Below are 60,948 nucleotides of genomic sequence, written 5' to 3'. Positions count from 1 at the left end.
AAGCCTGTAATCCCAGCACGTTGGGAGGCTGAGGTGGGCGGATCACCAGGTCAAGAGATCGAGACCATCCTGGTCAACATGGTGAAACCCCGTCTCTACTAAAAATACAAAAATTAGCTGGGTGTGGTGGCATGCGCCTGTAATCCCAGCTACTTGGGAGGCTGAGGCAGGAGAATTTCTTGAACCCAGGAGGTGGAGGTTGCAGTGAGTCGAGATTGTGCCACTGCACTCCAGCCTGGCCCCTGGCAACAGAGCAAGACTCTGTCTCAAAAACAACAACAACAACAACAAAAAAAAAAAGGCTGAGTGGCTTCAAACCTGCAGCACTACTTTCACTCTCTGTCCTGGGCTAGTTACTTATCTCTTTGTGTTGTCCTTGTCTGAATAGTAAGACGCTGTCATAAAAAGTATTTCCCTTGAGGGTTGCTGTGAGGGTTGAAATAGCCAAAGTGACTCAACAGGGTCTGGCTGAGTCTAAAAGCTCTGTAATAGTTAAGAATCCTGAAAGTAATAACTACTTTTCATGCTTCTTAATTTAATGCAAGGGTGAGCACATCAGGAAAAAGATCCCTCCCTTGGGAACATTCCAAGTTTTGGGAAGCTCCATCCTTGGGCCTGGTGGGCCAGCTAGGCTGTGGGAAGCCCCAAGAAGTTACAGCAAAGGAGGATGTGGACAAATGTGCCCATCACCTTCCCAGGAGTGGGGAATGGAAGGGAGGGAAGCAGGGCACTATGTCTGCTCTGTTGCTCTGAATAAGACAAACGTGGCCAAAGGACCTGGGTGGCAATGCAGGTGAGGCAAAGGTCACATGGGAGGCTGGTCCTCTGCACACAACTCCCTCGCTGCACTTCCCTATCTAGACATGCGAGCACTAGGCTGGGGTTGCACATGGACTCCAACAGAGGTGAGGCTCAGGTCACTGGTGCAGGGTGCTGGGCAGGGGACACTGCGATCACCTGCGGCTGGGTTGCCGGACCGCGCAGAGGCAGGAGTGGACCGCAATTTCTAAGAAATTCGGGTGGGCCGGGATTATAGCAGGGACATCGCCTACCTCCAGGCACGCAGCTCCTTCAAAGCGAGTGGGAGCCAAAGGGCCACCCCCAGGGTGCACACCAGCCTCGCTAGAGAGGATCCTCCACTTGGCCCATCTGCTGCGCACAGCCGGGCCCTGAACCCAGAGTGCCTCTGACACTGCCGGAACCAGAGCCAGGCCTGGGGCAGGACCTCTGCACCCAGCACCCCTCCCCAACTACAAAGCCACCTCCCACTTGCTTGCCTGCTTCTTCACCTCTGGCATAGGTGCTCCAGCCTCACCTGCTCTCCAGATGGACCCCAACTGCTCCTGCACCACTGGTAAAGTATGCCAGGTTTCGGGGCCTTTAGGATCCCCAATTTTTAATGGGGGATTAAAAAATGCAGGAGGCAGATGCATTTTGAGCTCTACCTAAAGTGGATTTTTTTTTTTTTTACTTTGTACTTCTAGTGCTTTTTTTCTTACCAGTAGCTTTTATTATTATCACTGAAAACCTTACCATTGTCCCAGTGCCTCCCATTTCCAAGGAGAGAGGAATGAGGCTCAAAACTGCCCCTGCTCCAGGTCACCCATAGGCCAGAGGTGTGCTGAGCTGGGACCCAGTGTTCTGTCCAGCATTTGAGCTGCCTGGGCTGGTAGGGAGGTGGGAGACATTGCTTCTTCAAGATTCCCCACTTAAGTCTCTGTGTGGTATGAAAAAGAGGGCACCTGCCCATCCGAGCCTGTGGGGCGGAAAGGCGGGGCTGGGCTAGGTAACAGGTAACAGGATGGAACTAGGTAACAGATTTCCCATGCAGTGAGCAGGAGGATGCTGAGGGGCTGCTTCTAACCCTGCACCACACTCACTGCTCACTGCCTTTTTCTCCTCCCTGCAGGTAGCTCCTGCACTGCACCAGCTCCTGCAAATGCAAAGAGTGCACCTGCACCTCCTACAGGAAGAGTGAGTTTGGGGCCTTCCCCGAGAATCTGGAGGCTGAGCAGAGTCAGAGGAGGGAACCCAGAGATTAGTGGGCAGGAGCGGGACAGTGACCAGCTTTCCACATCTCCTTTCCTGGCAACTGATTCAGGATCACAGCTGGATAAACAAGATGGTTGATTCCCAACTTTCATTCTTAAAATAGGGAAACTGAGGCCACACAAATGCACCAGCCTGCCAAGCACAGACCTGATACTTCAGGACTTTTCTCACTTAAGCCAATGGTTCTGCCGAACTGGTTTTCCTTTGTCCCTGTCGCCCCAGCCACTGCCTCTCCAGTCTTCTGTCTTCTCCTGGGTATACGTTGTGCTGGGCAGCTTTTCACTGGAAGACCCTCACTCCAAAGATCCAGCTGACCCTGATGGAGCAATGCCACCGTGGCCTAAGGGTCCTCTGGAGCTGGAGGTAGGGCTTGAACCAGGCCTCTGTTGGGGCAGAGAGGTCTCCAGTCAAGTCTGCTCTGACCTCTTACTCTCCCCTTCTTCCCCAGGCTGCTGCTCCTGCTGCCCTATGGGCCGTGCCAACTGTGTCCAGGGCTGCATCTGCAAAGAGACATCAGACAAGGGCAGCTGCTGTGCCTCATGTCAGGACAACCCTGCTCTCAGATGTAGAAAGAGTGACCTAAACAAATTTGGAATTTTTTTCCATACAACCATGGCCTTACTAAATTTGTCTCTCTTTTATAAAATATGTGAATGATAATAAAAGTTGTCGCCTTTATTCTGGCTCTGGTTTTCTTTGTGTGCCTTGGAAATAGTTTCCCAGGTTGGGTAGCACTATCACTCACCACCTCCCTTGGCTCGGGGGTGGAAGCTCCCTGTCCTGTGTGGCTCTCAGCTGAGCTACTGCACTGACCCTGCTGACACCTTGGTCTTGAACTTCCAGCCTCCAGAACTGTGAGAACACATTTCTGTTGTTTATGCCCCCAGTCTGTGGTACTTTGATATGACACACCTGGAAAGCTAATAGAGACAGCTGGCATAATAAACTTAAAACTCAGATTTTACATGCAGCTTTAAATATACCAGTTCCTTCTTACATAAAACTGCAGTAAGATTTCTTATTAAAACTGTTTCAACTGTGTTGTCTACTAAGGTAATTTGCTAGTTTGATTTTCTAAGGTTAAGTATTCTCAAATTAAATGTGAAACTAACCATCAAAAATGCCATATTACACATTTCTGACACCAATACATTGTTTTAAGTTATATACTAAGGGGATCAGGAACCTTTAAAACTAACCTACCAGGCTGGGCGTGGTGGCTCACACCTATAATCCCAGCACTTTGGAAGGCTGAGGCGGGTCACGAGGTCAGGAGATCGAGATCATCCTGGTCAACATGGCGAAACCCCACCTCTACTAAAATACAAAAAATTAACCAGGCTTTGTGGCATGCACCTGTAGTCCCAACTACTCAGGAGGTTGAGGCAGGGGAAATCACTTGAAGTCAGGAGATGGAAGTTGCAGTGAGCCAAGATTGCGCCATTGCACTCCAGCCTGGTGACAGGGTGAGATTCCGTCTCAAAAAAATAAAATAAATAAATAAATAAAACTAACCTACCATAAAATGGCATTTCTGTCATTTAATATTTATGGCCTGTAACAGAAACTTCCAAGTTAGTTCAGACATACTTTTATTAGGCTTAAAAACAGGCATTTAAAAATGCCACTCAATCTATTTTTAACAAACAAATGAATTTTAAAACTTTCACTATAAATGAATATGAAGGCTTTGCAAGGCTGAGACAGGCACTTTATAAGAAATAGGTAACTACACAAAAATATGAAATAATTGAACAACCTGCCAAGGTGCCCTTTATCTTGCAGCAATGTGTGGAGTAGATCAAGCATCATGGCATGAAGGAGGTGGGCATCTACTGTGGGTCTGGAGTGGCCACAGACATCCAGGTGCTGAAGGCAGCTGGATCAGGTCGTGATGGAGGTGTGGGCGTCAATGTCCACAATGAGATCTCACAGAGCTCCATGGCCGGGTCACATCACATTCTTCACTGTGTCTTTTCTTCATTTACTGTTTTATTATTTTTTAAAAAGAGAAGACAAGAGTTGTAGAAGGAGCTTCTGTAGAAGCTAGTTCTTGAACCATCCTACCCACCCATACCACTTGCTGGGTGGACCCGGGGCTGCCGGGGGGCCTTGGCCTTCCTGCCTTGAGGGTGGACATGAGGTGCGGAAGCCTGGGACTCAGTGTGTTCTGTCCACTGCCCTGCGTGAGGATGTGGTGGGCAGAGGGCACTGATGGGACCCAGCTCAGGCTAAGGCTGCACCACCTCCACCTCCATCCCACCACTCCTCACCGAGTATTAAGGACCTGGACCTGCCCCAAATGCCAGGGGAGGGCACTGAGAACCCAGAGTGACCTTGTCCAGCAACTTCAACCCAACAGGACTTTGTGCCTGTGACCTTTCTTTGTGCCTGTGACCCACCCAGACCAGGACCCCTAGAATGCCCAGCACCCCTGGGTGGGCAGTGCAGTAGTTTCAGTTCCCTCTGGAGGCCCAGGATGGACCTGGCCTGTGGTGGGGAGGTCAGCTCCAGTGGCCAACCGGATCCAAAGGAAGACACTGGTTCAAACACTGAAACCCATCGGATTCTCCCACAGCCTTCCTGCTGTCAGAAGACTCGTACAGGGGTGGTTGCTATGAACAGGGCAGAGCCACCTGATTCCCATGCAGGCTCTGAGTCCTGCTGCACTGGTCTCCTCCTGGACATCACATTGCGCCAGGCAGGGGAGAAATATGGGGATGCACACACCCCTCCATCATCTCTACACAGACACAGAACCACGCACAGCTCTTGGGAGGAGGAAGATGAGCTGCTCAAAGCCAGGGAGGGACCCGCACAGTGGCCAGCATGGCAGGGACGGTGCTTTAGCCAAAGCAGGGATGGCAGGAGACCTACTTGGGATCCTCAAGGAGGCTGCAGCACTTCCATGTTCTTTCCAGATAACAGGGACGTGTCGATGCTGATGAGTGAGATGGAGGTACACGCCATTGCAAACATGCTGAAGTTCTGCTTCCGTGAGCTGCTTGAGCCCCTCTTCACTGACAAGTTCTACCCAACTTCAATGAGGGCATCGGTGAGCACTGGAGGCCTTGGCGTCATAGGAGGCATCTCTTCCATGTGCACTGCTGCCATTAGGGGCTGTGGAAAGTGAGGTGTGAGAACCCAAGCTGTGTTCTTTCTGCCATGGTGAGTGTTTTAACCAAGCTCAGAAAGCAGAGGCCACAACTGAGGCCATTGTGTAAGTCCTCGTCTGTCCCCAGAGGACTCCTTGTCCTATTCCTCAAGGAGACCAAAAGAGTAAAATGCTCATCACTGCTGTGCTGTGGGGTCCTAAATCTGCTATCCCCCTTCCAGCAGACCAGGACTGAACAAGGGTCCCCAGGTGCTCTAGCCACGGGTCCTGGCCCAGTCAAGCACAGGATCAAACCTGGCCTGATCCCGAGTCAGCCTGGAGGCTGATGTCTAAGCAGGGCACCAGTGTGTGTGGCCCTGTACCCTTTGCATGACCCTTAGGGCAGGCCTGCCTCCTGGGCCCATGCCCAGAGGACCTGGTCTACCAGCCTGGGGTGCCCCTGCAGAGTCTAGGGTGAAGAGAGGGTCTCTGCTCAGTTTGTGGGGCTGGGGCCACCCACCTCCCACCTCCTTGTGTCCCTCACTCCCCTTTTTCATTTTATGCTGAGCCTCCACTCCTCTGGGCTGCCCTCGGGAGGGGGTGGCAGCTGCAGTTTCCCACGGATAGCTCTGCCCATGAGCCACTGCTCTCACACCACCTCCTGCTGCTGTTCTCCAGGTGCTGCTGACCCTTGTGGGGCAGAGAAAAGGGATTCAGGTGGCTCATATCCCACACTGGCACCCTTCACAGGGTCCTCATTGGGGCCCAGTGCTGTGGGAGTGAGGATGATGACGAGCCTGGGCTGTTCAGGAACACGTGTCCCAAGTGCTCCATGTCACCAACTCGGGAGAGTTCTCCAGCTCATTGTGACCATGAGAAGTAACCCACTGCCTTCTGCAGTAATTTCAGATCCCACTGCAAAGGAGAACTTCATGCTTAACCTGCCCTTGTCCCGGCTGGAGGCCAACCTGCTCACCTTCCTTTTCCTTCTGGACCACCTGAAAAGGTAGCCCAGCTCTCTCATAGCTGCCCAGGCCACAGGGTGCCCCTCTGCTCACATCAGACCCCCAGCACTGAGGTCCTTTTCCCTCAACCCATCTACAGTCCCTCACTGCCTCTGGGGACCAGCGCCACTGCCACCCCCACCCCAGCCTCTCCTCTTTGCCCTGCTCCCCTCTCTGCACTGTGGCTTCACAAAGAGCTCAGAGCTTTGGCCATGGCCAGCAGTGTACTTGAATTCCCCAACTCCCTCACTCCCCGACCATGGAGGAGAGCTCCCCACCAGCCCAGAGCTAACCCCTCATCCTGGGCCGCTGAGACCCACAAGTACCAGGGCTGGAATCAGCTTGCAGCACAGCTATGGTCGAGGTTGCTCCCTCTCAGAGGACTCCAGCATGGCCCAGGCCCTCTGCCTCTTTCCTGGTGGTGGTTGTGTAGAAACAGCACACTCTGCTTTGGTCCTGCACAGGGTGGTAAGAAAAAGGCAGTCAATAAAAGTCCCTGCATAACCTCGCCATGGTCTTTGGCCCCACACTGCTCCAGCCTCAGAGAAAGAGAGCAAGCTTTCTGCCAATCCCAGCGGCGCCCATCACCATGACCAACAGCTGGTCCTTGGAGGTCATGACCTACGTGTGGGAAGACAGGTTCCAGCCAGCCCATGCCACCCTGACCTGACAGAGGTGGCCTCTGCCTGTTACACCCCCCATCCTGCCCTGCCCAGCTTCCTACTTGCATTGTCTGTGGTGGTGCCTGAGATTCAGAGAGAGATACTTGCCTAGGTCTGCATGGATGAAAGTGTTGGGGAGGCCCAGGCCACCTCTTGGTCCTGCTGGTGCACCTTACTGGGGGCTTAAGACCACCCCAAGTGTTTGGGTGTGGAGGCTCATGCCTATAGTCCCAGCACTTTGAGAGACCATGGCAGGATAACTGAACCCAGGTGTTTGAGACCAGTCTGGGCAATGCAGCAAACCCGATCTCTAGAAAAGAGAAAAGGAAAAATTAGTCAGGCATTGTGGCACACACCTGTAGTCCTAGCTGCTGGGGAGGCTGACATGGGAGGATGGCTTGAGCCTAGCAGTTAGAGGCTGCAGTGATCCATGATGGAGCCACTGTACTCCAGCCTGGGTGACAGAGCAAGGCCCTGTGCACCTCTAAAATAACCCCCTCCAAATCATGCCTTGTACACTTCCACACCCCCACCTCCCTTCTCACTGTAAAGGCTTCATCGCAGCAGTGGAGGACCCAGCACCTGAGCTGGACTTGGGGGCTAAAGATCACCAGCTGTGAGCACCCTCTGAGCCTCTCTCCTCTTTCCCACTCTTTCTGGCAGGTCCAGGTGTTGCTGTACTTCCTGCAGCTGGAGGCCATCCCTGCCCCATATAGTAAGAGACAGAGCATCCCGTTCTCAACCAAAGTCTTAAGGCCCCTGTCCATCTCCAGAAAGTAGATAGACATCTTTAAAACCTCTGGATAATCGTACCATTGTAGAGTGGGAACCAAACCTTCCTGAAGTGTCCTTGGGCCAGCCCCAAGCATCAGGCCATCTGCCAAGGGACAGTAAGACAAAGCAGAAGGACAGGTGGCCTAGGGACATCCTGGCCAGGTCTGGAAGCCCCAGACTGGCCCTAAACTGTGTTTTTTTCACACGGCCACCCGAGGGCACCCCAAGCCAGTGAATCTCAGAGTCTGGGCCAGGTCCTGGGGGACAGAGTCAAGGTAGTGGTTTTAGGAACTTTCTCCTCGATCACTTCTCAAGATGTGCCCTCTCCGGGGAGACAGGAGTGTGACGGGATCCCCTCACTGTTGTATCTTGAATAAATGCTGCTGCTTCATCCTCTGGGGTCATGGCCCTATCCCTGTGTGGGAGGGGCCTCTTCCATTCCCTGACTAGGAAACCACACTCCATTTAGAAAACAATTGAGAGGCTAAGTCAGCACTGGGTAACATTTTGACTCCATTCTCAGCTTTCTTTTTTCTTCTTTCCAGAAGGACTTTGTGCAGAAATGGATTTTTTCTTGCTGTGTTTGTCCTTATTGGAAGGCAGCTCCAGGAGGCCCATGAAATGTTGGAGGACTGGACCCCAGGAGAGGGAGTCCCAGGCTGTGCACTTTAGGATTCCTCCTCCAGGGAGAGCAACCTCATCCCCGATCCTGACTGCCCTCCTGGCTCACACTCTCCTGTTTGGCTTCCACAGGCTGGGACTTCTCTGGCTTCCCTCTGCCCACACTCTCCCTGCCTCAAGTGTCCCCAGCTCGGGTGGCTTCATTTTTCTCTCAACTCAGGGAACTTGCTCAACTTCTGTAAAAGTCCCCACTTAGTGGTAGAAGCTCGCTGATGGCATGTTTTAAAACTTTGATTCAAACAACCTTTTAATACTTGAATATTTTAAGTTTTATACATAGTTTCTATTTTTTTCCTAAGAGATTCAGATACCTAATAAGATCCCAGAATGGCACCAATTTGTCTTTATTTAAGTGCCTGGCTCTGCTCTCTCAGGAGTGGGTTCTGAGGTCTCTGGACTACAGGATATTCGGAAGGTGAGGAAGAAGCCCGGCCTAGGAACAAGGGGCAGGGGGATGGTCTCCTTGCTTGAGCAGGCAGAGGCACAGCACCACCTGCCGCCCCCTCTGCCAGCACCTGTGTGGGAGCCCAGGCATCCTTTGTAATCCTGCATTACCAGCAGGCTGAAAGAAAACAGAAGCATGGAGTCTGCCACTTATTTTCAACAAATTAACCCATAAACAATTCCCTCACTTTTTCAGAAAAAGGAGGTTGGGGCAAGGAGAGGGGAGAAGGGAGACGAAACCCAGAGCCGAGTTTCCAGAAAAGGAAACTTTTCTCCTGCAGGAGAAAAGGATGCTGCTGCCCAGAGGAGGGAAGCAGGATCACACTCGGGAAAGTGTGTGGGGTCCTAGATGACACCAACGCCCAGTGAAGTTCTGTCCAGCGACCTCTCCCAAGGTGGGGAAGGTGAGTGTTTCCTGGATGTCCGTGGGCAGATCCTGCTGAGCATGCAGCATGTTGGGGAGTCTGACACTGGAGCCATTCTCCTCCACTCCAGGCAATTCCAGGCAAGGCAATTCCAGGCAAGGTCAGGCCAGACCAGGCCAGGCCAGGCCAGGCCAGGCCAGGCCAAACAATTCCAGGCAAGGAAATCCCAGACAAGGCAAGGCAAAGCAAGAGAAGGCAATGCCAGGCAAGGCAGGGCAGGGCAGGGCAGGGCAGGGCAGGGAGGGCAGGGAGGGCAGGGCAGGGAGGGCAGGGCAGGGAGGGCAGGGCAGGGCAGGGCAGGGCAGGGCAAGGCAGGGCAAGGCAGGGCAAGGCAGGGCAAGGCAGGGCAAGGCAGGGCAAGGCAAGGCAAGGCAAGGCAAGGCAAGGCAAGGCAGAAAATTTGAGGTAAGGCAAGAGAAGGTAATTCCAGGGAAGGTAACTCCAGGCAAGGCATAGCAAGGCAATTCCAGGCAAGGAAATTCCAGGCAAGGCAAGGCAATTCCAGGCAAGGCAATTCCAGGAAATGCAAGGTAAGGCAAGGCAAAAAATTCCAGGCAAGGAAATTCCAGACAAGGCAAGGCAAGACCAATCCAGACAAGTCAATTTCAGGCAAGGCAAGGCAATTCCAGGGAAGACAATTCAAGGCAAGGCAAGGGAATGCAATTCCAGGCAAGTAACTCCAGGTAAGGCAAGACAAGGCAATTCCAGGCAAGGCAGTTCCAGGTGAGGGAAGGCAAAGCAAGGCAATTCAAAGCAAGGCAAGGAAAGGCAACTCAAGGCAATTCCATGCAAGGCAAGGCCTAGCAATTCCAGGCAAGGCACAAAAAGGCAAGGCAAGCCTTTTCAGGCAAGGCAAGACAAGGCAGGGAAAGAAAATTTGAGGTAAGGCAATTGCAGGTAAGGCAAGACAAGGCGGGGAAAGGCAAGACAAGGGAAAATTCCAGGCAAGCAAGGCAAGACAAGATAATTCCAGGCAAGGCAAGGCAAGGCAATTCCAGGGAAGGCAAGGCAGGCAATTTCAGGCTAGGAAATTCCAGGCAATGCAAGGCAAAGCAAGCAAGGCAATTCTGGGAAAGGCAAGGCAAGGCAAGACAAGGCAGGGAAAGGGAATTCCAGGTAAGGCAATTCCAGGTAAGGTGAGGCAAGGCAATTGTAGGGAAGGCAAATCCAGGCAAGGCAATATCAGGCAAGGCAATTCCAGGCAAAGCAAGGCAATACAGGGTAAGGCAATTCCAGGCAAGGGAAGGCAAGGCAATTCCAACAAGGAAATTCCAGGCAAGGCAAGAAAGGCAAGGAGAGGCAAGGTCATTCCAGGCAAGGCAAGGCAAGGCAATGCAATGCAACACAATTCCAAGCAAGAAAATTCCAGACAAGATAAGGCAAGGCAATTCCAGACAAGGTAATTCCAGGAAAGGAAAGGCAATTCACCTGGAATTGCCTTGCCTAAAATTGCCTTGCCTAAAATTGCCTTGTGTTGTCTTGCTTTGCCTTGACTGGAATTGGGTTGCCTGGAATTGCCTTGACCTGCCTTAGCAGGAATTGCCTTGCCTGGAATTGCCTTTCCCTGCCTTTTCTTGCTTTGCCTGGCCTGGAATGCCATTCCGGCAATTTCCTTGCCTGGAATTACCTGGAATTGCCTTGCCTGGAATTGCATTGCCTTGCTTTGCCTTGCCTTGTTTTGCCTGGAATTGCCTGGCCTAGAATTGCATTGTCTTGCCTTACCTTGCCTTGCCTGGAATTGCCTTTCCTGGAATTACCTTGTCTGAAATTACCTTGTCTGGAATTGCCTCGCCTTGTCTTGCTTGGTATTTTCTTGCTTGAAATTGCATTGCATTGCCTTGCCTTGCCTTGCCTGAAACTGCCTTGCCTGGAATGACCTTGCCTCTCCTTGCCTTTCCTTTGCTTGTCTGAAATTACCTTGTCTGGAATTGCCTTGTCTTGCCTGGAATTTCCTTGCTTGGAATTCCATTGCATTGCATTGCCTTGCCTTGCCTGAAATTGCCTTGCCTGGAATGACCTTGCCTCTCCTTGCCTTTCCTTGCCTTTCCTGGAATTTCCTTGCTGGAATTTTTTTGCCTTGCCTTGCCTTGAATGGCCTAGAATTGCCTTGCTTGGAATAGATTTGCCTTCCCTTGCCTGGAATTGCCTTACCCTGCATTGCCTTGCCTTTCTTGGAATTACCTTGCCTGATATTGCCTTTCCCTGCCTTGTCTTGCCTTGCCTAGTCTGAAATTGCCTTTTCTGCAATTGCCTAGCCTGGAATTGCATTGCCTTGCCTTGACTTGTTTGACCTTGCCTGGAATTGCTTTGACTTGCATTGCTGTGCCTGGAATTGTCTTGCCTGGAATTGCATTGCATTACCTTGCTTTCCCTTGCCTGGAATTGTCCTGCCTTGCCTTCCCTGGAATAGCCTCTTCTGAAATTGCCTTTTCTTGCCTTGCCTTGACTTGAATTGCCTTGTTTCAAGTTGCCTTGGCTTGCCTTTCCTTGCCTGGAATTGCCTTGCCTTGCATTGCATTGCTTCGCCTTGCCTGGAATTGCCTTGCCTTGCCTTAGCAGGAATTGCCTTTGCCTGCCTTTTCTTGCCTTGCCTGGCCTGGAATTGCCTTTCTTGCAATTTCCTTGCCTGGAATTGCCTTGCTTTGCATTGCCTTGCCTTGCATGGAATTGCCTGGCCTAGAATTGCATTGCCTTGCCTTACTTTGCCTTGCCTGGAATTGTTTTTCCTTGCCTTTCCTGGAATTGCCTTGCCTTGCCTGGAATTTCCTTGCCTTGCCTAGAATTGCCTTGCCTTGCCTTGCCTGGAATTGCCTTGCCTTGCCTTGCCTAGAATTGCCTTGCCTTGCCTTGCCTGAAAACACCTTGGCTGGAATTGCCCTTTTTTGCCTTGCCTCGCCTTGCCTCAAATTGCCTTGTTTGGAATTTCCCTGCCTTGCTTTGCCTCGAATTGCCTTGCCTGGAATTACCCTGCTTTGTCTTGCCTATTCTTACATTGAATTACCTTGCCTGGAATTGGCCTGCCTTGCCTTGTTTTGCCTTGCCTGGAATTGCCATGCCTTGCCTTGCCTGAAATTGCCTTGCCTTGCTGGGAATTTTCTTGCATTGCCTTGCTTTGCCTAGCCTGGAATTGCCCTGTCTGGAATTGCCTTGCCTTGGCTTGCCTTGCCTTGCCTGGAATTGCTGTGCCTAGAATTTCCTTGCCTTGCCTTGCCTACCAGGCCTGGATTTCCCTTGCTTGCAATTGCCTTGCCTAGCTTTGCCTGAAATTTAGTTGCCTGGAATTGCCTTGCATTGACTTGACTTGCCAGGAATTGTCTTGCTTTGCCTTTCCTTGCCTTGACTTGTCTTGCCTTTCCTGGAATTGCCCTGTCTTGCCTTACCTTGCCCTGCCCTTCCCTGCCCTGCCTTGCCTTGCCTTGCCCTGCCTTGCCCTGCCTTGCCCTGCTTTGCCCTGCCCTGCCCTGCCCTGCGTTGCCTGGAATTGCCTAGCCTAGAATTGCCTTTTCTTGTCTTGCCTGGAATTGCATTGCCTTGACTGCCTTGAATTGCCTTCCCTGGAATTGTCTTGCCTTGCCTAAAATTGACTTGCCTGTATTGGACTTGCCTTGCCTTGCCTTTAATTTCCTTGCCTGGAATTTTTTTGCCTTTCCTTGCCTTGCATTGCCTGGAATTGCCTTGCCTGGAATAGCCTTGCCTTGCCTGGAATTGTCTTGCCCTCCATTGCCTTGCCTTGCCTGGAATTTCCTTGCCTGGAGTTGCTTTGCCATGCCTTGCCTGGAGTTACCTTCCCTGGAATTACCTTGTCTTGCCTTACCTGCAATTGCCTTGCCTTGAATTTCCTTTCCCTGCCTTGTCTTGACTTGCTTTGCCTGAAATTGCCTTTCTTGCAATTGCCTTGCCTGGGATTGCATTGCATTGCATTGCCTTGCCTTGCTTTGCCTTGTCTTGCCTTGCCTTGCCTTGCCTGGCATTGCCTTCTCTTGCCTTGCATTGCATTGCCTAGAATTTCCTTGCCTGGAATTGACTTGCCTTGCCTTGCCTGGAATTGCCTTACCTTGCCTGGAATTGCCTTGCCTTGCCTTGCCTGGAATTGCCTTGCCTTGCCTTGCCTTGCCTGGAATTGCCTTGCCTTGCCTTGCCTGGAATTGCCTTGCCTTGCCCTTCCCTGCCCTACCCTACCCTGCCCTGCATTGCCTTGCCTTGCCTTGCCTTGCCTGGGCTAGAATTGCATTGCCTTGCCTTACCTTGCCTTGCCTGGAATTGCCTTGCCTGGAATTGTCTTGCCTGGAATTGCCTATTTTTGCCTTTCCTCGAATTAACTTGTCTGGAATTGCCTTGCCTTGTCTTGCCTTGCCTTGCCTGGAATTGCCTGGAATTGCCTTGCCTGGAATTGCCTTAACCTGCATTGCCTTGCCTTGCTTGGAATTGTCTTGCCTGACATTGCCTTGCCTTGCCTGTAGTTGCCTTCCCTGGAATTGCCTTGCCTTGCCTTACCTGGAATTGCCTTGCCTGGAATTGCCTTTCGCTGCCTTGTCTTGTCTTGCCTAGCCTGGAATTGCCTTTCCTGCAATTGCCTAGCCTGGAATTGCATTGCCTTATCTTGCCTTCTGTTGACTTGCCTGGAATTGATTTGACTTGCATTGCCTTACCTAGAATTGCCTTGCCCATAATTGACATGCCTGGAATTGCCTTGCCTTGCCTTACCTGGAATTGCTTTGCCTGGAATTGCATTGCATTTCCTTGCTTCTTTTTGCCTGGAATTGCCCTGACTTGCCTTCCCTGGAACAGCCTTACCTGGAATTGCCTTGTCTTGCCTTGTCTTGTCTGGAATTGCCTTGTTTCAAATTGTCTTGCCTTGCCTTTCCTCACCTGGAATTGCCTTGCCTAGAATTTCCTTGCCTTGCATTGCCTTGCTTGCCTTGCCTGGAATTGCCTTTCCCTGCCTTGTCTTGCCTTGCCTGGCCTGTAATTGCCTTTCGGGCAATTGCCCTGCCTTGCCCTGCCTTGCCTTGCCCTGCCCTGCCCTGCCCTGCCCTGCCCCGCCCCTCCCCGCCCCGCCCCGCCCCACCCCGCCTCGCCTCGCCTCCCCTCGCCTTGCCTTGCCTGGAATTGCCTGGAATTGCCTTGCCTGGAATTGCCTTGCCTTGCCTTGCCTTGCCTTGCCTTGCCTGAAAACACCTTGGCTGAAATTGCCCTTTTTTGCCTTGTCTTGCCTTGCCTCAAATTGCCTTGTTTGGAATTTCCCTGCCTTGCTTTGCCTCAAATTGCCTTGCCTGGAATTACCCTGCTTTACCTTGCCTTACCTCAAATTACCTTGCCTGGAATTGGCCTGCCTTGCCTTGTTTTGCCTTGCCTGGAATTGCCTTGCCTAAAATTTTCTTTCCCTGCTGGGAATTTTCTTGCATTGCCTTGCCTTGCCTAGCCTGGAATTGCCCTGTCTGGAATTGCCTTGCCTAAAATTTTCTTTCCCTGCTGGAAATTTTCTTGCCTTGCCTTGCCTTGCCTTGCCTTGCCTTGCCTTGCCTTGCCTTGCCTTGCCTTGCCTTGCCTTGCCTTGCCCTGCCTTGCCCTGCCTTGCCCTGCCTTGCCCTGCCTTGCCCTGCCTTGCCCTGCCTTGCCCTGCCTTGCCCTGCCTTGCCCTGCCTTGCCCTGCCTTGCCCTGCCTTGCCCTGCCTTGCCCTGCCTTGCCCTGCCTTGCCCTGCCCTGCCCTGCCCTGCCCTGCCCTGCCCTGCCCTGCCCTGCCCTGCCCTGCCCTGCCCTGCCCTGCCCTGCCCTGCCCTGCCCTGCCCTGCCTTGCCCTGCCTTGCCCTGCCTTGCCTTGCCTTGCCTTGCCTTGCCTTGCCTTGCCTTGCATGGAATTGCCTTGCCTTGCATGGAATTGCCTTGAGTTGCCTTTCCTTGCCTTGCTTTGAATTGCCTTGCTTTGCCTTCCCTCACCTGGAACTGCCTTGCCTGGAATTGCCTTGTCTTGCCTTACCTGGAGTTACTTGCCTGGAATTGCATTCCCTTGCCTTGCCTTGAATTGTCTTCCCTGGAATTGCCTTGCCTTGCCTGAAATTGACTTGCCTGGATTGGTCTTGCCTTGCCTTGTCTGGAATTTCCTTGCCTGGAATTTTTTGCCTTGCCTTTCCTTGCATTTCCTGGAATTGCCTTGCCTGGAATTGCCTTGCCTTGCCTTGCCTTGCCTGGAATTGCCTTGCCTTGCCTGGAATTTCCTTGCCTGGAATTGCCTTGCTATGCCTTGCCTGGAGTTACCTTCCCTGGAATTACCTTCTCTTGCCTTACCTCAAATTTTCGGCCTGGCCTGGCCTGGCCTGGCCTGGTCTGGCCTGGCCTGGCCTTGCCTTGGAGTTACCTTCCCTGGAATTACCTTGTCTTGCCTTGCCTTGCACTCCTCTCTGCTTGTGGACCTGGTGAGGCAGGGAGCAGAAAATACAAAATTTAGCAGGAGGAGGTGGCACTTGCCTTTATACCCAGGTACTGTTGACACTGATGCAGGAGAATCGCTTGAACCCGGGAGGCAGGGGTGCAGTGAGCCAAGTACGGACCACTGCACTCTAGCCAGAATGACCACTCAACACTCCAGCTCAAATAAATAAGAAATAAATAAATGTAAGCCTGTAATTCTATCACTTTGGGAGGCTCCGGTAGGTAGTTCACCTGAAGTCAGGAGTTCAAGATCAGCCGGGCCAATATGGGGAAACCCCATTTCTACCAAAAATAAAAATACTAGCTGGGTGTTGTGGCATGCGCCTGTAGTAACAGCTGCTCAGGAAGCTGAGACAGGAGAATTACTTGAACCTAGGAGGCAGAGGTTGCAGTAAGCCAAGATCACGCCACTGCACTTCAGCCTGGGTGACAGAGACAGACTCCGTCTCAAAATAAATAAATTAATTAAATTAAAAATTTTTTTAAATGTAGTAAGATTGCAGTCATGCAGCGGAAGTGTGCTAGTCCTATCCGGGTAGTGAAGGCAGACTTCATACACAAATCTCACAAGAACTTTTATGCCCACCCCTGAAAGAAAGCCCTGATTGCCTTCTAAAGAAGTAGTACATGGGCAAATGCATGGGCTGTCCCAAACAGCACTGGAGAGATCAACAGAAAACAGGGAGTGACATGCTCAGCATTTGAGGCCAAAATGCCCTTTTTCAGAGCAGCTGCCAGAAGACAGCGAGCAGGATCGGATTGGAGGTCACCTGTGGGTGAAGGGGAGAACAGTCAGATCTGGGCAGGGGTGTAGGAGCCTGGGCATCCTCACTGGAACAGAAGAGAGCTGCTCCGTGATGCTCAGGTGACAGGCAGAGCCTTGCAAATCCAAGTTCTCCTGGTACAGAAAGGCCAGCCAAGGTGAGGACAAAGACAGGCACGCACAGGAATGGTTTCCTGGAGGACGGGGCCCAGTTACATCTCTCAAATGGGACCAGATTGGTAGGAAGATCAGCTGCTTTGGGCAACCAAGGTCGCTCTTGGGTAAGCTCCCAAACTAGATGGTGCCAGGGGCTCTGGACCAGGCAGCTGGACTAAACATCTCATGGTCCCGTATTCCAGGAAACAGCATCTAGCACTTGTCTGGCCAGTTCTCCAAAAGAACCATCCACATGCCATCTTTCCATTTTCCCCCCTGTTCACAGACTGGGCAGGGCCTGACCAGAATCTTTCCCTTAGGGTTTTCAGTCACTGCCAAAATCGGAGCCTGGCTATGAGGAGGTGATGTTAACATGTGACTCTGGGCCAGGCGCTGCCTCATGCTGTAAACTCACTGCTTTTGGGAAGCTGAGCTGGGAGGATCACTTGATATCAGCAGTTCAAGACCAACCTGAGGAACATAGATCTCTACAAAAAAATAAAAATAAAAATTACCCAGCTCTGGTGACATGCACCCAGAGTCCCAGCTACTCGGGAGGCTGAGGTGGCTGGAGATCAGGAGTTCAAAGCTGTAGCTCTGATGTTGCCGCTGCACTCCCACATGAAAGACAGAGTGAGGCCATGTCCTGAAAAAGGAACAAACATGCTAGGCATAAAAGAAACATACCTGAAAATGGCCAGGCGTGTGGCTCACGCCTGTAATCCCAGAACTTTGAGAGGCTGAGGTGAGTGGATCACCTGATGTCAGGAATTCAAGAGCAGCCTGGCCAACATGGTGAAACCCCATCTCTACTAAAAGTACAAAAATTAGCCAGGCATGGTGGCGGGCACCTGTAATCCCAGCTACTCAGGACTCTGAGGCAGGAGAATTGCTGGAACCTGGGAGATGAAGGTTGCAGTGAGCTGATATCTTGCCATTGCACTGCAGCCTGGGTGAAAAGAGCAAGACTTCATCTAAAAAAGAAAAAGACAACCAACATACCTGAAAATAATGAAAGCTGTTTATGACAAAGCCATGCCTAACGTACTACATAATGAGGAAACGTTGAAAGCATTTCCTCTGTAAACAGGAACAACACAAGGATGCCCATTCTCACCACTGCTATTCAACATCACACAATCAGGCAAGAGGAAAAAACAAAAGGCATCCACATTGGAAAATAGGACATCAAATTATCCTTATCTGATGGAGATATAATCTTGGATTTAGAAACATATAAAAGTTCCACCTGAAAACCCCTAGAGTTGATCAATAAATAAATACAGTTATTGCAGGATACAGAATCAATGTACCAAAATCAGCAGCATTTCTATACACCAATAATGATCTAGTTGGGAAGGAAATTAAGAAGGCAATCCCATCTACAGTAGCAACAAAATGAAAAAAGACATGCCACAGAATAAATTTGACAAGGAGTTTGAAGATTTCTACAAAAAAAACTACAAAACACTGATGAAAAACTAATAAGACAGAAAGAAATGAACAATCATCCCATGCTAATGAATGGAAGAAAACCGTAGCATTAAAATGACCATACTGCCCAAAGCAGCCTAGAGATTCAATACAACCCCTTCCAAAATACCAGTGTCATCGCTCACAGAATTGGAAAAATCATACAATTTATATGGAACCAAAAAAGAGCTCAAAGAGTCAAAGCCTTCCTCAGCAAATAGAAAAAAAAACTAGAGGCATCCCATTTCACTACAAATTAGAACGACAAAATTTTTGACAAGTGCGTGGAAAATAGCAGGAAAATAGACACATAGATAAATGGGACACATGACAGAGCCGAGAAAGACAGCCACACATTCACAGCCAATTGATCTTCGACACAGCTGACAGAAGCACAAATTGGGGAAAGGACTACAAACATTACCTCCAGATAGAGCTGAGACTTGAATGCAAGATACAAAATTAGAAAAATATTAGAAGGAACCATAGAGAAAACTCTTCTGGACCTTGTTTAATGAAGCTGCCTAACTTTGGCAGGTGTAGAGTCTGAGGAGGCAGCATGTGCATCACGGGGAGAGGAAGAAGATGGGTTAGAAAGGGTCCCAGCCTGTCTCGAGGTGGAAGTGGTGGGTAAGGAAACCCTTGCGGCTGAGTGTGCTGTGGTGCCCTGTGCTGGCTGTCTTGGAGCAGAAGATGAGGCCTGGGCTGCAGCTGAAGCAGCTGGATGGGAATATGGATGAACCTGCCTCAAGGTGTGGGTTCCCTGCTGCTGTCCATGAAGGACCACAGGTTTGGGCTGGGTGGTGGCTGCAGCAGTAACGGGAAGTTTCCGTAGTGAGGTGGGACCACTGACCCTCGGTCTGGCCAGGGTGGTGGTGGGAGAGGCAGAAGATGGGTCAGGAAGGCTCCCAGCCAGGTCTGCAGCCCAGGTTGACTTTCTTTTGGTGTGGGGGCTCGAGGTGGAAGTGGTGGGTAAGGAAGCCCCTGCGGCTGAGTGTTCTGTGGTGCCCTGGGCTGGCTGTGTTGGAGCAGATGATGAGGCCTGGGCTGAGTCCCAGGAGTGTGCAGAGATGGCAGAAAGGGTGTCTGAGGAGGAGAACAGGGGGCCTGCTGACCTGCACTTCCTCCCCGACAGGTCTAGAGGGGGGCCCTGCAGCAGGTGCTTGGAGGGCCACGGGGTCCAGGCCGTCTTGAGACTTGCATCTCTCCTGCTGTGCATCCATGCTGGGTGCTTTAGGGACAGCAGGCAGAGATGTCCCTGTTGCCGGTGAGGACAAAGCATGGGAAAGCAGTGAGGCTCTGCACTCCCAGAGGGACTTTTCCTCACCCTGCAGTGCACTGTTTAGCCACAAAATTTCGGCATTTTTCTCCAGGTCCAGGTCTTCAGCGGTGACCTGGAACCCCAGCTGTAAGGGAGGTGGCAGCATCAGAGGCTCCCCTCGCCTGTGTGGCAGCAGAGGGAACTTTCGTCTATGAGGACTAGAGGCCTGAGATGTCGGGGAGCCACTCCTGGGGGCCAGTTTCTCCCCAGGTGCTGCGTCTGCTGCCTTTTCACACTGGGCCTGACCCTGAGAGACAGCCTGAGGGCTGGCCTCACTCACTGCCTTTGAAGGAGTGAGGGGCAGCCGGCAGTGGGATGAGGCTGGCCCCTTCCTCCTCTTTAGCCACGGGAAGCCTCCTGTGGAGCTGTAGGAGCTGGAGATGGAATTGTGTTTGACGCAGCAGCTCATCCCGGAGGGCTGGGATGCTTTGTCAGATGGGATTTCTGACCTCTGGGTATGGAGATCTCTCTGCAGGGGCCCAGGCCTGGGTACGAAGGGAGAGAGGCCTCCACTGTCCCGCAAGGGTCTAAATGCAGACCGTGCATCCCTGGTGCCCTCAGGGCCCCCTTTCTGATCATCGGGCTTCTCTTGGACTCTGGGGTCCTTGTCCTGCTCAGGCATCCCTGCCCCACTCTCCATGAGGGCCCTCTACATGATCTCTGGATGGGAGTGTGGGGTAGAGCTGGGTGTTCTGGGCCCCAGAAAGGCAATTACCTCCTCCAGGGATTCTCTGAGCATCCTTACGATCCATGCAATCACTGTGCTGCTGGACATTCTGGTAAAACGAGCACACAGCACTGGTTTGCTGCGGTACCTGTGCCTCAAATTGAAGGCAGGATCACCGGACAGAACACAGGGCTTGTAGGATACAGAAATCCTTGGACTTGTTTCAACACCAGGCTGATTCCAGGTGTCTGGGTACTTGTGGGAAAGCTTGCCACTCCTTCCAGAGGCAGGAGCAACGGAGAGATCCCACCAGCAAAGTGAAGTGAGAGATGTGGGCAGCAGGCTCAAGGCAAGTGAGTCCTACTGGTGGGTCCTCGGCCCCAGGAAGGGACCAGGACAGGGATAAAGGGCACAGAGTGCCCAGGTAACCGCTCCTGGGAGCAGTGAGGTATTTTCGAATCCTTGAACTCTCCAGAGCTGGGCTCTGAGAGTTCTCTTGATTGCTGCCAACTGGCAAAGGGAGCATTCTCCTGTTGCCAGGAAACGCAAAATTCAAACCTGAGCGAGTGGGGCACGTGAAAAGACAGGCACGAGTACCATAACCACGCCAGAAGGGCGACCTTAAGGGATTCTCACGACAAGGTAAGCGTGCCAGGCACCGCTGACAATGCGGAGTCAGTGGCGGCGGCAGGAACGTCAAAATATTCGCGTGAGAGGCACCTGCGAGCAATGGCGGCGGGAGAGGGCGCGGGGTAGAAAGGGTGCCTGATAGATACTGGAAGGAAAGGTGCGTGCACAAAGGACGCCAGGCGTTAACAGTTTGGCTGGCAAGGTTCGCGCACAAGGCACCTGATGGCAGTGGAAGGGGCGGCGCGCTCAAGGTGTACTGTAGGGAGAGACGCGCACACTGAGGACCTGGGACCTTAACGGATTGGCGCGGCAAGGTACGGGCACGAGGCAGCTACTGGCAACTGCGGGATTGGGGGTGGGGTAGGGAGCTGCGCGAGCACCAGGTATGAATATTAGCTGGTAGTGGTGGCACACGCCTGTAGGCTCAGCTACCCGGGAGGCTGAGGCAGGAGAATCGCTTGAACCTGGGACACGGAGGTTACAGTGAGCTGAGGTCGTGCCACTGCACTCCAGCCTGGCAACAGAACGGGACTCTGTCAAAAGAAAAAAGAAAAAGAACCAAAAAGAACCAGCAGAGCCTTGTCCACACCCAGCGCCACAGCATCGACGAGCTGGAGCGGCGGCTGGACGGAGCTGAGCGCGGAGAATCGCTGCATGTGGGAGCATCAGCGGCTGTTACCTGGCGGTCTTCCGGCTGCCGGCCTCCTAGGCACCGCTGTCGCCGCTGCCGGGGCCCAGGAACCTCTTCAGCACTACGGACAGCGCTCTTTCGGCCAGTCACAGCCGGCGCCTCAGCCGGCATCGTTTCAGAACCACGGACAGCTCCAGGCGCAACCCCAGCCGGGCCCTGGCGGCAGGGCTCACACACCCCAGGCGCTCCATCAGCACCTGGGCACACTTGGGACCAAGGCCAACAGTGAGAAGAAAGGTCACCCGGATTGCCATGCTGCCCCCGGAGCCCCTCTTCAGCAAGAATCTCCCTCGCCGTCGCCAAAGACGTCCCGAGCAGCAGACCTGAGTGAGCGGGGAGGAGCAGATGGGCACTGCCATAGTGGGAGCAAGGGAAGCAAGCGGGTGTGAGGGGACAGAGAAATTGGGTGTGTAGGAATCTAAAGGACCTGGGTGATGTGGTGTGAAGGGGTGAGAATATGTTTGGGGGCAGAAGCCTGACAGGGAGATTTGCAGGGAAAGAGGGGAAAATATCAGTGTTTGAGAAGGTTCGAGGGAATGTTGGAGGAAAAAGGAGTAACCAGATCATCGGTAGGGGCAAAGGAGGAAAGAAATTGGACATTTAAGCCATTGGGGATATTGAAACCTGGCAGCATTTACAGGGACTAGACTGGAAGGAAGTTGGAGTGAAAATCAAACTGAAGAAAATAGAACCATTGAAATTTTTTTTAAAGTTAGAAAAACTTTGGAAGAGAGTTTGAGTAGTGAAAGTATTTGAATGGAGAGTGGGATATGAAAAAATCAGAAGCCTGGAGGCATGCAAAGGGCTGCAGCCAAGAAAGGGTACTGGGTAGAGGGGAATTCAGAAAGTAGGGGACAAAGCTGAAAAGCAGGAGTTATATGGGAAGGAATGGGAGCTGTCCAGCACAGATATCCTGGTTAAAGTACAAGGACATAGAATATACTACATGCCTGTAAGCATGGCATGTTTAACAGCTACATAGGATGGGGCTGAACAAAGAGTTATCAGCACACTTATGATTTATTCTTTAACAAGAAAGGAAACTTTGAGAAGGAGCTTTTCCTTCCCTCACCAACCATATACAAACTCTAACAAAAGTAAATAAAGCAGTCTGGTTATTAGCCAATAGCGAGAAGTGAAAACTCAAATTTTATGGCCCATCTAAAGTGAGTACCAGTTACTCAGTTCACAGTGTTACCAAAATAAAGGCAAACCAGCATTGCCTGACTACCTGATTCTTTTGGAGAAGCTAGGATCCAGATATTTATGTAAATTTTACCAGTTTTATAAATAATTTTACCAATTTCTACTGGACTCCTACAAGGATTTTCATGTTGGGAGTGCCTTGTACTAAAACACCTCCTAGGCACCGCTGTCGCCGCTGCCGGGGCCCGGGAACCTCTTCAGCACTACGGACAGCGCTCTTTCGCCCAGTCACAGCCGGCGCCTCAGCCGGCATCGTTTCAGAACCACGGACAGCTCCTGGAGCAACCCCAGCCGGGCCCTGGCGGCAGGGCTCACACACCCCAGGCGCTCCATCAGCACCTGGGCACAGGTATTTGTGTCACTGAGGGTGGACCCCTCATGAATAGATTAATCCTTTCTCTGGGGATGGGTGAGATGAGTGGGTTCTCATACTGTGGGTTCCCATGAGAGCTGATTGTTAAAAAGAACCTAGAAGTTCCTTCTCTTTCTTATTTCCTCTCTCACCAGGTGACTTCTTTACACATTGACTCCTCTTTGCCTTCTGCCATGAGTGAAAGTGGCCTGAGGCTTTTGCCAGAGACAGATGCCCAATCCTAAACTTTTCAGCTATCCAGAATTATGAGCCAAATAAACCTTTCTTCTTTATAAATTACCCAGCCTCAGGTGTTCTTTAATAGCAACACAAAATGGACTAAGATACTTTCTTTACCTGCCTGGCCCCAGTCGGCATTAAGATTTTAAACCCTGGCTGATGTAATACAGCTTAAGTTCTCTTGAATGATATGATAGGCTGAATTTTGCCCCCCAAAATGCCTAAGTCCTTGTAAAACAAAAATAAAATTCTGAGGCCTCCCAACCATCTGAATGGACTGCCTCCTCAGTCAAGCACTTTTAAAATTTAACCTGAAAGACTGGCTTAGGCCATTACAGGAAGTAGGGGTCAGACATGCCTCATTATACCTCTCTGGCATTAACATCAACACAAACCTTAAGTCTGATAAGAAGTACTTATATCTATTCTCTCTGAAGCCTGCTACCTGAAGGCTTCCTCTGCACACTAAGAACTTTAGTCTCTACAATCCTTTATCTTAACCTAGACATTTTCTTTCTATTGATCCCAGGTCTTTATATAAACTCAACCAGTTGGCAACCAGAAAATTAAAAAATATACCTATAACCTGGAAGCTCCCGCCAGCCTCGGCTTCCATTTGTCCTGCCTTTCTGAACTGGACCAATGTATTTCTTAAATGTATCTGATTGAAGTCTCATGTCTTCCTAACATGTATAAAACCAAGCTGCACCCAACCACCTTGGACACATGTTCTCAGGACTTCCTGAGGGCTGTGTCACAGGCCATGGTCACTCATATTTGGAACAGAATAAATCTCTTCAAATATTTTACAGAATTTGCCTGTTTTTATTAACATCCTGATCCCTAGAACCTGCAAATGGTACCTTATATAGCAAAAGGGACTTTGCTGGGGTGATTAAGTTAAGGATCTTGAGATGGGGGATTATCTGGATGGACTTGATGTAATCACAGGGGTTCTTACAAGACAAGGGAAGAAGGGACAGGATAAGAGAGAGATGTGGACAGAAGCAGAGGCTGAAATTATGCACTTTGTAGACAAACGTAGAGGCTGCAAGTCAAGGAATGCACATGGCCTCTAGAAACTGGAAAAGGCAGGAAAACAGATCTCCCGTGGAATCTCCAAAAGCAATGTAGCTCTGCTGATGCCTTGGTTTTAGCCTGTAATATCTATTTTGGATTTCTGACCTTCAGAATTGTAAGATAATAAATCTGTGCTGTTTAAGCCACTCAGCGTATCGTGATTTGTTACAACAGCAACAGGAAACTAGCAGACATAGCATTTAAGTTTATTTACTACCTTCTTTCAATGAACCCCTTAATGCTAATTTCTTTCCTTTTTGCTCCATTCTCTGTATAACCTATAATCGCTCTACATCAAATTACTCATCATTCCCCAGGACTCCATGCTTTTCACATTGCCATGTTTTTGTGTCATTCTTTTTGCCTAAAATTATATATCTCTGTTTAAAACATCTAGAATAGAAAAGGGGAAGCCTACTTTAATATTGGTAACTACTAAAGATGTTTCTACCATTTGTGGTGCAGACAAGCTGAAGTTGACGAACGACACCACAGATCATCCCACAAGTTTCCTACCTGAGAAAGTGCAACCTATTATAAGAGTCCCATTAAGATACCCTAATTCGGAAGGATTCAAGCTGGAAAAGAAGGCAGTTCGCTGTGGGTCAGGTGGGGAGTTCTTGACTTAATGTCCTTTTAGCATTGTAGAATAACACTGGGAAGCCAATGTGATGGGAGTTGCAAAGGCAGGTATGGGCATGGCAAATTGAAAGGTGACAAATGATGGGACCTCCTAAAGGTGCACCTTCTTTGTGCCTTTCTGTGCATCCTAGTTTTAGCATTTAGCATGCCATGGATTTGAAGTTAAAATCGAAAGCTAACTCAAGAAAAGAGTTGAGACAGTAATCAGCCAGCTTCAGCTTTGCTTGCAGCACTGGCAGTTTCAGAAAAGAAAGCAGTCATCTCCCAGTGGGACAGACAGAACTGCTCTAGCTGACAACAGCCACATTTGCACCTACTCAACCAAGGCAGTAAGCACCTCCCACCACATGCCTATGCAGATGAGCTGCTCCCAGGCTTCTGGGCACTACTCAGTCTGATTCCTGACTGGGCTCACTGCCAAGTCTGCTGAACCACTGGTTTCCAAGATCTACAATGCCACCACTATGACTAATTAATATTGCTAAGGCTCCTGCCACAATTGGTCATGGCCTCTGGGAATGGTAGTGACAATAGATACACAGGCAGGACACAAACCGAGCTTTGTGGGTAGTTCCCACAGTTCATTGAGTATCTTGGATTTGTAGATTCATGTATTTTGTCAAATCTGGGAACTTTGGGCACATTATTAAACTATTCTTCATTCTTTGCTTTTCTATCTGCTCCTCAGATACAGTAATTTCAAGTGTCCTGACTTCATAAGCACTGATTTTTTTCATCTTTATGCAGTAATTTCAAGTGTCTTGTCTTCATGATCACTGATTTTTTTTTCATCTTTATGCTTTATGCTTATGGCTGCTGTTGTACTCTCTTAGTCAGTTTTTTTTTTAATCTCAGATATTGTACTTTTTCTCAAGAACTTCTCTTTGGTTCTTCTTTACAGTTTCTCTTCACTCATAGCCTAATTTTGTTCATATATTGTTTTCTGATTTCCTTTAGCTCTTTGAGCATATTTAAGATAATTGGTTTAAAGTCTTTGTATAATAAGTCTGTTCTAGACTTTCCCAGGGACAGTTTTTGTCCATTTATTATTTCATTAAATGAATGACAGTTTTCTGTTTCTTTGTATGCTTTGTGACCGTTGTTGTTAACTGAACATTTGAATAGTATAATAGTATAATGTGACAACTCTGAGACTCTCCTCCCTAAAGTTTGCTGTGTGTGTGTGTGTGTGTGTGTGTGTGTGTGTGTGTGTGAATGCTGTAGTAGTCTACTCAGCTAGTAATTCCCCAGACTATTTTTGCAAAGACTATTATTCCTTGTTGCAAATGGTCACTGAAGTCTCTTTTCCTTAAATAGTGTTCAGCTGATGTTTTGACATATTTCCTTGAGTACCAGGAACTAAAAAGCAACAGCCCTCTCCCAGTCCTTGCAGATTGACTCTGTGTTAGGGCCCTCCTTCAACACTGAACTAGGCTTGTCCTAAACCTAGGGATTAGCCTGAGGTGAAAGCTAATACTCTTCTCAAGTCGTTCCTGAGCATTCATCTTGCCTAGGCAAACGTGACTTTTTAAATACCCACACATACATATATAGATGATACTGTTTTTGTTTTTGTTTTTATTTTGAGACAGGATCTGTCTCTAGCTCCCTGCAGCATTGATCTCTTGGGCTCAAGTGATCCTCCCATCATAGCCTTCCAAGTGGCTGGGACTATAGGTGTTCACCACCATGTCTGGCTAATTAAAAAAAAAATTTAGTACAGGTGAGGTATCAGTATGTTGCTCAGGCCAGTCTCAAACCTCTGAACTCAAGTGACCCTCCTGCCCTGGCCTCCCAAAGTGTTGGGATTAGAGGTGTGAGTCACCGAGCCTGGCCTCCATTATACTTTTGAATGATTTAAATTTTCTAAAGAAACTCTCCCCAGCTTTTCCTCCTAGGCCTTAGACAGTCTATTGTATATTTTTATCACAATCTTTTCCACAGACCACTATGGGTTATTAATGTATCTTGTTTTTTTCATGTTTCTGAGCAATGTCTGTTACCTTCTCATTCTGAATTCTGGATTTATTTTGCTGGGATTTTATTAAGGATTTTGCATCCATATTCATAAATATTGGCCGGTAGTTTTCTTGTGATGTCTTCATCTGGTTTTGGTTATCAGGGTATTACTGAACTCAGAGAAAGCAATGGAAAGTTTTCCTTTCTATTTTTGGGGAGAGTTTGTAAAGAACTCAAGTGTTTGGTAGAACTGAGTGGTGAAGCCATTTAGGTCTGAGCTTTTTTAGTGAGTAGTATTTTGATTACTGATTCAATCTCTTGAATATTTTTCCTACCTTCTGTTTCCCCTCTCCCTCTAATACTACCATTATGCATACATTAATGCACTTAATGGTGTTCCACGTTTCTCTGAGGTTTTGTCCATTTTCTTCATTGCCTTTTCTCTCTGTTCAGTTTTTACATAATATCTAACAATTTGTCTTCAGATCCACCAATTCTCTCTTGGGAATTTTTAAATTTCAGTTATTGCACTTTCCAACTCCAGAATTAGCACGTGGTTCTTTAAAAAATTTTCTATTTATATATAGTAATTAAATATACACACACATTTAGTTTCAACTTTCATTTTAGATATAAGGGGTACACACGCATGGGTTTGTTACATGGGTATGTTGCAACCAAGGTAGTAAGCACAGTACCCAATGGGTAGTTTTTCAACCCACTCTCCACTTCCCACCCCAGTAGTCCACAGTGTCTATCATTCCCATGTTTATGTCCATGTGTGCTCAATGTTTAACATCTTCTTGTAAGTGAGAACATGCAGTATTTGATTTTCTGTTTCTGTTAGTTTGCTTAGGAGATATTCTTTATTTGATGTGACATTGTTATAATATTTAGTTCTTTAATCAAGCTTTTGTTTAGTTCTGTGAATATATTTATAATGGGTACTATATATGAATATATTTATATTTAAATCTGACATCTGATCACTCTGCAGGCAGTTTTTCCTTCCTACCTTATTTCCAGTGTATGAGTCATACTTTGTTTCTTTGCATGGCTCATACATTTTTGTTGGAAACTGGACATTTTAAATAACATGCTGTAGCTACTCTACTAGTTCACCTCCCTCTGGTTTGGTTATTATTATTTGCTTAAGTTTAGTGACTGGTTGGATTATTTTAGTGTAATCTATCCTTCCCTATAGCCAACAGCGTTGTTCCTCAAGTTCTTCCTCAGGAAGGCACAGCTTTTGGTATGCCCAGAAATCCTGGGGATAATAATGGTACTCGTAGGGCTCTCTTCCACTTTTTCCTCTGACCATCTTCCCTGTTGTTCAGCTCAACTAATTGCTGGCTTATTGCTCTACTGTTTACACCAATGCCCTAGTTTCAGTCTTTGCTGTCTCACCCTTAAGAGCAGCCTTCCCTGAATCCTCTCTCTCTCTCTCTCAGGGTGTACTGTCCATTCTGCACTTAACTTTCAAAATATTCTTTCTCCTTTATGATAAATTACTCTATGTTGCACTTCTTTTGCTGTGTGTCTCTTTTGAAAATTCGTTTAAACTAAGAAGAACCCAGGTATCACCACAGCCATCAACAGCGTAATTTCTACTATTTTTGAAAGAACTCTTTTTAAACTTCTCATTTTCTTTTGTAAAACAGTTCCTTTGGAAAGAGATTAGGAGATACTTGTTTTGTTTTCATCTTACCTCCTTTGCAGGCAAAAATCTCTGAGCCAGGGACCTGGAGCTAGATGTGGGAACAATGGCAAGCTTGAGTTGACACTCTAGCTTTAGAAGTTGAGTGCAATGGAATGGGGCAGTAGCCTGAGATCCTCTTGACTTGCTTTTCCTGGGGTAGAACCCTGCTTCATGAGCTAGAGGGCTATCAATGCCCCAGTAATCTCAGCACATATATTCAAGGTTTTGTAGCCTGGTGGGAAGAAGACAGCTCTTATCTCTTGGCCATACTGACCCAGGACTTAGTGCTAGCAAAATGCAGTTGAAGACAGGACAAGAATCACTAAAGTCTTGCTCTTTTTGGGGAAAAAACACTTCTGGCTGGGAGATGATGGGATAAGGAACCCAGCATTTTTGGCTGCATTAGTCTGCTTGCTGAGCTTGGAAGTGAGTAATCAGTCTTGGTTCAAACTACCACAGATTTTCATCTTCCTTACTGAATTTTTGTAGATGTTCTTGGATAGATGTTTCTTCATTGCCATATGTCCTCAGGACCATTTCCAGAGGTTTTATATGGCTGCTTTTAATATTTTTCACCAGTTTCACAGTATGAAAATTAAACATTCAAATTTTTTACTAAAAGGGATGTGACGGATCTCTTCAAGGAGAACTATAAACCACTGCTCAAGGAAAATAACAGAGGATAAAAACAGATGGAAAAACATTCCATGCTTATGGTTAGGAAGAATCAGTATCGTGAAAATGGCCATACTGCCCAAAGTAACTTGTAGATTCAATGCTATCCCCATCAAGCTACCATTGACTTTCTTCAGAGAATTGGAAAAAACCATCTTAAATTTCATATGGAACCAAAAAGCCCACATAGTCAAGACAATCCTAAGCAAAAAGAACAAAGCTGGAGGCATCACACTACCTGACTTCAAACTATACTACAAGGCTACAGTAATCAAAACAGCAGATACTGGTACCAAAACAAAGATATAGACCAATGGAACAGAACAGAAGCCTCAGAAGTAACACCACACAACTACAACCATCTGATCTTTGACAAACACAGGCAACGGGGAAAGGATTCCATATTTAATAAATGGTGTTGTGAAAACTGGGTAGACATATGCAGAAAACTCAAATGGATCCCTTCCTTACAACTTAAACAAAAATTAACTCAAGATGGATTAAAGAATAAACATAAGACCTAACACCATAAACATTCTAGAAGAAAACCGAGGCACTACCATTCAGGACATAGGCATGGGCAAGGACTTCATGACTAAACTCCAAAAGCAATGACAACAAAAGCCACAATAGACAAATGGGATCTAATTAAATTAAAGAGCTTCTGCAGAGCAAGAGAAACTATCATTAGTGTGAACCAGCAACCAACAGAATGGGTAAAATTTTTTGCAATCTATCCATCTGACAAAAGGCTAATATCCAGAATCTACAAACAACTTAAACAATTTACAAGAAGAAAAACAACCCCATCAAAAAGTGGGTGAAGAATAGAAAACATTTATGCAGCCAACAAACATATGAAAAAAAGCTCATCATTAATGGTCACTAGAGAAAAGCAAATCAAAACCACAACGAGATACTATCTAATGACAGTTAAAATGGTGATCATTAAAAAATTTAGGAGACAACAGATGCTGGAGAGAATGTGGTGAAATAGGAATGCTTTCACACTATTGGTGGGAATGTAAATTAGTTCAACCATTGTGGAAGACAGTATGGCGATCCCTCAAGGATCTAGAACTAGAAATACCATTTGACCCAGCCAATCCCATTGTGGGGTATATACACAAAGGATTTTAAATCATTCTATTATAAAGTCGCATGCACATGTATATTTATTGTGGCATTGTTCACAATAGCAAAGACTTGGAACCAACCCAAATGCCCATCAATGATAGACTGGGATAAAGAAAATATGGCACATATACAGCACAGAATACTATGCAGCCATAAAAAAGGATGTCCTTTGCAGAAACATGGATGAAGCTGGAAACCATCATTCTCAGCAAACTTACACAAAAATAAAAGAAATCCAACACTGCATGTTCTCACTCCTAAGTGGGTGGTGAACAATGAGAACACATGAATAGAGGGAGGAGAACATCACACACTGGGACCTGTTGCGCATGGGGGCCGGAGGAGGGATAGCAGGGGGTGAGGGGTATGGGAGGGACAGCATTGGGAAATATACCTAATGTAGATGATGAGGTGATGGATGCAGCAAACCACCATGGCATGTGTATACCTATCTAACAAACCTGCACATTCTGCACACGTACCCCAGAAGCCAAAGAATGATTAAAAAACTCGATACTAAAAATACAATGGAATTAACCCCATCATTTTCATGACTATAAAATAATAAAGTCAGAGTCAAAGTATAGACAATTTAGAAGATGGAATTTTATCTTTTTAGCACTAATATTTAACAATAGGAACCAATTTCACTTAAAATAATCTGAATATTATATATGCAACATATTATATATGCAACATAAATTTTAGTTTCTATAAAGAATCTTATACTAAAAACTCTATAAAATGTTGAGTAAATTGAGCCTATTTTTACCACAGGCCTGGCCAAATGTACACATTAAAACTGATGAACATAATGTGCAAAAAGGCTTGGAAAGAGTTTTATTTTAGTCACTTCAAAATACAAGTAGACTATTATTTTCCTTTGGAAGAAGAAACCAGAAAAAAAAATTCCTGATTGTAACATAGTGACAAATTTCAGATTATATAACACATAACAGGATAAATGGCTATAGCAATTTTTTTCCAGTTACATTCTTTTATAGTAAAAGTCTAGTATTAAATCTTAGAAGAAAATTTTAATTGTTCTTACATTTTACATATTAAACACAAGTGATTTATTATTAATATTTGGTACAGTATGAACCTCAGTATTTGCTCAAATATAGAAAAGGTTACCTTAATGTGCTGATAAATATCCTTAGATAAATCCAGCTGTGAAAATGTAGAAAAACTTTTTACTGTAATTACTGGGAATTAACAAAGTTAATTTTTACAGGGTGGAAAAACTCCATAAAAATGGATATTCATACTTAAAACCTTATTTTACTATAACACTATTTCTTTCCAATATTATAAAGTGAACAAAAATTTACAGATATGGGCTTGGTGCTAGATAATATCCATAGAATCTACCATATTAAGGAATAAAAATTGACATGTTGGTGCATGCCTATAATCCCAGTTATATAGGAGGCCAAGGCAGGAAGATCGCTTGAACCCAGGAGTTCAAGACTGGCATGGGCAATGTAGTGAGACCACTGTTGCTTAGGGGAAAAAAATTGACATGTTTTTAAACACACTTCTAATGAAAATTAAGACATTTTAAAAACAGTTTTTTTGTTTCTAGATAGTCTCAAAGTCTTGGATTTGAAACATGACTCCTTTTTGATACAATGAATTATAAAAGCAAACTAGTTCCACATACTAATTATACTTCCAAGTCTAGTTTCTAAGAAGTCATTTCTCTTTAACCTTTCTTATCTATCAATCATTTTCACATAATCTAATGTCCAGATATTATCTGTACAGGTGAGTATCCCTAATCTAAAAATCAGAAACCAGAAATCTTCCAAAATTCAAAACATTTGAGTGCAGACATGACACATAAAGGAAATGCTCACTGAAGCATTTCCAATTTCTAATGAAAGATATTTGGATTAAGGATGCTCAACTGGTAAATATAATGCAAATATTAAAAAAAAACAACAACAACCAAAAAACAAAACAAAACCAAAATCCAAAACATTTTAAGTCCCAAGTATTTACAATAAGGGATACTCAATGTGTAGTACTATGGGAGCCAATCTTCTCCATGGCTAATTCTCTAATTACCATTTTGTTTGTTTCTTTCTGTAACAACAGTTTAAATGATTTCCAATTATTAAGATAGGTTGACATCACAAAAGTTTTTAAAAAGATAACTTATATGAAGCTTTCAATATTAAAAAAGAAAAACACCTATCTATTCAGTATGGAAGAAACAATCTTGTTTATTAACGTCCTGCATATTTAGAAAGGGTTTAAAAACACATAAATTTCCTGAGACACAAACTTACCAAATGTATGTTCTTGCAAAATAACTTCACAGATCAATAGTCTTGAACTTACACAAAGACATATATATGACATACATTTTCAGTTAATATACCATTCAAATGTTTTTGCAGCAACTTTCTACCAGAAAGTACATTAATGTGAGAATGTATGTTTTTTAACCCCTTAAAAATAGTAATAAACAATTACAAAATAATGTAAATGTAGAATTAAGGCTGAGACTACATATTCTAGTATTAATAAAGTCAAACATAGTTATAAAACTTGCTGCTGCTGAATATAATATGTATATACAGGATAAGTCTTTTGAAATTTGAAATGCCACCATTGTCATAAGTTCACTCATTAATTTAATGGTTTTCTGGGTATCTTAATATTTCCATTCCCAAATACCTGTGTTTTTAAAATTTTTAACCTGAATTCTGCATTGAGTTTTCTCACATATTTACAATGAGATATCTAGCCTCTAGAACCTTCCTTACACAAATGACAAAATATCTTTGCTAAATAAAATTCACACAAAAGTAATAAAACGGTTGTCAAGAAATAGTTCTAACATGTTCATCATAATTATACTGAAAAATAGTACATACACTTTTCTTCAGGATTAATAAATGCCACGTGCCAGTTTTAGAGTCACTGCCACATTAGCACATTTTCCTCTTACACATTTGCAAGATAATGACAAACAAAGGGCATCATGTCTGGAATAATTCCAGTAAATCCACATTGTTCAGTAAGATTCATAAAATGGAATGGTTGTTTCCAGTCCCATCTGAATAGAAATGGAAATTCATTCCCAGTTACTTGTATTGTCCCCAGAAATATTCAGTCTGGTAAGTCACTCTCTTGGTCTTCTGAAACAGAGATGCAGAAAGCAAGGTATTCTTAGTAAGAGCAATGGCCTCTTCTGTCACCTCTCATACATCTGTTTTGGTTATAATCCTGGTCAAGGAGGAAAGAAAAAAGAAGTTTTATGTACCAAAGGCTTCCTTTCCCTGATCTCCCTCATCATATCTGGATGCTTAAATAGCCAATAAAACCATGTTCCCTTAATTAGAATTCTTGGTATAAACAGATTTAATTAAATCCTTATATACAATCATTTCCATCACATGTATGCAAAACAAGCCCCAAAGTAGTTAACACACAAACACACAGTATAGGACATATATAAGTAATTTGTATCACAGTGCTTTGAAATGGTATTATCTCAGACCCTAATTCTGCAGATTTTTTCTTTCTACTCCCTTTCCTTAAATAAACTTACTATTTTAAGAACGGGAATCATAATGCTTATTACAGAAAAGTCACAAAATAAAGACAAGCAAAATAAAACATTTAATATTCATAATCTCATTCATGTAGAGATGAACAAAGTGAACACCTTGACATATATACCTACAGATTTTTAAAATTCAGATATATTTAAATATTTCCTAATAGTTCCCTGAACTGCCATCTCCAAATAGAAGATACATATTTTTAACAGAACTAATTTTTAATCTTAATATGTAGAAAATGATTTAGAAAACTGAAGTCTCCATTCAAGAAAACAGCATAGGATCATATATTGCTAAGCATACTTAATGGATTCTAAGATTTTTTCTGGCATTTAACATCTCTGAAATCCAGATGTGCTTTATCATGTATGAGTTAATTTGCAAGAGTTTTCTTTAATGTTTCATAAAATAATGCCATTTCTTATAGTTAATGAAATATTAAAGCTGATGAAACACAGTATGTGATCTCTAAGCACAAACAACAAATATATATTCAGTACACATATGTAAATAAAAACATAAACATAAATAGACACACATATAATGTACCTATTTCCTTTCCTACTATTAAATTTGTTCCTGATTGTAAGGATGAAATATACCAATATTCAATACTGTTAAGGTATTTTATTTCAAATGCTCTGACCTTTTGAGAGTATGAGATTTATTAAAGAGTTACGGTATATAGGACAAGACTGAGGAAGAGAAAATCCCTGAGTTATGGTAAATAGGACAAGACTGAGGATGAGAAAATCCCTAACAGTGATTTTAACAAATATCCTGAAGATAATCAGGATGCAAAGGGGAGAAAGTCATAGTCCAGAATACACCAAATTTTCAACCTAAACTTCAAATACTGCCATCACAAAGCTAAACAAATGATAGCTGTGTGTGTGTATCTCCTCATGTGCCAAAAGCTGTACTGAAAATATGGTTCTTTGGTTTTCTAAAAACACTGACATTCTTTCTCCCTTTCCTTGATATGATACCGTATCATTATGAAGTATCTTAGTGAGTATGTCAGTCACTGTTGCTGGGTGTTCAATGGGTCTGTGCCTTTCATTCATCCCTGGGAAATTCTCTTTCACGTGATAGCTTTTCCTTCTCCATTTTCTTCTTTCTGGATTCCTAATAGTCTGAATTGGTTCTCTATGTCTTCTATCTTTGTTTGTATTTGGGAATTTTTCTTTTTTGACTTTAGTCCTCCTATTCAACTTTTTATTTCAGCAATAATATTTATAATCTGTTTATTCATTCTTGTCCTGGCTCCTTTCTGCTATGTAGTAATTTTAATTTTATAAAAGAGGTCTAGTATCTTTAATAAATTGTCCTCCAGGTTGATATTGGCACTTATCTTGAATTTTGTCTCTCATGTTGCTGGCTACCCTCAGATGTGTGATGATCCCTGGTTTACAATTACATTTAGGAAAGAGGATGATGTTGCTAGCTGGAATTTCTCCTACTTTTATAAAAATGTAACTGTTTTACCATCAAGTCACTTCTGAGTGGAAACTATGACTGGGATAGGGCAAAGCAAGGTCATGGGTCCAGAGGTTTTGCTTTAAACTTGTGGCTGTTGGGCCAAGTGTGGTGACTCAAGCCTGTAATCCCTGTACCTTGGGAGGCCAAGGCAGGAGAGTAGGTTAAGCCCAGGAGTTTGAGACCAGCCTGGGCAGCAAAGCAAGACCCCATCTCTATAAAATAAATAAATATGTAAAACTTGTTGAATTAAAAAAATACATAAATGTGCAGTTGCAAAGCCAATTATTAGTCTTTTGGTTCCCAGAGGCCAGCATTAGGCCCTAGGGTACCAGCAACTACCAAAAGCCCATATACCAACATTTAATTCATTTCCATTGTTATCTAAATTTGTAGTGGCATCTTTTTATGCCTTATGGCAGGGAAACAAAGCTTTCGAAGTTTTGTTTGAAATACATTCTAGGCTGTGGCTTCCTTTCGTTTTCCATTCTGTTCTGTCCTTTTTATTTGCCACTCTCCCTGTTTGGAGCTGGACTTCTCACTCTTTTGTTCTTACTGACTCTGAGTCCAAAGTGTTTCTGGGGCTAAATCAGGCATAATCTGTCTCCTATTATTTATAAACTATTTCCCAAACCCTTCTCCTCTAGTATATTCTAGCCTTGTTTCTATCCCGTTATCCCCAGAAAATCTCAATTAAATGTGAATGCAAAATAAAGACATTTTTGGACATGGAAGGGCTCCAAGTTTTCTTCTATACATTTTTTCTAAGGAATTTATAAGACAGAGAAAGACATAGAATCCAACAAGCAGTGGATACAATCCAAGAGAGTAGCTAAGGAAGACCCAGGATGGCAGATTTAAAGGAGGCCTGCACAATTACCAGTCACTGGAACAGGAGGAAGAAGGTGTGATTAAGATACATAGGGAAAGGAAAAAAAAAAAGATGGCTTCTAGAGAATTTAAAATTATATATGTGGCTCACATATAGTACAACACTGTAAATCTGTACTATATATGTATATATATATGTATATATGAGAGACTGATGATCATTATACCACCAACAATATTATAAACGAAAAAATAAAATTTAACCCATACTCTCTCTGAATTGCTATAAAATCTTAAATAACAAGATTCAAATCAATGTCTATAGTAGCGTTGTAGTAACCAGACGGTCTATGGCAAATTCAGTGCTGAGACTGTGGCACAAGAACATGTCCCTTACATCTCAGCCTAGAACTGCGCCTGTGGAATTTCCTTGGTGGGAAGTGGGTCCTGGTCTCTTAAACACTGGAAAAATAATCCCACTGATCATAAAATACTTCTTTAAAATTTTATGGCAAACCTACATAAAAGCAGAGGGAATAATACAGTGAATTTCTTATTTAAAGCTTCAGTAATTAGAACATGCTGCCAAGTCTTGTTTTGATATCCTCTGTCACTTTATTTTCCTGGAGTATTTTAGAGTATATCCCAGACACCACATTATTTAACCAATAGAATAACTTTCTCCAAAGAAGAACTTCTACAAAGAAGAATTTTCTGTAACTATTTGGTAACCTGAAAGATAGTTCATACGAGGAAGACAGAACATGTGTCTTTTCTACGTGAATATATAAATTTTCAGTTACAAGCTGGTACCCTAGCAACCAGCAACAATGACCAATGTGGGCTTTTTACATCATTCTGAACTTGCGATCTCTAAAAATTATATGTTTAAATCCACTGCAAAGAGTCTTTCTGATGTTAAATTGCCCCAACACACTCTGAATGATCAGCTTAACAGTCTGCATAAATCTCATGCCCATGAACACATCATTCACATGCCTACATGTGTGATACTCAAAAGGTATCAATGAACTTAAAATAGAATTTTTTTGCAACATGATGAGGGAGGAGTTTCATAATCTGGACTCTGCCTCTATGTCCAACCACAGCTTGGCTCTCTCCTCTTGCATACCATGCCTTATCCACTAGCATCTTTTCAGTTCTTCAAACATGCCACACCTGTTATTTTCTTAGAGCATCATGCTTCCTTCCCAACCCCTGACTGAAACCAATCCCTATATGGCTGGTTTCTTACCATCCTTCAGTTCTGTTTCAATGCACCTCTCCTGACAACTGATACTGTTTCTCTATTATTTTCTATACTTCATCATTTTCTCATTCATTATTTTCTCCCCCCAACCTGTCTCAGGCAGCTAGGAGGGGGACCAGATATATCAGGTGCTGCATGAGAAACCTCTCCTCAAGCAGTACCAGATTCTAGGGAACCATGAGATACAATGCAAACTCAAGGGGTAGCTTCCCTTGTCTGTGCAGTAGCTTACTGGTGAAGCTAGCTAGCTGAGTGGCAGTTCTTCCTGGTTCCAGGAACCTCCTCAGCTAGATTTGTTTTTGTTTTGAGACAGAGTCTCATTCTGTCACCGAGACTGGAGTGCAGTGGCATGATCTCAGCTCACTGCAACCACCGCCTCCTGGGTTCAAGCAATTCTACTGCCTCAGGCTCCTGAGTAGCTGAGATTACAGATGCCCACCACCACGCCCGGCTAATTTTTGTATTTTTAGTACAGACGAGGTTTCATCATGTTGGCCAGGCTGGTCTCGAACTCCTGACTTCAAGTGATCTGCCTGCCTGGGCTACCCAAAGTGCTGGATTACAGGCATGAGCCACTGCACCTGGCCTCAGCTAGACTTTTAAGGCAATGGTTCCCCACATTTTCAAGTAAGAGATGTCATTGTAACATTAGAAAATTTCATAGGTCCCATTAACAATGCTTGTATCATTCATTTAAAAAATCCTTATTGACAAGTGAATGTTATGTTTTATAGATGGCAACAGCGCCCTCATACGTTATGTACAATTCAGCCTACATAAGTGCTTGATGGCATTTCAGTGTGATGAGCCTCACAGGGATTTTCAGACACAGACTTTGCTAAGAACATGTGGCTGGCTTTATGAGCAGACTACAATTTTCCAACAGTTACTTTCAACACAAATGCATGTGGAAAGCTGAAATCATATGCATCTCTGGTTAGATTCTGACCTTAACCCTGTGCTGACCTTGAGCTTCCCTCTAATTGTTGGGCTCTTTCTTTGCTGCTAGTCTGAACCATCTGCTGCTTTCTCCCACTACCAGAAATGAAGGGACCTAAGTTCCCATGTGCTCATCCCAGAACACCCAGATGCTTTGCATTTTTCAAAGCTCAGTTCCCCAGCACAGGTTTTCTGCTCCACTGGACAGAACAACAGCATTTCAATGATTCTCAGGCTTGCTCTGCTCAAATGATCCTCCTGCCTCAGCCTCCCAAATAGCTGGGACTACAGGCATGTGCCACCACACTTGGCTAAAATTTTTTTTTTTTTTTTTTTTTTTGTAGAGACAGACTCTTGCTACATTGCCCAGGCTAATCTTGAACTCCTGGCCTCAAGTGATCCTCCTACCTTGACCTTCCAAAATGGTGAGATTACAGGTGTGAGCCACCACACCGGCCTCCATTGCAGCATTTAAGAGAGAAATCTGAACTCCCCCTGCCATTGGTTGCTTTGGTTGAAGCTCCTTGAGATTGTCTAAGATTATTTCCACAGTGGTCACAGCTGCCATCTTGACCTCTCTCTCGAATAGATATTGAGATACTTCCCCGGAGTTTTTAGCTCCCTTCTAAGGAAAAATCCTTTTCTAAGGAAAAACCCTTGTCAGGCATCTCAGAAACTCAGTCAGGCAGCAGCTGGAGTCTCTGCAATGATCTCCCCACCCCTCAGGAATGACCCCGACTCTCCGCAGATGGCATCTGAGACCTGCCTTCACAGGAGGGAGGCCTACCTTAGGTAACCATGTCCTGGCTTCAAGGCAGGGTTAAGCTTCAGGGTTCAGATGTCTGTAGTGAGAGCAGGAAACAAATGTCAAGGGAAATGCCACTGAAGAATGGAGGGGAATCCTCCAGCCGCAGGGCTCATAGACTACTCCTTCCTGCCATAGGCACCAACCTCTGAACGTGGCTCCCAGGGAAGGGGCTCTTCCTGCAAGTCCTGGGTTTATGGACCTGGACAAGTAGGAACAAGATTCAGAGCAAGCCTGAGAATGATTGCAATGCTGTTGTTCTGTCCAGCGGAGCAGAAAACCTATGCTGGGGAACTGAGCTTTAAGAAATGCAAAGCACCTGGGTGTTCCGGAATGAGCACATGGGAGTCTCGACCCATCCTACTTATTATTATAAAATTTTAGCCTAGCCAGCTTCTGAGAAGCAGTCTAATTAAACAATGGAAAGAAGCTAAAAGTGGCAGCTAGTCAGCCCCATGTACAAATCCCAACTCCATGTCTTCCTAGTTTTTCAACCGGCCCAGGCAAGCTCCTGAATCTCCTTATGTCTCAATTTCCTCATCTGTAAAACGGTAGTCACCGCAGACCTCCTTTACAGGGTCATTATGGCCCATGGGCTTGCAATAAATCTAGTATCTAGTTTTGGAGTGATTTAGGACAGCAGTTTAACAAGCTTGATTCCAAATGTAGCACGAAGTAGGCTCTCAATCAACATTAATGGAATGAATTACTCTCAATAATAAATACTTCAGGAGAGGTAGCTGGAAAAAAAATGTTCCTGACGGATAAATTGTGTGCAGGGTGAGTTTTACAAGGGAATGCTGATACTTTATGAGCTGAGATGGTACTGAGTCTTAAACAGAGGAAACATTTCAGAAGAGAAATAAATACAATTGGCTTTCAGAAGCGCGTTCCACATCTGTAGATTCAACCAACTGCACATCAAAAATATTCTAAAAAATGGATGGTTGTGATAATGTAGACTTTTTTCCTAAACAATACAACAACGATTTACATTGCATTTACATTGTATTTGGAGTTATAAGTAATCTAGAGATGATTTAAGTATACTAGAGAAGTGTGTAGGTTACATGCAAATACTGTTGTAGCGACTCAAACATCCATGGATTTTGTTATCCTCAGGGGCCCTGGAACCAGTCCCCCACAGACACCAGGGGACAACTGTATATGGTTCTGCAGAAGTGGCCTTGACATCAAGATACATATTCTAATCCTGATTCTGCTATTAATTTGCTTTGTGGCATCGAACAACCTGACTTCAGACTCACTGGTTTTTGTTTTTTTTTTTTTCATTTGAAAAGCAAAGTTGAACGAGATTATATCTAACGTTCATTTCTATTCAGGCGGTGGATAATTCTGTAACAGTCTCTGGAACTTCTACAAGAAACACTACTTGTAAAGCAAGGCAAAAGTGGTTTTAAGGGGGAAAAACGATCTATGTCTATTACAATACATGCCTTATTTTTAGCAGGATAAAAACCACCACAAACATCATCCTCATTGTTGCTATTACCTACTGTTGACTGTGTGCTAGACTCACACTAGAGCATGTTAGACATATGATCTCATTCAATCCTCTCAACAATTATCAGCAGTTCACAAGATTCATTCTGAAAAGAAAAGATTTGGCCAGGTGCAGTAGCACACACCTATAATCCCAGCACTTTGGGAGAACAAAATGGGAGAATTGCTTGATCCCAGGAGTTCGAAACAGCCTGGGCAACATGGAGAAACCTCGACTCTACTGAAAATATATAAATTAGCCAGGCATGGTAGTGCATGCTATAGTCCCAGCTACTTGGGAAGCTGAGATGGGAGGATCACTTGAGCCAGGGAGGTAAAGGCTGCAGTGAGCCATAATCGTGCCACTGCACTCCAGCCTGGGCAACAGTGCAAGATTCTGTCTCAAAAAAGAAAACAAAGGAAGAAATTTATATTCCCTGAGAAAGGAATTGGATCATTATGGACTGTGTGACTTAAAGCTTCCACTTATTAGTAGTCTTTTACATGCCAGGTATTTTACATACTTTTTTCCTAATCTTCAGACAATTCCGCAAAGTAGGCAGGTTTTGTGTTAGTTTTCTATTGCTACGTTACAAATCATCACAAACCTGGTGGCTTAAAACAGTACCCATTTATTATTTCACAGTTTCCATGGGTCAAGGAGTCCGGCATGGCTCAGCTGGGTCCCTTGCTTAGGCTCTCTCAAGGCTGAGACACTACCAAAGTGTCAGCTGGTTTATGATCTCATCTCATCTCATCTCACTGGAGTTTTTGTCCAAAGCCATGAGTGACTGGCTCCAGAGATGACCTTCCCCCACTGCAATGGCAGCCAAAGTTCCTGATGGGTCTAGAACTGAGCTTCCTGCTTCTTTGCTGGTTGCCAGCTAGGGTAGCTCTAAGCTCCTAGAAGCTGCCTATTATTCTCTGTGGTCTTCTCCACAGCAAGGCAGTTTGCTTCTTGAATCCCAGCACTTTGGGAGGCTAAGGCAGAAGGGTTGTTCGAGCTCAGAAGTTTCAGAGCAGCCTGGGCAACATAGGGGAGACCCCATCTCTAAATAAATTAATGGCCATCAGGAGAATATTCCTGACTCCCATCTGTCTCTGACCTCTGGACCTCTTTTCAAAGACTCACCTGACTAGGCCAGGCTCACCGAGGATAACCTCCCTTTCATTAACTCAGAATCAACTGAGTGGATACTTTAATGGCAGAATCCCTTCACCTTTGCCATACAATGTAAGATAATGAGTGTAATGTCCCACCATATTCAGAGGTCCCACCACACTCAGGGAAGGAGGTATCCAGGGTGTGTATACCTGGGTGGGGGAAGGCCTAGGACTCTGCCCAACACAAGCCTTGCTTTAGAAGTCATGAGCTGGAGAGGACTCAAGATGGCGCTGTGAGAACAACCCAGGATTGAAGCTTGCAGTCAATGCGCGGACAGGGTGAGTCAGGGCTGCATTTCCAGACGGATCTTTGTTGCCCACAGAACGGGGAAATTCCTAGGCATAGAGGAGACGTGGGACGCCAGGCAGAGGATTTGGCTGGCGCAGCCGGTGGCCGGTGCAGCGGTGGCCCACACTGTGGCGGCGCCACACAGCACTCCACACAAAGCGTGCTCGTCCGGGTGCCCTGTTGGGCCGGCAACCTGAGACTTGGGAGGGCAGAACTTGAGACTGAATGGGACTTGGACAGTGAGCCAGCCCAGGAGATTCCAGGGTGACAGCACTTGGGGTAGTGCAGTGGGACAAACAAAATGGCGATTCCAAACGCTCCCCATGGAGGGGATCCCTGAGGCTGCAGCTCCGTGGGGGAGGGGCGTCCGCCATTACCGAGGCAATTGGCCCCTACTGAGGTACACACCCATTGCTGACGCAGCGTGCTGTTGCTGAGGCAACCCGCTACAACAGAGAGACTCCGCCACAGGGCATAGCCCGTGGCAGCAGGGCAGAGACTGCGGAAGAAGGGCAGAGCCTGCAGCAACAGGGAAAACCTCACACCAGCAGGGCAGAGCCTCGGCAGGCAAATAGTGACTATACTGCCTCCTAGCTGGGCAGGACAGCATGGCGGACACTCACAAGGAAAGCCCCAACCTCCCCCAGACAGAGCATCTGAGAAAAAAAGAGTTTTTTTATGAGTTATGTTGCAGCAGAATTAAACATAGCAGCCTAACAGCCCTGAATGAACAACAGAGCTCACAGCTCAGCACTCGAGCTCCGATAAAGTACAGACTGTCTCCTCAAGCAGCTCCCTGACCCCTCTATATCCAAAAGACTGACATTTGGCAGGCATCATTCTGGGAAAAAGATAGCAGAAAAAGAAACTGGTAGCATCCCTTACTGTTCCACAGCTGCTATAGGTGCACCCCAGAGAAGCAGGGCCTGGAGTGGACCTCAGCAGTCGTACAGTGAAGGGGCTAGACTGGAAAAAGGAAAACCAAGTAACAGAAATACTTCAGCATCAACAATCTGGGTGTCCACTCAGAGACCCAATCGAAAAGTCAGCAACTACACAGATGACAGGTGGATAAATCCACAAAGATGGGAAGAAACCAGTGCTAAAAGGAGGAAAACACCCAAAACCAGACACCTCGCCTCCTAGAAAGAAACAAAACTCCTCACCAGCAAGGGAACAAAGCTGGCTGGAGAATGACTCTGACGAAATGACAGAATTAGACTTCAGAAGGTGGATAATGAGAAATTTTTGTGAGCTAAAAGAACATGTATTAAATCAATGCAAAGAAACTAAGAATCTTGAAAAAAGATATGAAAAAAGATTCAAGGAAATGATAACAAGAATGGATAACATAGAGAGGAATATGAATGAATTAAAGGAGCTGTAAAACACAATAAGAGAACTTCACGAAGCAAGCACAAGTTTCAATAGCCCAACTGACCAAGCAGAAGAAAGAATATCAGAAGTCGAACATTAACTCAATGAAATAAAATGAGAAACCAAGATCAGAGACAAAAGCGCAAAAAGGAAGGAACAAAGTCTCCAAGAAATGTGGAACTATGTGAAGAGACCTAACCTACGTTTGATAGGCATACCAGAATGTGACGAAGAGAATGAATCCAAGCTGGAAAATACTCTGCAGGACATTATCCAGGAAAATTTCCCCCACCTAGCAAGACAGGCCAACACTCGAATGCAGGAAATACAGAGAACACCACAAAGATATTCTGCAAGAAGAGCAACCCCAAGGCACATAATCGTCAGATTCAACGAGGTTGAAATAAAGGAGAAAATACTAAGGGCAGCCAGAGAGAAAGGTTGTGTCTCCCACAAAGGGAAGCCCATCAGACTCACAGCAGATCTCTCGGCAGAAACTCTACAAGCCAGAAGAGAGTGGGGCCAATATTCAACATCCTTAAAGAAAAGAACTTTCAACCCAGAATTTCATATCCAGCCAAACTGAGCTTCATAAGTGAAGGAAATATAAAATCCTTTGTGAACAAGCAAGCACTCAGAGATTTTGTCACCGCCAGGCCTGCTTTACAAGAGCTCCTGAAAGAGGCACTACGCATAGAAAGGAACAACCGGTACCAGCCATTCCAAAATCACACTAAATGCTAAAGAGCATCAACATAATGAAGAATCTACAACAACTAACGGGCAAAACAGCCAGCTAGCATCAAAATGGCAGTATGAAATTCACACATAACAGTATTAACCCTAAATGTAAATGGACTAAATGCACCAATCAAAAGACATAGACTGGCAAATTGGATAAAAATCCAAAACCCATCAGTGTGCTGTATCCAGGAAACCCATCTCACATGCAAGGATACAGAAAGGCTCAAAATAAAGGGATGGAGGAAAATTTACCAAGCAAATGGAGAGCAAAAAAAAGCAGGAGTTGCAATTCTCATCTCTGATAAGATTGACTTTAAAGCAACAAAGATCAAAAGAGACAAAGAAAGTCATTACATAATGGTAAAAGGACCGATACAACAAGAAGAGCTAACGATCCTAAACATATATGGACCCAGTACAGGAGCACCCAGATATATAAGGCAAGTTCTTAATGACTTACAAAGAGACTTAGACTCCCACACAATAATAGTGGGAGACTTTAACACTCCACTGTCAATATTAGACAGATCAACCAGACAGAAAATCAACAAGGATATCCAGGGCTTGAACTCAGACCTGGAGCAAGCAAACCTGATAGACATTTACAGAACTCTCCACCCCAAATCCACAGAATATACATTCTTCTCAGCACCACATCACACCTACTCTAAAATTGACCACATAATTGGAAGTAAAGCACTGCTCAGCAAATGCAAAACAACTGAAATAATAACAAACAGCCTCTCAGACCATAGTGAAACCAAGTTAGAACTCAGAATTCAGAAACCAACCCAGAACCGCACAGCTTCATGGAAACTGAACAACTGGCTCTTGAATGTTGACTGGGTAAACAATGAAATGAAGGCAGAAATAAAGAAGTTCTTCGAAACCAATGAGAATGAAGACACAACATGCCAGAATCTCTGGGACACATTTAAAGCAGTCTCTAGAGGAAAGTATAGAGCAATAATTGCCCATATGAGAAGAATGGAGAGATCCAAAATTGACACCCTATCATCAAAATTGAAAGAACTAGAGGAGCAAGATCAAAAAAACTCAAAACCCAGCAGAAGACAAGAAATAACTAAGATCAGAGCTGAACTGAAGGAGATTGAGACAAGAAAAACCCTCCAAAAAATCAATAAATCCAAGAGCTGGTTTTTTGAAAAGATCAACAAAATAGACCACTAGCCAGACTGATTAAAAAGAAAAGAGAGAACAACCAAATAGATGCAATAAAAAATGATAAAGGGGAAATCACCACAGATTCCACAGAAATTCAAACCATCATCGGAGAATATTACAAACAACTCTATGCACATAAACTAGTAAACCTGGAAGAAATGGATAAATTCCTGGACTCCTGTGTCCTCCCAAGACTAAACCAGGAGGAAGCTGAAACTATGAATAGACCAATAACAAGGGCAGAAGTTGAGGCAGCAATTAAGAGCCTACCACACAAAAAAAGCCCAGGTCCAGACGGGTTCACAGCCGAATTCTACCAGACACACAAAGAGGAGCTGGTACCATTTCTTCTGAAACTATTCCAAATAATCCAAAAAGAAGGAATTCTTCCCAAATCATTCTAGGAGACCAATATCATCCTGATACCAAAACCTGGCAGAGACCCAACAAGAAAAGAAAACTTCCGGCCAATATCCATGATGAACATAGATGCAAAAATCTTCAATAAAATATTGGCAAGCCGATTGCAACAGCAAATCAAAAAACTTATTCATCATGATCAAGTAGGATTCATCCCGGGGATGCAAGGCTGGGTCAACATACGCAAGTCTATAAACGTAATTCACCACATAAACAGAACCAAAAACAAAAACCACATGATTATCTCAATTGATGCAGAGAAGGCATTTGACAAAATTCAACAGCCCTTTATGCTAAAAACCCTCAATAAACTCGGTATCGATGGAACTTATCTCAAAGTAATAAAAGCTATTTATGACAAACCAACAGCCAATATCATACTGAATGGGCAACAACTGGAAGCATTCCCTTTGAAATCCGGCACTAGACAAGGATGCCCTCTTTCACCACTCCTATTCAATATAGTACTGGAAGTTCTAGCCAGAGCAATCAGGCAAGAAAAAGAAATAAAGGGTATTCAAATAGGAAAGGTGGAAGCCAAATTGTCTCTATTTGCAGACGACATGATAGTATACCTAGACGACCCCGTCACCTCAGCCCAAAAACTCCTGAAACTGATAAGCAACTTCAGCAAAGTCTCAGGATATTAAATCAATGTGCAAAAATCACAAGCCTGCCTCTACACCAATAACAGACTTAAAGAAAGCCAAATCAAGAATGAACTGCCATTCACAATTGCTACAAAAAGAATAAAATACCTTGGAATACAACTCACAAGGAACGTAAGGGACCTCTTCAAGGAAAACTACAAACCACTGCTCAACGAAATCAGAGAGGACACAAACAGATGGAGAAACATTACATGTTCATGGTTAGGAAGAATTAATATCATAAAAATGGCTATACTGCCCAAAGTAATTTACAGAATCAATGCTATCCCCATCAAGCTACCATTGACTTTCTTCACAGAACTGGAAAAAACCACCATGAACTTCATATGGAACCAAAAGAGAGCCCACATAGCCAAGTCAATTCTAAGCAAAAAGAACACAGCGGGGGGCATCACACTACCGGATTTCAAACTATACTACAAGGCTACAGTAATCAAAACAGCATGGTACTGGTACCAAAACAGAGATATAGACCAATGGAACAGAACAGAGGCATCGGAGGCAACACAACATATCTACAACCATACAGTCTTTGATAAACCTGACAAAAACAAGCAATGGGGAAAGGATTCCCTGTTCAACAAATAGCGTTGGGAAAACTGGCTAGCCATGTGCAGAAAGTAGAAACTGGACCCCTTCCTGACACCTTACACTAAAATTAACTCCAGATGGATTAAAGACTTAAACATAAGACCTGGCACCATAAAAACCCTAGAGGAAAATCTAGGCAAAACCATCCAAGACATAGGAGTAGGCAAGGACTTCATGAACAAAACACCAAAAGCACTGGCAACAAAGGCCAAAATAGACAAATGGGACCTAATGAAACTCCACAGCTTCTGCACGGCAAAAGAAACAGTCACTAGAGGAAATCTGCAACCAACAGAATGGGAAAAAATTTTTGCAGTTTACCCATCTGACAAAGGGCTGATATCCAGAATTTACAAAGAACTCAAACAGATTTACAGGAAAAAAACAAGCCCATTCAAAAGTGGGCAAAGGATATGAACAGATACTTTACGAAAGAAGACATATATTAGGCCAACAATCATATGAAAAAATGCTCATCGTCACTGGTCATCAGAGAGATGCAAATCAAAACCACATTGAGATACCATCTCACGCCAGTTAGAATGGCGATCATTAAAAAATCTGGAGACAACAGATGCTGGAGAGGATGTGGAGAAAAAGGAACACTTTTACACTGTTGGTGGGAGTGTAAATTAGTTCAACCATTGTGGAAGACAGTGTGGCGATTCCTCAAGGCCTTAGAAACAGAAATTCCATTTGACCCAGAAATCCCATTACTGGGTATATATCCAAAGGACTATAAATCGTTCTACTATAAGGCCACATGCACACGAATGTTCATTGCAGCACTGTTTACAATAGCAAAGACCTGGAATCAACTCAAATGCCCATCGATGATAGACTGGATTGGGAAAATGTGGCACATATACACTATGGAATATGATGCAGCAATCAGAAATGATGAGTTTGTGTCGTTTGTAGGGACATGGATGAATCTGGAGAACATCATTCTCAGCAAACTGACACAAGAACAGAAAATGAAATACCGCATATTCTCACTCATAGGCGGGTGATGAAAAATGAGAACACATAGACACAGGGAGGGGAGTACTAAACACTGGGGTCTATTGGGGGGAAAAGGGGAGGGCCAGCGGGAGGGGGAGGTGGGGAGGGATAGCCTGGGGAGAAATGCCAAATGTGGGTGAAGGGGAGAAAGGAAGCAAAACACACTGTTATGTGTGTACCTATGCAATTGTCTTGCATGTTCTGCACATGTACCCCCAAACCTAAAATGCAATTAAAAAATAAATAAATAATAAAAATAAATATATTCACTGCCCTTGTTAAAAAAAAAAAAAAAAAAAAGGAAGTCATGAGCTACCTGTCTAAAGTTCCATAGGTGACAGATAGTGACACTGAACCTGCCCTCAAGCAAAGAGTCCTGAGCCCACCTTGGGGAGAAACGGCCCTCTCTGGACAAGTTCAAGTTTCTTCTTACATGTCACAGCCCTGTTCTAACAGCAGACTTCACGATCTCAAAATGAACCCTTTATGAGGTCATCTGGAGCACCTGCAGTTCCTAAGTACTTTACCACATGTCAAATTCACTGCTGCTCAATCTAGACCCAGATTCCCCTGAGTCCCCCTCGGTACACATCAATCAACTCTAAACCTGAGCCATCCATTACCCAGAAACCAGCTGAAAAAACAACTAATAACAGCATGCATGCAAGGAAACAGATCTCCTGACTCGATTCTATTTCCTCTCTCTCTGCTCCCTCTCTGTCTTTGCCCAGGCATCACACCATTGCTCACGAAGCTTTGCCACCTGGACAGTTTCCCACTCAGCTTGTGATAATCCTCTTGCCTGGCTTGTGCCTCACTCAGACTAAGCACTCAAGAAAAATCTTGAACTCTTCTTTCTTGGTAATGAGCACATCACAGACTACCTTTATCTTCTCCCCCAGAGTTTCAAGTGCTGGGGGTGCTTAAGTTAACTGATGTTCGACATATGTAGAGCTGTGTGCCTCTAGTCCCTCAGCCTCTTCCCAGGCGAGTCTGGAGAGTGTCTCTGCTCATTGGTTGAGACAGTTCCCTCTTTTCCCTACACAGGTACCATCATGCTGCGCTTTTCCTACTCTAGAGAGCACAGTGCAAGGAACTCCCTCCTGTCTGTTGGGCACCTACTAAATGTCATATCCATATATGTGCAAGGATCTATCACCTTTGACAGTTGCAGAATCTGAGACTCAGAGAGTTCAGATAACTTGAGGTCATACGGCTGTTGGTATTGCAGCTACAAGTTGAACTCAAGACTGTGTTTTGGCAAAGCCAATCTGTTTCCATACTACACTGTTGAATTGTTTTGTTTTGTTTTCTTAAATCAACTGTAGTCCCAACAACTTCGAAGAGCTTTTAGATTCGTATAAGTTTTAAGGGGAACTTCCAGGGTTTTAATGAGACTCCTTAACAGATATGCAATTCTCAAGTGTGACAACATAACAGATTCATATTAAATATAAAAGTTGGTATTTCTGTAGGATTTTTCATACATTTCTGGATCTTAGTGCATGTATCTGTCTGAGACATATTAGTCTTTCAGGAAATATTTGAAGACAGAAAGGCAGGATGAGAGGAGAGGAAGGCGGTGGGGATGTGTGGGGTGCTGGCGGGCTGTGTGTGGGGTGGAGAATGGTGGCTACCATGAGCCTGAGAGCTGCAGAGCCGACGCGGGATGGGTACTCTCGTTGTTTTAGCGAGCTTCTATCGCCACCTAGCCACCTTGGGGAGAAATGGCCCTCTCCAGACAAGTCTGTCCAGACTTCCCTTGAATGCTGTTTGTCCACCTACTGGTGGCTGCCTTTAGACCATGAGTCTTGGATAGTCCTTCCCACAGTGGACACCTGTGTGCCTTGTCTTTTTTCATTAGTGGCTTTCTTTAGCAGTTGATTCCAAGGCCTATTACATTTAAAGAGAAATTTTTGAAAATTCGTATCACTGAGGATTGGCACTGTTAAGCCTTCTCAGCACAAAAGAAGGGGATTGTTGCTTCTTTGAAAGCCCTTTCCTCTGGGAGTCCCTGACACTGCCATGTACCCTCCCTGTGCACATGTCCATATCCAGGCCAAATGTTGTCTCCATGAAACTTGCAAAGCAACAGCTTCCATATATTCCACACTTGCCATGTGCTAGGGGCTTTACGAGTATTATCTCATGTAATTCTCACAGCAGTCTTCCAAGGTAGGCATGATTATCTCCACTGCGTGGGTAAGGGCACCGAGGCACAGTGAAGTTCTGGGGCTGGTCCGTGGCAAAGCTGGGGTTCGAACCCAATTGGCCTCTTCCCCAGGCCTGTGAGCCTCCTCTCATCCAGCGTCCCTTGATTTCCCCAGCCAAAGTGTCATCTCCCTCCTCTGCAAGCACTTTGTTTCCGTCTCCTAATGCTATTTTTGACTCCTTCCTTCAGATTATATTTTCTCTTTCTCTAAACCAGAGACTCCAGCTCCAGGAGGGGCATCGTCCTCTGCTGTGTTGTGTTTGCACACGGATTCTTGCTTGAGGTAGTTACTCAGTTCGTTCATCCAGGTTGTGAAACTGCAACTGCTTCATTTGTTGTTCTATTTCAGTTGTTCTGAATTGGTGTCTCCCAAGGTGGATCTAAGGATCTCTGCTGTTGGAGAATAACCCAGGGAATTGTAGTTATTTGCATTGAAATCTGTTCTCATAGGGGGAGGATGGTATCCCTAACAACTGAGGGTGCTTTATATAACAAAGGCAGACACGGGATTGATCACCGAGAGAGGCACAGGGGAAGAGACAGCTGCAGTTAGACTGGAGGCAGAACCACCTCCAGTGGGAACACTGAATCTTGGTTCACATATTTTAGGGAAACTGATCAGCAGGCAGGGAACAAAGAGTTCTGTTGGCTCCATCCTGGAGCAGACTGAGTTGAAGCATCAAGGAAAACAATGTCACTGGTTTGCTGACTCTTCCTCTTATTTTTTTTTAAGACGTAGTCTTGCTTTGTCGCCCAAGCTGGAGTATAGTAGCAATCTCAGCTTACTGTACTTTCTGCCTTCTGGGTTCAAGTGATTCTCCTGCCTCAGCCTCCTAGGATTACAGGTGCTAGGAGGCTGAGGATTACAGGTGTCTACCACCCACACCCAGTACTGTAAAAGTGCTGGGATTACAGGCCTCCACCACCACGCCCAGCTAATTTTTGTGGTTTTTATTAGTACAGATGGGGTTTCACCATATTGGCCAGGCTGATCTCAAACTCCTGACCTCAGGTGATCCACCCACCATGGTCTCCCAAAATGCTGGGATTACAGCTAGGTTTGCTGACTTGGGAGTCTGGCTGTCCCAGGTCTTCCACCTTTAGCTGTAGGCCCTATTCTGCATCAGGTTCCTCAGCAGGGAACTGAGCACTCGCAGGTTGCTGCCAGGATATGCAGAGAAAAGCAAGACCATCATATCAGTGTGGCAAAGCTGAAGAGTGAGGCCCAAGACTCTGAGAGAAAGGAGTCCTGGCCTAGAGGTTGTGCGAGGAGAGCCTGGGATAAATGGGGTACCCAAAAGCAGAGTTTGGGGTGATCAGATAGGAAATTAAAGATGGGTGGGTGTAAGGAAAGGAAAAAATAACAGGTATAGACAGAAATATTCACAATAATAATGACTGTGGGAGTCTGCATGGTGGTTCACACCTGTAATCTCAGTACTTTGGGAGGCCAAGGCGGGAGGATCATGAGGTCAAGAGATGCAGACCATGCTGGCTAACATGGTGAAACCCCGTCTCTATTAAAAATACAAAAAACTATCTGGGTGTGGTGGCACATTCTGGTAGTCCCAGCTACTTGGGAGGCTGAGGCAGGAGGATCACTTGAACCCGGGAGGCAGATATTGCAGTGAGCTGAGATCAGGCCACAGCACTCCAGCCTGGCGACACAGCAAGACTCCATCTCAAAAAAAAAAAAAAACTGTGGGCATGGGCCACAGGCCAGTAAGGCAGATGGTCAGACACCTGGAGAGGTTCCCAGCAGCTTTGAGCCCTTGGGAGCTCAGGGCACCAGCTACTGACCAGAATGGAGCAGCACAGGGTCTTCCCCACCGCTGCTCTCACAGGAGCACACTGGCTGAACGTCTGCACAGGATATAGGAAAGAGGAGAGAGAAACATGAATATTCGAGATCACCAAACGACATACAAGCCAGGCAGTGACAAAAGGAAAAGTGGCACAGCATGGAGGAGCTGCCCTTAGGCCAGATAAGGCTCCTGTCATCGTCACCAGTGACCCTCCCTGCTGAGGAAGGTGGCCCTGGCAGCAAGCACCTGTCCAGCTTTCTGAGTGGCAGCCCACATGTCCAGGGCAGGGTGGCCAGCTGGCCAGCTGGGCCGGCATCCAGAGTGCTGAGGCTTGCAGCCCAATCTCAGCAGTCCTGTGCCCTCACATCAGGCCACAGCCCACAGGTGGCTCTTCCCACAGGCTGGAAGAGGCACAATGTCCCTGCCAGCGGAGAAGGAGCGGTCCAGCCACTTGCCTGTGGATTTCACAAAATGTGCGACTCTGATCTCATACCCCTCAAAATTTCTTGTAGAAGATCCAGAATGTCTGACTTCCCGAGAAGGAACCTTCACGTAACAGAACAGACAGGAATGTTTTCAGAACCAGTTCCTCAATTTCTGCAGGTTCCAAAAAGCTGCAAGACCATACTCACCTCTTCAGGGTCTCCACATCCCCTGAATATCACATTCAGCTGTTGTTCCCATCACATCTTCAGTAAATTTTTGTGGCTGTTTCTAATTATTCCCTCTGCCTGGGGAGTTCATTTTGCATCACAGTGTTACTTTGGGCCATCTAAAACTATTTCCATCTTACCATATGTGTTCAGCTCTCACTAATTGGGGAAAGTTATTTTTAGTATTTCCTCTTCTTTCCATCTTTGCAGATCTGCCCTATTTAGGAAAAAAAAAATTCTGAAACAGTTTTGGGTTTTTTAGAGATATACCAGAGATGCTTTTAAAGTTCTACAGGGAACATTTTTATGTTCAGTGTGGAGATCAGTAAGAGACCAAAAATCCCAAATCCCAGATTTTATCTCCTACTGTCTGTTCTGGATTAGAAAGACAACAGGATCCTCTTCATTCTTCAAGACCTAGTCAGTGTCATCACCTCGGAGAAGCCTTCTCCCATGTCTCCTTCCACCCCACCCTGCTTCAGGAAGACCCATGTTGCCTACGATTCAGCAACCACCCTGGAACTGTGCCTTCCTATTTTTTATATTTCAGATACATACCAATACCCCAATAATTCTACCAAATTTAAGCTATCTTTATGAAACTAAATATGAAGATTCAAATTAGATTTAAAATTCATTTTAGCTAATCTGTTTCAAAAGCAACTTCTATCTGTTAATTGGTAATTTGATACAGCTTTAGACTCATTTCAGTACTTTAAATTAAAATACCAATCTTGGCACACAAATACTTCTTTATTGATGTCAAAATTAAGAAATTATATTTTCTTTTTTCTTTTCTTTTCTTTTTTTGGGAAACAGAGTCTTGCTCTGTCACCCAGGCTGGAGTGCAGACACAATCTCAGCTCAAGCTCACTGCAACCTCCACCTCCTGAGTTCAAGCGATTCTCCTGCCTCAGCCTCCTGAGTAGCTGAGATTACAGATGCCCACCACCATGTCCAGCTAATTTTTGTGTTTTTCATAGAGACGGGGTTTTGCCATGTTGGCCAGGCTGGTCACAAACTCCTGACCTCAGGTGATTCGCCCACCTCAGCCTCCCAAAGTGCTGGGATTACAGGCGTGAGCCACCACGCCTGGCCAGAAATTGTGTTTTCTTATCATCTGGTTTAATATTTTGCTTTTTAAACTCTTACTTCCCCAAAACAATAATTTTTAAAAAGCAGTTGTGAACTATGTAGGAAAATGAAACTTTTCCTCATTTTGGTCATGGTAGACCTGCTGGTAGTACCCAGAAATTAGTTACTATTAAAACAATTTAAGTTTTTTAGTTCTTCAGTACTCAGAGACCCCAATTAGCACCTCTTTCAAATATGTGAGCAGAGAACTATATAAAAATTTAATTAGGCAAAGTAGATTGGCTCATACTTGTAATCCCAGCACTTTGGGAAGCCAAAGCAGGAGAATAGCTTGAGCTCAGGAGTTCAAGGCCAGCCTGGACAACACAGTGAGACCATTCTCTAAAGCAAGAAGAAAAATGAGTTAATATAAAAGAATTAATTCACTACACACCAATTAGAATGGCTAAAATCCAAAACACTGACATCACCAAATGCTGGTGAGGATGTGGAGCAACAAGAATTCTCATCCATGGCTGGTGGGGAATACAAAATGATACCACCACTTTGGAAGAGAGCTTGGCAGTTTCTTATGAATCTAAACATACTCTGCCAGGTGCAGTGGCTCATGCCTATAATCCCAGCACTTTGGGAGGCCAAGACGGGTGGCTCACCTGAGCTCAGGAGTTCAAGACCAGCCTGGGCAACATGGTAAAACCCTGTCTCTACTAAAAATACAAAAGTCAGCTGGGCGTAGTGGCAGGCGCCTGTAGTCCCAGCTACTTGGGAGGCTGAGGCAGGAGAATCACTTGAACCCGGGAAGCAGAGATTGCAGTGAGACGAGATCGCACCACTGCACTCCAGCCTGTGTGACAGAGTGAGACTCTGTCTCAAAAAAAAAAATATCTAAATATTCTCTCACCATAAAATCCAGCGATTGCACTCCTTGGTGTTTACCCAAAGGGGCTGACAGCATACCCACATGAAAACCTGCATGCAGATATTTATAGCAGCTTTACTATAATTGCCAAAATCTGGATGCAAACAACATAACCTTAGGTGAATGAATAAATAAACTGTGGTACTTCTAGATAATGGAATATTATTCATTGCTAAAAAGAAATGGGCTATCAAGCCATGAAAAGATATGAAGGAATTTTAAATGCATATTAGTACATGAAGGAAGACAATCTGAACATCTACATACTATATGGTTCCAACTATATGATATTCTAGAAAAAGCAAAACTGTGGAGACAGTAAAAGAATCTGTGTTTTCTAGGTGTTAGCAGGGAGGGAAGGATGTAAGGATGTACAGGTAAGACAGTGAAAATATTCCCTATGAGACTGTAATGGTGGATATGTGTCATTATACAATTGTCCAAACCCATAAAATGTTTAACACCGAGTGAAGTATAATGTAAAACATCAACTTTGAGTAATGGTATCTCAATATAGTTCATCAGTTGTAACAAATGTACCATTCTAGTAGGGAATGTTGACATTGGGGGAGGCTGTGGATATGTGGGTGTATGGGAAATCTTGTACCATTCTCTCATTTTGCTGTGAACCTAAAACTTCTCTAGAAAATAAAGTCTATTAAAAGTAAATGTATTTTTTAAAAAATTTACCCCTTATTAAAAGACTTTGTAGGAAATTAAGCTTAACGGAATAACTGTTAATACATTTTGGTTATTGCTCTCTTCCCAGTCTCTCTCTGTATCCTATAGGTCCAAGAAACTAACTTGGAAAAGGAGAGGGAAAGTTCTTATTTTCATATGCTGGTAAGACATTCTAGTATTACCAGGTCAAAATAGAAGCTTTAAAATTGTAGACCAGTGAAGGTGAGGGCTCTGCAGCCAGCTATTGAAAAACAAGTGAATTCATCTCTGCTCTTTAAATAAGAGGTGATGAGTAGAAAACACAAGTAGGTTCAGAATGGAATAACAGGGCTCTTCAAATTTGAATGTTGTATTAGTCCATTCTCACGCTGCTGTAATGAAATACCTAAGACTGGGTAATTTATAAAGAAAAGAGGTGTAATTGGCTCAGAGTTCTTCAGGCTATACAGGAAGCATGGCAGCATCTGCTTGGCTTCTGGAGAGGCCTCAAGAAACCTACAATTATGACAGAAGGGGAAGCAGGCATGTCTTATGTGGCTGGAGCAGAAGGAAGGCAGGCAGGTGTCACACACTTTTAAACAACCAGATCTTGTGAGAACCCACTCATTATTATGAGAACAGGAGCAGCACTAAACAGAGATATTCACCCCTAAGATCCAATCACCTCCCACCGCTCTACCTCCAAGACTGGGAATTACATTTTGACATGAGATTTGGGTGGAACACAGATCCAAATCATCGCAAATGTGCATACAAATCACCTTGAATTTTGTTAAAAAAGAAGATTCAGATTCAGTAGATTTGGGATAAGCCCACTAATTCTGCATGTCTAGCAAGCTCCCACGTCCCAGGTGACATCCATGCTGCTGGTCCAGGGACCACACTTTGTTGGCAAGAATGTGAGTCTTGTGTGTGTTGCTATCATTAATCTTCCTGGTATTGGACTTGAGACCTTCTTATTCATCTTTGTATCTCCAACACTTATAATGTAACAAACATCAAGCTGAGTTAAGACATATTTACAGAATAAATAAATCTTAGCTTTTCTTTCTTTAAAAAATGGTAAGAGCATCTCTCTCAGGTATGGATCGGATAATAACCCTTCTTCAGGGTTGAAAGAAGGCCTTCAAAAGAAAATCTGCAAGAGTAAAAATGCTCACCATTCAGCCCATATCCACTTCCTTTTTGTAGAAATGATAGAAGCAAAAATAAAGAAAATAGCTTGGTGAGACTAGATGGTTAGGTGGAAGTGTTCCAGAGTAAAGATGGTAAGGGCTTGAGCTACACACTAGAAAAAGTCTCCTTTTCCCAGGTGACAGTTTCCAAACTGTGCTTTGCAAACAGAACTGTGATGAACATCCCTAAACACTGAATTGATGTGTGTCAGGAAAATAATTTCCCTAAAATTGTCTTATTCTAAGGAAATTAATAGAAAGGGTGCATTTCCTTTCAACAACATGCTGGAGCATTGTCTAAAAAGCCCACTGAAGATTAGTTAATTCTCTAACAGAATGTCTGTGTGTTTGTCTTTAGCATTTACTATATGAATATAGCTCAGACACTGTGGAGTTCCCTGTGGCCTTATTTCCATCCAGTAGAAGATCTTATTACAAAGTTTATGGCCCCATTATCCTGCACCATGTGATGCAATTGTGTATGCAACCTAGCAATGTTATTTAAACATCTTTTTTAAAAAGTTTTTATTTAATTAAAGAAATAATTTTATAAATATAGACGGGGTCTCACTGTGTTTCCAAGGCTAGTCTTGAACTCTTGAGCTCAAGTGATCCACCTACCTTGGCCTCCCAAAGTGCTGGGATTACAAGCGTGAGTCACCACACTTGACCTATTTGAACATTCTTTTTAAAATATTCCTATAACCTAGCATTTTGAGAGGCTAAAAGCAGGTGGATCACTTGAGCTCAGGAGTTCAAGACCAACCTGGGCAACATGGTGAAACCCCATCTCAATTTTTTAAAAAATTCTATAAATGCTTTCTCAACCAGTGTTACCACCTTACTGAATCTCTCACTAATGAACAAATATTTGACATGTGCTACCTGTATATTTGTATGAGAATCCTGTTTTTTTGTTTTTTGAGATGGAGTTTCGCACTTGTTACCCAGGCTGGAGTGCAATGGCGCGATCTCGGCTCAGGGCAACCTCCGCCTCCCGGGTTCAGGCAATTCTCCTGCCTCAGCCTCCTGAGTAGCTGGGATTACAGGTACGCGCCACCATGCCCAGCTAATTTTTTGTATATTTTTTAGTAGAGATGGGGTTTCACCATGTTGACCAGGATGGTCTCGATCTACCCGCCTCAGCCTCCCAAAGTGCTGGGATTACAGGCTTGAGCCACCGCTCCTGGCCGAGAATCATGTTTTTAACTTTTTGAAAATTATGCTTTGACAGAATAAATTATCAGAAATAGAACTTGGCTCAGTACATCACATGTCTTCAGACCAAGAACAACTATGCTGGAGAAGATGTATTTCCTTGACCATTGCTGAGGAGCCTCGTCTTCACCTGGAATGTATTAAGACATCAACGTTCTATTTTGACTGCATGCTGTTTAGAAATGAGACTTTGGGAAATCTTAGCAGAGTGTGAGTGTATTTTGCATGTGGAAGGAAGTATAAATAATTTGGGGTCAGTGGGCAAACAGAGGGGTTTTTAATAATTGTCCACAAATTCTTTGACACCTCTCCCTTCTGTGGAGCTAATTTCCCTCTCTTTGGGTGTGGACTGAACCTGGTGATTCATTACTAATAATAGAATGTAGCATAAATGATAAAGCATGACTTTTTTCTTTCTTTTTTGAGACAGGGTCTCACTCTGTGGCCCAGACTGAGTGCTATGGTGCAATCATGGCTCACTCCACTTTAACCTTCTGAGCTCAAGTGATCCTCTCCCTTCAGCCTCCCAAGTAGCTGGGATTACAGGCACACACCAACACATCCAGGCAATTTTTTTATTTTCTGTATTGTCTAGACCGGTTTCACCATGTTAGCCAGGATGGTCTCGAACTCCTGGACTCAAGTGATCTCTCACCTCAGCCTCCCAAAGTCCTGAGATTACAGAGATGAGCCACCACACCCAGCCTGACAGAGCATGACTTCTCAGGGTAGGTCATAAAAGACATTGTGACTTCCAGTTTACTCTTTGATCACTTGTCTAAAGGAAGTCAGCTACCTTGTCTCAGCAACACTCAAGTGGCCCTAGGGAGAGGTCTTAAACAGCATCCTCCTGCCAATAGCCATCAAGGAACTGAGGCCCTTTGCCATAGCCATGAGTGCACCATCATGAGAGCAGTTCCCCGCCCCTATCAAGCCTTGAGATGACTGTAGCCCCAGCTGACTGCTCAACTGCAACCTCATGAGAGACCTTCAACTAGGATAACCTAGCTAAGCTATTCTCAAATTCCACAGAAACCATGAAATAACACATGCTTTTGTTTTAACCAACTAAGCTTTGGTTAATTTGTTACAGAGTAATAGATAACTAATACAGCTGGCTTAGCAGGCATGCAGAGTTTAGGGCTTTTCATGTAGATTACAAAATTGCCTTCCTGAAATGCTATGCCAATTTACACTCCCATGGGTAGTTGCATAAGAGTGCTCATGTCCTCAGTCCTTCCTCTAGTTAAGTGCTACACTTTTTCTTTATTCTTTCTGATATTCTTTATTCTTTCTGATAGAAAATGGTATCTTATTGTTTTACTACTCTGATTTATATAGTTTTAAAGCTCAGTGAAGTTGAACATTTTTCATATATTTATTATCTGTTTTGTGAATTTCTTGATCAAAAAGTGCTGTGTGTATATATACATATGTGTTAAGTTGTAGTTTTAATTTTTTTTGTTCATTGATTCCTAAGGTCTATTTCGCTTTTAAGCATCTTATATCTTTGCTGGTTACTATGTTACAAGTATTTCTCCTAGTTTGCGAGTAGATATCCTTCATGAGGGACATGAAGATGTACAACCCTTTCAAGAAAGATTTGTGCCAGCTGTCTCTTGGCTCAGTTGCAGAGAGCTGCCTCGCCCAAGAGTATGCTCTTCCTGGTGTGACCCATATCCACTGACCAGTTGTTGTAGGGGATAAAGTTCCAGCCATCTCAGCCCACCATGGGCCCACTCTGACAAGCTATTGACACTCCTGAGCTCTCCACAGTGTAGCAGCACTGATCTGCATTGTAGTTTGACCACTCCCATAGAGATACCCTGCTTCCTTCATCTCTTTTCTATAGGTGCTGATCTCTAACAAACCCAGTGCCCATCAAATTTCAACTGGCATCTGTTTCTAGAATACCTAACCTGTGACATCTTAAAAATTAATTGTTTAATTTATAATTGATATAATATCTATATATAATTGATATAATATCTATATACCTCTACACATAAATGTGTTACTCTTGAAAATAATGTATTATGTTTTTTCATAGGTGAAACTGGTTCTTTTATAGAATGATTGTTGGAATAAAAATAGAAAAACTTCAGTATCATTTAAAAACACACAGTCTTTCCCTATCAGCTATTATGCAGATCCAATCTCTATATTATGTTTCCCCAAATAAAAGCCACTTCCTTACCCAGGGATATGTCACTTGCTATCCCCTTTATCTTTTTTCTTTTTCTTCTCAGCATTTTATTTGAATATCTTTTACATCTGTATCTGCCTCCCCAGCAACTAGAATGGAACATGGTATATAATAGGTGTTCAATAAAGATTGACTGAATGGATACATGAAGTAGATCAGTAAAATGAGTAAGTGACTTTTGGGCAAAAGTAGATAAAGTATATCCAGACCAATATGATATTTGTACTCCCTCTTCCAGGAAAGCGAAGCACAGTATTAATGTGTCTTATCAGAAGTTGCCAAAAATATTTATTATATGTGCACAAATGTATCCAGACCACTCTAGAAAGCATCCCTTCTTTGCTCTCTTCTTTTCCCCAGCCTCACATCTGTTTGCAGGCTGCAGGACTGCCTAGCTTCAAGAGAGCTGAGAGGAAGGTCGTGATCAGGTGATCAGGAATGGTAACAGATGGTTGGATGCCCTCGTTTTGTAGATGCCTCTTTATTTGTGCTGCTTAAAAGTATTTTAACTAGTATAGAGCAAAACATTTATTATCTTTCAGTTGCAGCCCTATTTACTAGAATCCCAGATTAGTGACTAGCCCCCTAAACCGCACAGCCACTAATCCACTTCAACGGTTCCTCTGCCTCTGTTGATGTTGGGTGCTTTCAGCCCCTAGTGAATTCTGCCTCTTTAATCTTGTTTGGTGCTGATTTTTTTCTGCCATTAGCTCTTTGGATTGGAATGTGGTTGCCTCATATTTTTTGGTCATACTCTTTAAAGACAAGCAAATAAACTTGGAGAGGGTAAGTAAGGTGACACAGGAGATCTGAGATAGAACTAGGACTTTTGCCATTGATCCTTGTCATCAAAAGCACTCATTATTAACCTTATCG

At 44.7% G+C, this 60,948-nt stretch overlaps 1 long non-coding RNA gene and 1 pseudogene across 1 annotated transcript; one reads left to right on the top strand and one right to left on the bottom strand.

Moving 5' to 3' along the window:
* The first annotated feature begins 2,379 nt into the window (after positions 1-2,379).
* Positions 2,380-7,592, top strand: LOC144578837 (breakpoint cluster region protein-like; annotated as a pseudogene).
* A 24,337-nt stretch (positions 7,593-31,929) lies between these two features.
* LOC144579002 (uncharacterized) lies at positions 31,930-48,523 on the bottom strand. The gene is made up of 3 exons (XR_013525721.1): positions 48,425-48,523; positions 41,977-42,162; positions 31,930-33,497 (listed from the first exon to the last, which is right to left on the bottom strand). It is a non-coding gene; the product is annotated as an uncharacterized LOC144579002 (long non-coding RNA).
* Positions 48,524-60,948: the final 12,425 nt, after the last annotated feature.

Source organism: Callithrix jacchus, chromosome 13 (assembly GCF_049354715.1).
Source record: "Callithrix jacchus isolate 240 chromosome 13, calJac240_pri, whole genome shotgun sequence".
In the NCBI taxonomy this organism is placed as follows: domain Eukaryota; kingdom Metazoa; phylum Chordata; class Mammalia; order Primates; family Cebidae; genus Callithrix; species Callithrix jacchus.
Note: the sequence above shows the minus strand (reverse complement) of the source record. Positions and strands in the feature narration are given on the sequence as shown.